General features: G+C 38.0%; 1 protein-coding gene across 1 annotated transcript; it reads right to left on the bottom strand.

The window, feature by feature from the left end:
• Nucleotides 1-30,592: 30,592 nt before the first annotated feature.
• On the bottom strand, nt 30,593-59,556 carry LOC311297903 (neurexophilin-1). Its single transcript, XM_084420378.1, has 2 exons — nt 59,123-59,556; nt 30,593-31,976 (listed from the first exon to the last, which is right to left on the bottom strand). The coding sequence occupies exons 1-2, from the start codon at nt 59,174-59,176 to the stop codon at nt 31,179-31,181; spliced, it is 852 nt and encodes a 283-aa protein (XP_084276504.1). The 5' UTR covers nt 59,177-59,556; the 3' UTR covers nt 30,593-31,178.
• Between the last annotated feature and the right edge of the window lie 12,533 nt (nt 59,557-72,089).

Below are 72,089 nucleotides of genomic sequence, written 5' to 3'. Positions count from 1 at the left end.
TCCCAACACTGCACTAATTCGAGGTTAATTTGGTTTGATTGGGAAATTTTTTGAATCTTTGTGTGATACGAGGGCGTGATGATAGATGACCGCAATCTTCAACATGCTTTAATTCCTTTAGGGAAACGCATGTGGGCGCCATGTTTGTGAAAGCTTGTGTGTTTGAAGGGGTTTATGGAAAGATATACTCTTTCAGCTCATGAACCCTCAGCCCACCACATCCTAAACCAAGCGGTAAGAGGTCCAGTCTCTAAATTTACTTTCCAGCAAAGGTCCAAAAAGTACTTATCACTTAGACTGGAGCCGATATGTTAAATGGTCATGAAATGAAATACACAAGGTGCATTTCACAAATAGTCATTGCAGGAGAGATTTCACTTTCCGAAAATGATATGATCTCAAGGAATGTTTTTTTTTATTTTAGTTCAAGGGTTTGTGGCTTCAAATTTAGCTTGACTTGCATTTGTAACTAATTTGTTACTGATGATTGGATCAGGACTTGACAGTATATTATGAAATGGCAGCATTTGGTTTGTTTTCTATTTGGTTTGGTGTAAATGAAATCCTGCATCAAAACTTAAATGTTGTCATTATCAGAACAGTCAGTTTAAGTCTGTTGGCTGTGCATGAGAATCAAGTGCAAGACACGTAAGGTATAATGTACAATCAGCATGTCATTATCGCAAAATAATCCCCAGCGCTTACAGGAGGGACCTGAATGTGTTTATTTAGTTATAATTACTATCTAACTGTACATTATCCCACTTATTACACGGCTGCTTACTGAATAAATAAATAATTGGACATGAAAAATTGATATGAGCTGAAATAATTTGATTATGTTAAAGAAAAGGACAGCGGAGTGCTATGAGAAAACTAGCACAGTGTAAGAAAATTGTTTGTCAGGAGCAATGCTCAAAAACAGAGTTTGGTCATTGTGCAAAAACCTTTGCCACAACTGACAATTTAGAATTTTTGAGCTGTGCAATAAATTGTGCTAAGTAGCTTTCCTGCAGTTGTGAATTTTGTGGTATACATTTCCTGCCTTATCATGGTATAGATAATGCTGCTCCTGTCACTTTTGAAGCGTAAAGATGGCTTCAATGTTCCTCGTTGAGAAAAAGCACTAATTATGTTAATTTATGAGAAGTGTTGCACAGGCTGGATGGAAGCAATCTGGACAGGCACGCGGTCCGCTAATTGGTGACCTCTGTTCTAAAGGCACACGGCTGAGGCTTGAGTTTTTAAAGGGAGACATCACAGCTGTTATATGAATGAGTCTGGGCTTCCGTTCAGCCTGCAGAAACTGCCTGTGAATGAGACAATGAGCAGGTTCAGCCAACTGTGACAATCACACCAGTTGTTCAGCAGTCTGTCAGATCATAAACTTCATAATTTGTGTTTTCTGAAGCACACGCACGCACACATTCTCACACGCGCGCGCCCAGGCTTGGGCTTTTCTTTTAGTTGGTCATTTGCGGCAGACAAAAAGGTTGCATAAATCAAAACAGATGAGTATCATAAATGTCACTTTTAAAATGTCAGTGGAAATAATGCACTTTGTCACAGTGATGCAAGAGATCTGCAACTTCTGAAAAGCTGAGTTGATATTCCACTGAGGTCAGAGGTCAAGTTTTGAGCTGTATTTTTGATGACAGGTGGGGTTTCTCTTATGCAAATTCTCACATTTCTCTCACTATGAAGTAAGAGATTGACTGGAAAAGCGGGGGGTGGCTAGATAAGTGGATATCAAGAGTAACAGAAAGACTGATAAAACAATTAATTTGAAAGAGTTGATGATGAAGAGGTTAGGCAGATAGTTAAAATGAAAGACGGAGGTTTCTAGAGACAGCATTAGAAGGATGTGTTTTCATTTATCATCTGTATGTGTGTGTTGTGTTTGTATGGATTAGACTTGTGTGTCTGTGCTGCTGCCGGGGAGATTACAGAAAGTGACCGATTAATATCCTGCCATTGCTGGCGTTGTTGTAAATTAATTTCCTCTTTATAAGCATTTAAAGTTCACATGCATGCTCATTGGACAAGCAGCAGTATACCAGAGAATTTATAAGGATGAGTAGATCTGATCATCGAAAAATGAAAGGGAGAAAATATAATGCTCAATATGGCTTTTAAATGTGCCATTTTTACCTTTTCCCCCAAGCATCTTTTTATCTAAAGTGGCTGAATTTATGACACCATTGTTATCTGGCTTTGAATTGAATTAAGTTATTCAAAGTATAATTTATACCTGTGGCCGAATTTTCTCCTGTCTTCAGTGTCACGTGATCCATCAGAAATCATTCTAATATGCTGATTTGCTGCTCAAAAATATTTATTATTATTATTATTATCAATGTTGAAAACAGTGATGTTTTTCAGTATTCTTCGATGAATAGAAAGTTCAGGAGATAAAACATAGATATTAAATAGAACATTATAAATGGCATTGCCATTGTGTGTTTTTTGCTGTTGTTTTATTTCTGAGTTTGAATTATTATTATTATTATTACGTCGAACAGGAAGTATACCTTTAAAGAACCTTTAACTTGAAATGGCATTAACAAATCTTTTAACTGCTTTAATGTGACATGAAGCAGTCAGTATTCAGATGGAAATAATTGAGGATGAGACTATAGATAAATTGATTTATCAAGAAAAATGGGCATTCATGTTCAACATTGAGGCTATGATATTATTAGTTCATATTTTTTTTCTCCACGCTTGCAACCTTGGTTACATCAACAAAAAAGGAAAAGTCCTTTTCGAGAAGGAGAAAGTCATTACATTTGGATTAAGGATTATGAAAACAAACATTATTTCTTTCTTCAGAATAGCATGCAGTGAAGTGTTTGAAGGCATTTGAGAAATAGAGCATTCATGCATGGGAGTGAAATCCTCATGCTGCGAAGGATCTTTAATTTGGTCAGCTTGTCCTTTGTTTACCCCCCCTGCTGTGACAATACCCAGTTCTTTGACATACTGTTTCAGTGTAAGCTATGTGTTTACATTTCTATGTGGCCCCTGTAGGCTTCAGTACGTGTGTGTTCCCAGAAGGCAGGCAACATTTAGAGCAGAAACCTAATCTAAGAGTATGTTTTGCTGACTCATCTAATAAATAACATCCACACTGGTGTCTTTTTGTTACTTTTTGCCCTTATTGAATTCTGTCCCTTGTCTAGAGATATTATGTTCTGTTTAACTTTTAAAGAGACAGTTGTTGTTAATCAGAGAGTCCAGAGCTCGGAGTCACACACACACACTTCCTGTGGAGTCGACAGGAGAAGTAAAGGTCAGCTTAAACAAGTGTGTCCCTTGCGGTTTCTGATTTTTCCATTTGTGATAAGTTTGGGTCTCTTTCTCATTCCCTTTCTTACTCCATCTTGTTGCCACTGTCCTCTCTTCGTAAACAGGTTTAATTAATCGTTGGTTAATTATTCAAGTGACCCAGGGGAAGAGAGCACATCTTTTCTGTGTCTGCCTACCCTTTTCCTGTTTATCTCTTCCTGGAACATCAGGAAAAGTTTCAATCTACCTCTTTGTTCTTTCTCTCTGATTTGTATTATATTGTTAGTTTCAGCTGTAAGCTTGATGTTCCTTGGGATTTATTAACAGTTTGACTAATTGATGTTGAATAAATATTTATAAATATTTTAAATAAAGTTTCATAAAGCAGGTTCAGATCAAATCTGTGCATCTTTTTTCACATTTTCTATGGACATTTTTGGAGTAAATATGCAGAATTTAGCAGAATGGATTTAAATATTCTAACTTAGGGAACGTTTACAAGACAATGATCGCCTGTATGCATTTTACACGTATAGACGACAATGGTTAAAATTATCACCGTTCACATGGATCTGTGAAAACAATTAAAAACGCTGTATTATGCCTGCCAGACCAGTAGTTGGCGATGTCACTTTGTAAAGAAAAACGACGTGCCTATAGACTGAACATGTAATATGCCTGCGTAACGTCACCATTTTCACATTCACATTTTTGTTGTTTATACAGAGACAATGACGCTATCATTTTCAAAAACTTGCACTCTGAAACCTGAAACTTGCACTCTGAAAGGCCCCCAAAATGCTATTGTCGTGTGAATGTCAATTTTCTGTTTTTAGTTGAAAAAGGTGTAGTGTAAATGGCCCCTAAAATGTGTTGAAACAAACTGGAGGAAACTTGGGGTTGCAGCTGGGTTCCAGAAGTAAAAATCTCATTAATCCCAAGTAGCTATTCATTACTTCAATAAGCTCATTGTTTCTATCTTTAATTATTACATTGTTGAATTAATACATTTTTGTATATGTACATTTCTGAAATACATAACTTAGACAGTTACCTCTGATCACAGATCACTCTAAATTGTAATGTGGACTTGTTCATTTTCTGTAAAGCTGCTTTGAAACGATGTGTATTGTGAAATGCGTCTGATTGTCTGATTTTCATATACGTTCAAGTCAGAGTTTGGAATGTTGTAATTCACCTTATTGCTGGTTGGATTGGTTCATGGGTTATTCATTTTAAATGAAGACTTTTTTTTAAAAACCTTATTGAGAAAAATACTTCCGGAATCAAGTCTGCTGAAAAAATGTGTGTAGTGCATTGTACAGAATTCTGCAGTCACAGATTTTGTGTGAGATTTTGCTTGTGATCACACCCCAAAAACCCTAGAACATTCCTGTGCAGTGTGTCCGACTCTTGCAGCGATAATAACCAGTCCGTGACACTCCCCGGGAGGTGAGGCTGTTTTCGGGTGGATTGTTTGGTCTGCGTGTGTACGTCGTAGCAGGGGTGTTATCGGATCTGTGGGGTACCCAGGTCCCTAACAGAACTGCCAATCTTAACATTCCCATAAACCCCCGGGGCTAGAGGAGAGGGTGGCTGTTAGAGACTCATCGATTGAACAAAACCCCCTGATGGGCCCGCAAACTAATCAATATACCACCACAGGAGCGTCTGATCTTATTTCTGTCCATTTACATGGGTCGCCTGATTCTTTCAACTTTAATTCACACTGGTTTGTTTTACTTTTGCTTTTCTGTCCAACTTTGTTCCCTCCCGAATGACTGGGTGATGTGAGCGAGAGAGAGAGTGAGAGAGTGTCGTCTAACATCGCTGCTCCTCCACATTTTTCAGTTGTACACTTTTTTCCTTTTTTTTTTTTATTTTTTTTTTGTCTTGCTGAAATTGTAGGCCTCAAAACGTAATGACATTTTGTAGATTGGAAGAAAAGTCACTTGCAGAATGCTGAAAACCTTCTATTGATTTCCATTAAGAATGCAATCAAACATCCCATGATGTCTGATACGTGAGCGAGTGAACTTCTGCAAGGTGAAAAATTATTTAATTTCTCTTATTGGCACTTCTATCTTTTTTACTTTTGATTTTGGTGAGTTTTCTTGTTTTGAGGGATGGTGAGAGTGATGGGCTGTGTGTGTCAGTGTAAGTATACATATATAGGCTTGTTTTAATAACCTATCCATAGCCTTAAAATCGTGACACTTTTTAATTTGAATGGGATAATTTTCTCAAGATAAAAGATCTCATGAAATCAAAATAGGAGTTTTGTGGCTTTTTAGAACATGCACACTACCAGTTAAAAGTTTGGGGTCGGTAAGGTTTTATATTGTTAAGGTTTAAAAACTATAAATAAAGTTTTCAGCATCATTACTCCAGTCTTCAGTGTCACATGATCCTTCAGATATCATTCTAATATGCTGATTTGGTGCATATTGTTAAAAACGGCTGCATAGTATTTTTTTTTTTTTTTTTTTTTTTGGAACCTGATAAAAAGTTCAAAGGAACAGCATTTATTTGAAATAGGAATCTTTTGGAACTAAATATCTTAAGTTTCCCTTTTCATCAGTGTAATGCATCCTTGCTGAATTGAAGTATACATTTGCTAAATATATATATTGAAGAATATTGAAACTAGCCATCTACAAAAATAAGGTATTCTATAAGGTAAACAAAATTGTCTGATGAGTTTGTTTGCATTTCATCTGTATTTATGAGTATGAAAAATTAGTGTACAAAAGCAAAGTATAAAAAGAGGAACTAAAGAAATTAAGATTCATGTCACATGTAAACAACATTTATTTTGTAGATGTTTTATTCAAAATTAAGTGACTTCATGCATTTTTCAGTTCCTCTGTTCGATCTGGCACAAAGCTTCTAAATCTTTAGTGTTATGTTAGCTTGATGTGTGAATGGGATTTTACTCTGTACGAATTACTAAATCTCTGTCTAACATTTTGAACATGTCTGCAGTTTCCTTTTAGGAAATCACTGTGATTCAACTGGCTAAACCCATGAATCAACTCCTGTATCAAGTCTGGACAGTAGGGTGCTGTGAATCGATCCTGATATTAGCCCTGAGCCGATGGTTTTAAGCCGTGAATCAACTCTCTGCTTGTCCGTGAGTCGATTGTGTGAACCATGAATCTCCCTGGAGCAAGAGCTCGACTGGCTGCTTCAGGGCCAAAACCTTCTTGTCCCAGTAAGCCAAGGCAAGAGTTATAGGACATGACAGAGAGCAGGAGAGAAAGGTATGAAGCGTTGAATATTTTGGCAGGTCGTCTAGAGGTGGAATGGATGATTCTGTTCACGTACGCTCCTCTCTCTTATCCCTCACTCCGAGCCTCATTCCCACTCTTGGCAGTCTCACCCTGGCCTGTCCGTCAGCATGTCGCTGTGTGCGATGGGTGGTGATAAACCTCGGTGGGTTTCCTCCATGCTCAGGCAATAAAACAGAATTAAAATATTAAATCTGTCCACCGACCCCCCTCGTAAATAAAGCCATAAATTACCACTCGTCTCATAAATGAAGGAGAGACATAAGATGGAGGTTTATGGGGAGGTGGTGCCGATGTGGCAGTTTCGCACCCTGATGGCCATTACTCCTTTCTACATCTCTTTTTCATTTCTCCAGCAACACTTAGCAGACAAGAGCTTAACAGGTGAAGGTCATAGTTTTGTGTTGTATGCAGTATTAATAGTCTGTAGAGAAGATTTGCTTGTTTTCAATGCAGCTGTACATTCTACGTACTGGTATTAAAAGGTTCATTTAATATACTTTACTTACTGCTCTATAAAAAATGTTAGCCACTGCTTTTATTAGACTTGTTTGTGTTTTGCTGTGTTATACACCATTGAATTATTGTGGACTTGATTAGCCTTTTTTGCTTCTGTTTTAAAAAAAGTTTAAAGGGTAACTAAACCCCTGGTCAGAGCCTGACTCCACCCACTGGCAATATTTGAAAAATGCTGGAAAAGTGGGCAGACCCCAGCGGAGATAGAGGGGACGAACCGAGGGCGGGGCTGAGCGGGGGGGCGTGCACCTGAGACCCGCATTGACGGATTAATTGACAGCTGCTGTCAGACTCTAAAATGGAGAGTGACTCACAGTGTCGCAAGATGACGTAAAGTACATGCATCTGATGAGTTTTATCGAGTTGATGTCAATAGCGCGCGCTCTCTGTAGGCATATTCATATTTTGCCGCTATGTGGAAAAAATCCAGCAAAATGCGCCGGCGCGTTTGTCGACCCCAGAGGATTAATTTTAGCCTAACCATAAATTGTGATTATATGATCACTCACATCAAGACGCCGCTGCAGTGGTGGAGTCCATGCAGGAGGAGCAGCGTTTGGCACTGCCTCGCTTTTCAGCGCGAGCTGTGTGGAGAAGCCCATTTCCACCTCTATTGCGTTGGAGAAGCAATCCCGCGTAAAATTCAGGTTGCACACTTGAGCTCCACTGGCGCCTAATTTCCAAGTCTGCTGGAAATCTATGCAGTCCAGCAGTGCTGTTGCAACCAGCAACACTACATCTACGTACCCTCCTGACCACTGTACTAAATACAGATAAATCTACTAACTTGAAGCTATCCTAACTGATGCAATACTATGTGTGGTAGCTCGTACCAAGGGAGGGCGTGGTGAGCTGGAACCTGCTTACGTCACGTAGTACCGCTTACATCACGCAGCACTGCAAACATCCAATAGGAAAATTCAACTGTAGTAGCCACCGTTCAACCTGAAGAGGGCAACACTCAGACGTTTTTACACCATATATTGTAGAATTAAAACACTTTATACCCAAATGTCAAAAACCAGCACTAATAAAGCCCCATTCTTACAGATCACACAAAAAAAGTTGGTTTAGGGTTTAGTTACCCTTTAAACAAAGTAAATATTCATTTATATTCATGATTTTCACACAGAAATGAAGGCCTGGTAGAGCACAAATGCAATGTGGAATAAACATGCTCACTCACACACACAAACATGCACGGGTGTGACTGCAACAGACAGCGTTTAAATAGAATTTGGCAAACAAAATCAGCCACAAAATGCACAACAAATGGAGATGTGAAGGGGTGAGACTGCACACACGCACACACAAACACTTTCGCATACACATGCACACACACACACGCACAAACACACAAACAACTGTTCATTTCTGCTTATTACTATTGGTTTTATTTACTTTTTTTTAAAAATAATTTCTTATTCTAAAGTTAGTGGGGTTTTTTACATTTGGTTTATCGAAATAAATAATTTGTGAATACAATCTAACTTAATTTTTTTTTAGTGGCATTTGTTATATTTTTGCATATTCATGTGGCATTATTGCAAAAACAGACACTTCAAACAACAACAACATGCTGATTTTGATGTATTTTATACTGTAAAAAAAATAAATAATAATAATAATAATAATATACTCTCTGTAAAAGTGTGGGGTTCGAATGGACCCCAAAGACGGGGTAATGAGGACTGTATGAGGTTTAATACATTTCATTTAATATTACTTGGAGTACAGTTAAATACATAATTAAGGAATGAAAAGAGAGTGGCACAGCTGTAAATAGAGTCTTATGGTAGCAGATAAAATGAATGCAGAAAATATGCAGGGAAGTCCTGAAGGAAAACCTGATGGAGTCTAGACACCTGACACTTGGGAAATGATTTGTTTTCCAGCAAGACAGTCAGTTCAAGCCAAAGACAAAACGTTAATACAATGGTAATGTTCCATTTTTATTATTGTTTTATTATTGTAATTTCAAAGTAAATTTGTGATGACGTTCATGTGAACTTGAAGACGTACGTTATCTTTGTCTGTGTGAAAGTTTGTCTGTGTTCATGTTTACACTTTTGAATTGAAGTTGGTGTGAAAATTTTAAGATACACAAACTCACACATATCCAAGATAAGGAAAATGTTGTATTACTTAATTCCCCACGTGACATTTTTATTCATTATATCTGAATGTTATTTTTTTTTAGTTTTGAAAAACAAAATGAAATGTATGAAACCAACATGAATTGCTTTTCTGAGAAATTGGCAATTTTTTTTTTTTTTTCAAAAGATTTTACCTTGTCATCTCAGGCGTCTTTATTTGTCATTGACCCTTAAATATTCACTCCCCCAGACACCATTGGCATTTCTGTAATGGAGATTTCTGTAAAGTGCACACTCTCTCTCTGTTTAGTATGCTTGATAGTGTGCCATTGGTGGCAGCACGGTGTCTCGTTCCTGTGAGACCAGCGGAGGGTGGCAGCTCCTCTAAATCTTCCCATCCGCTGTTGTTCCTGTCATCTTTCTCCCTCTCTTTCAGTTGCATCTCTCCTTCGAATCATTTACTCCCCAGCCTGCACCTCTCCTTCCGTCTTTCACTGACAATCTGTCCATCCTCTCTATCCCCCTTCACCCCCCCGCTTAATTAGAATAGGGGGAAGAGGCACACTTGAGTAAGCTCACTATCAGATGATTAATTGCTGGGGGTAGAGGGATGGAGCAGAGGGACTCGCTGCTAAAGAGAACACAAGGTTACTTATTCACACCCCCTCCCTCTCTCTCCCTCTCTCTCCCTCTCTCTCCCTCTCTCTGTCTCTTGCTCATTGAGTCTTTTTCAATGCATTTCATTATAGATTTATTTGTGGGGTTGTCGACATAACAGCATTCACAACGCAATTAACAAGAGGGGTGTGTACGAGGATGATAAACTTGAGATCACTATATTATAGGGCTTTTCACACTGTGTTTAACCCTGGGTTATCGTCGTTCTAAACCCTGGGTTATCGTCGTTCTAAACCCCGCTTTTAACCCCGGGTAAAGCAGCTTTTCACACTTGTAATTTAGATGTGGGGTTAGCACCACTTTTGCGGTGTAAACTTGTACAGTGTAAAACGATGCGGTGTTAGAATGTTCAGAGATGTAAAGTCCAGGGCCATATGTTTATTCCACCCATGAACTCAGCCAGCTGATTTCACTAATTAGTTCTATCTCCTGGCTGAAAAACTGTGCTAAATAGCAAATCCAGGTGATTGGAACAGAATACTGAGGAGGACTTTTACTTTCTGAACTTGGACTTTACACCTCGGAGAAAGGCCGCTTCAGTCTTACCTTTTATAGTTTGAAAAGTTCGCTGAGAAAAAAATGTATATTATAGTCAGCAATGTGTAATATGAATGAGGATGCACAATGCTAGAGCCTTTATGTAAACAGGTCACGTGGTGTTTTTGTCCAGTCAACACTGACACCGCAAATATGCAAATAAGGACTTTAACTCTGGGTTTAGGAATTGTGCAGTGTGAAACGGCAGTTTATGAATACCCAGGATTAAAGGTAGGGTAGGTAATCCTGTTCAGAAACACTTTTTTTTATACTGGGTGAAATGGTCCTTCCATCCTGATAGTAGTCAATACATTATGTGTTTAGAAAAAGGAATGAAAAAAATCAGACCTCTGTAGCAGCTGCAGGACAGTAAAAACTCTGACCAATCACTGCCATTCGGTGCGAATGTAAAGAACCAATCAGATGCCTTCATGTCTCGTGCCCGAGCCCCACTGCGCGCGCTGCCCTGCGTGCACTTATCACATGTCACCGTTCCCGGAAATATTCAGCTCAAAGCACCTGCATATGCAGTCAGCGAAGGCAAACAAGGCAAAAACTACTTCCTTGGACCCTGCCCGCACTCTTGAACGACCTCCTCTGCTTCGCCCTCAACCCCGGACCTGTCCTCGAACCGACGATGCGGTACTTGTCTCCGGACTCGGAGTGTACGTTAGTCTTCATTAGAATCAACAATGTTTTCATCATGGAAACTCTTACATGCAAAACACCGTATATGTTATGAATCTTACACGAAATTCACCTTCATCACAGTGTAACTGATGGTAATGGAAAAACGTGTATCAATGCAACCTGTTTTTAGTTTTGCCTTATAAATATAGCTCGTTACCGAATGAAACTTTACCATTATCGATATGCTAGCTTGATAGTGAGTACTAAAAGAAATCTTATTTGTTTATATTCATAGTGATAAAGTTAGGTATTTTATTACATGTGATTCTGACATGATGTCACTGTATGTACTGCGCTCCTTCCTCTCCACTTGTCTCAGGTAATAAATGCGTCTTGTTCCAGCCTGAGCGTTTGGCGTCGCGCGTTCATGTGTTTTGGGGGCGTGGCTTTGGAAGGAGCTCAGAAGGGAGGGGGTGGAGTGAATGGAAATAATGAGCTGTGTTTATTGCAGATTAAAAGGTCTACAGTCACTCGATTTTTATATTTTCTTTTTCAGAGTACTTACATTTTAATTATGTATTGGTATATAAAGACAGTTTAAACAAATTTGGAATGTTTTTTTTTTAGAAAAAAGATTACCTACCCTACCTTTAACTGTTAACCCCGGGTATAGTATGAGCATCTCCTTTACCCGGGGTTAAAAGCGATGTTTAGAACGAGGATAACCTGGGGATAAGCAAAGCATACTTAACCCGGATTAACCCATGGGTTATCTTTCAGGCGCAGTGTGAAAAGCCCTAAAGATAAATCAGGATTCCGTTTACCCAGGACTTAGAATGACCCAGGGTTAACTATTTCAAGTGTGAAAAGCCCTTATGATTGCATAAATGATGCAGAGCATTCTGTGGTCATTTGACACTTGGTATTGATGTTGGTTGTCATTATTGGAAAAAATACGTTGGGATCTAAAAGGTGAAGTGTGTGTAATTCTGTGTAGGACATTCTATGTAATTCTCAGCACCAAACAAATTGCCATCTGGGCCGTCCATACCAACAGTGGCTCAACCAATAGCATGAATTTAGGGCGAGGCTACCTGTTTTGAACAGTGGCAAACAGGTGGAGCATAAAAGTATTCACTTCTCTTTAAAAAAAAAAAGATTTGTTTGCTGACTTATGTATAGCCTACACCGTTAAAAAGTTTGGTGTTGGTAATATTTTTTAAATGTTTTTGAAAGAAGTCTCTTATGCTCACCAAAATAACTGTTTATGTTTTTTAATATGCTTACAAATTTAATTTATTCCAGTTTTGGCAAAGCTGATTTTTCAGTATCATTTCTCCAGTCTTCAGTGTCACATGATCCTTCAGAAATCTTTCTAATATGCTTATTTGGTGCTCAAGAAACATTTCTTATTATCAGTGTTGAAAATAAATGCACTGCAAATAATTTTCGTGGAGATTTGTTCATGTGTTTTTGAGGAATGTGAGGTTCAAAAGAACAGCATTTATTTGAAATTGATTTTTAAAGTCTTACCTTATGTCATTTTGGTCAATGTATTAGTAGTGAGGCTGAGTTCATGTTGTTTGTTAATAACTATTCCTCTTGTGGACCTTAGTGCATGTCTTATTTCAAATCCACAATAGCAATTAACAAAAATATTTCCATCCTTTCATATTCCACTAGCATTTCTCTGCCCACCTGCATTTTTCTCTGGAAGGCAGATTGCTGCTATCTGTCCTTGACATTTCAGTCTCATTTTTTAAACCATTGTTTGTCTTTGTCGAGCAATGTCTTAGTTTCTCAGTTTTCCTTGTTTAGAAACTGCTTTGACAGATGTTTGGACATTCATTTTCATGGGATGCATGCGCAGCCAGACTGCAAAAATGTCTGCAAACACGCTCAAAATTTGTCTTGACAAGCTGAAGAACACAAGCGAATACACTTTTCTCTGTTATTTCTCCTCATTTTCACTCTTGTACTTGAACTATTCATTCCCACTCATCCTTTTGTTATAGTCTATTTCTTCAGGTTTTCACATATCTGTTCTGTCCCTCTCTCCGTCATCGTTATTCCCCTCCCCATCTCTCTCTCTTTATAATTTGATGGATGATCTGTGTGTAGGAGGATATTCTGGCTGTAATAGACAGGCATGGGCAGCTAAATGTTAAGGGCCTCATAAAACGTGCTCGGACTCCCCCAATGCTCTCCTATCCTTTAACCCGCTCATTGCGCCCCACCATAACTCGTTTTCTCAATTTCTCCTCGCCTGTTTCTCCTTCTCATCACTCTTTTGCCTGTTCCTCTTTTCACCCTGACTTTTGGGTGGGAATGTGCAGTGCAGATGATATCAAATGTCATTGTGTGTATGAAATACAGTCTGAGACTACTAGTGAACATGCTTGTTTATTTTGTGTTTACAAATTATATAATCAGCACAACAATCTGAGTGAAAAGTTGAATTGAAACATGAATTTCAATTTCAGGTGTAAACCCTGATGAACATGTTCTCCAGCATGTTTTGTGAATCATGAGCATCTTGAAATTCAATGGATGCAAGAACATCTGACTATTTCATATGATCAGTGTCACAATGTCAGGGAACACCAGACTCTGAGACAGGGATTATAACCCAAACAGGGTATGGACAGTGATGAATTAAACAAAGCAGGTGAGTAATGGCACAGTCAGAATAATGATGAATATGAACTAACTGAGTCTTTATCCTTTATCAGGATGACTGCGAAGCAATGATGACTGGAGCGTGATAGTAGAGAGAGCACACACCTCTTAAAGGACAAGTTCGGTATTTTACACTTAAAGCCCTGTTTTCAGATCGTTTCTGATGAAATAGAACGGTTAAGATTAAAATTTGGACACATGCTGCTGGCCCGAGAATTTTCGGGTTTTTTCGCTTTACCCCCCACCTCCACAATGGCTGCATAGGTGCACTGGAACAATCCTTCCTAAAACGCATTAAACTTTCGTTTACAAAGACGTGAAACTCACCGAGTGGTCAGGGGTGTTCACTGATATATGCTCACACAAAAAGATGCTTTCCAACAGGTGTTTTACCATTTGTTGTAAAACTGTGGACCTATTTTTCCAAACGCCTCACACCCGTACATTCTTCCGTTGAGAGCTTGAATAATAGACACTCCAGTCCAGTTTCCGACGGCGGAGTAATACCGTACCTCACAGCACATCCAATACAAGTCAATGGAGTTGGACAACTACGATAAAACCTGTTGGAAAGCTTCTTTTGCAGTGATTTTTGTGTGAGCATATATCAGTGAACACCCCTGACCACTCGGTGAGTTTCACGTCTTTGTAAACGAAAGTTTAATGCGTTTTAGGAAGGATTGTTCCAGTGCACCTATGCAGCCATTGTGGAGGTGGGGGGTAAAGCGAAAGAAACCGAAAATTCTCGGGCCAGCAGCATGTGTCCAAATTTTAATCTTAACCGTTCTATTTCATCAGAAACGATCTGTAAACAGGGCTTTAAGTGTAAAATACCGAACTTGTCCTTTAACAGGAGTATGGTGAAGTAGACAGGTAAGTATAATATTCCAAAGAGTATATTACAGAAGATTGCTGGAGTAGCACAGGGAGATCGCTAGTGATTCACTAGGAGTATCAAAGGAGATAAACAGAGTGGGTAAGTAGTTTTTTATCCGTAGTTGAGATCAGATAAAGAGTAACAGTAAAGTGTGCGCTCTTATCCTGGTGCAGCTTGGAGTGCTGATAGGAAACAGGTGTGGGTGACGGCCGAGTGAGTGCATGAACAGGAGGGATGCTGGGAAATGTAGGCTGTTTCTCTATTCCAAAAATGCAAAGAATGGACTTGTGTTCTTGTGGAGACTGGTCTTGCCAGGCTACCTTGAAAGAATGAACTCGGAAGGATGCAAGGACACAGAAGGCATCCTTGTATAAGTAGCGGCCAATGCACAATAAATACAACATAACATCAAAAACAAATGTCACAACCTTGTAAAACATTTATTTCATGTTATTATAAACATTATTTTCATAGTATTTCATATCATTTTAATTTACCGCGTTTTGAAAATTAGTGTGTAAGTTTAATGTTACTTACAGTATGCTTTGTTTGTCACAAGGTCAGTTTGTTTTGATTTCTGCTCTGGTCTGTTTAGTTAATCTGGTAATTAGTTCAGTTCTGTCTTCCTCCGCCCCTTGCCTGTTTGTTTCTATAGTTTCTGATTGATTGTTTGTTCAGTTCAGGTGTGTCTTGTTTTGCTCTTCAGTTCTGTCTTTAAACCCTGTGTTAAACCCATCTGTTCCTGTACCTGTACACTTACCCGTACCCGAGAGCCTGTTTTGTTGAAGTTTTGAGTTTGTCTTTGAATAAAGCTGCCTCCTCCATTGTTGCAACCTTTGTGAACCATTAAGGTTCTTTTTAATATGCCAGTAAAAATACCACAGGCTTTCTCCAGGTCTTTATCACTTCATTAAAATTAGGCAAAACAAAACGACAAAAGTTTACTTTCATGAGCTTTCAAGTTTTGCAAGCTTGCAGTGGGAATATCTTAAAGGTGCTCTAAGCGATGTCAGGTGTTTTTTAGGCTGAAACATTTTTTTGTCACGTACAGCAAACATCTCTTCACTATCCGCTAGCTGCGGATGAACACACTGAACCCTGAACACACTGTAAAAAAACGTGGTATCTGTAGACAGCCCAGGCTCCACAAACGGCAACAAAAACAAACTGGGCCAACCTGCACCACGAAACATAACAAACAGTGTTCCAGCCAATAACCGACAAGAATGATTTGGGGGTGGGGGTTGGGGGGTTAGTGTGCGTGCACATGAAGGGAAGTGTGGGGAATGGAGGAGAGAGAACCATGAAGAGGGAAGTTAGGAGAGATGTCCTAGACAACGACTAACGTTAGAATTATATTCTCTTGAATTTTGATATGGCCGTCACACGACCAAAGAAACGACTTTCCGATGAACAAATAGCAAAGAAGAGGGAAAAGGAGAAGGAACGTGCAAGGTCCCGAATTTACATCGGAAAAGCCTGTTTCAGGAAGCACGGAAGGGATGGGGAGGGGACGGGATGAGGTTAATGAGCTGATGAGTTGAACCAGGTGTGTTTGATTAGGGAGACAAAGAAAACGTGCAGTGTTGGGGGTACTCCAGGACAGGTTTGGGAACCACTGGCTTAGAGCACCTTTAAGTGAGAGTGAGAAGTCTAAAGCTTACAGGCTTCCGGACGTTGTCGGCCCGCAGCGTCTTCTGGAATCTCTAACAGTTCTATTATCTCAAGTCTGCACTCGCTGCATCCTCGGTTTCAAGAACACGTCTGGGTGCTTTCATGCTTCCTCTGTACTTGCGTTCTTGAGTATTGGAATTGAACTTTGACGGTTGATGAGGATGTAGTACGAGAACACAAAGACGCAAGATCGCTTAAGAACACAAATTGACTTTGACTAGATGACGGGACTGTTGAAAATGGGCAGATGGAGACATAGAGTAAATGACATAGTGTCACGTGTAGTTCTACCAAAAAAACTCAGGAGGATTCTCGAATGAAATAGAATTTATTTTGTGAAAGGATTTTACAGACAAAATAAAAGTAGACGCTCGACAAGCTCCATCTCAGAGTTCTTGTGCGTAGGCCCCGTCCTCCGTCCGGGTCTGAAAGTTAGCTTGTAGGTCGTGCCTGATGATAGAGGCAGGGGCGGAGCCTACCCCCTGACGAGTGGACGGGAGCCATTCTGGTGGTGGTGGGGAGGATGGGGGAAAACTTTGCTATGACACCTGCGGGCAACAAAATGGGACGGTAAGATCGGTCTTTTATATTTGATGTCAAGCTGTGATTGGTAGCGTGGAATTATGAATTAATGACGTGGCAGTGAAGTCTTTCTGGTAGAACTTTCGCTTACGCTTTCTTTTTTTTTTATGTTCCTGTTTTGCCTGTGTTGCCTTTGCTAGTTTGTTTCCATGTTTATTCATTGAGTTTGCAAGTGTTTTTTTTTTAAAGTTATGTTAACTTTCCCCTGTCTATTTATGCCCTGTGTTTCCTCAGTTTCTTTTGTCCAGTATTGCTTATATTGAAGTGGTTGTTCTATAGTTTAGTGTTCTGTTTAGCTTTATTAAAGACTACTCTGATTTCCAATCCTTCGTCGTGCACATTCTCTACAAGATCAACCATTACACATTGACATAGTGAAGAAAATAATAAACATTTAATTAAATAATATTACACATTACATACATATACAGTGCTATGCATAAGTTTAGACACCCATACTAAAGTTGACTAAAAAGAGGAATAAAAAATCATCTTTTGGAAACTGAACTTAATGCCTTAATTTAAAAAATTTGGAAAAATCCAACCTTTAAGGACACCAATTTTCTTTGTGAATGAATAATGCATCGTAAATAAATAAATGTTCTTCCTTAAAATACAGGGTGCATAAGTCTGGACACCCCTATGTTAAATTCCCATAGAGGCAGGCAGATTTTTATTTTTAAAGGCCAGTTACTTCATGGATCCAGGATACTATGCATCCTGATAAAGTTCCCTTGGCCTTTGGAATTAAAATAGCCCCACATCATCACATAGCCTTCACCATACCTAGAGATTGGCATGGTTTTATTTCAGTTAGCCTAAAAGCTAGTTTGATTTGCATTGAGAGATGATCTTATGGAAAGTACCCCATGCCAATCTCTAGGTATGGTGAAGGCTATGTGATGATGTGGGGCTATTTTAATTCCAAAGGCCAAGGGAACTTTATCAGGATGCATAGTATCCTAAACAAAAAATGTAAAAAAATACTTAAAAATAAAAATCTGCCTGCCTCTATGGGAATTTAACATAGGGGTGTCCAGACTTATGCACCCTGTATTTTAAGGAAGAACATTTATTTATTTACGATACATTATTCATTCACAAAGAAAATTGGTGTCCTTAAAGGTTGGATTTTTCCTAATTATTTAAATTAAGGCATTAAGTTCAATTTCCAAAAGATGATTTTTTATTCCTCTTTTTAGTCAACTTTAGCATGGGTGTCTAAACTTATGCATAGCACTGTACATGTTATATCAGTATTAATAAAAGTTATTATAAATATTAATTAATTAGTAATATTAATTCATAAACATTAATTTATATCAAAGCATACTAGTTTATTTTTATCTCAGATTTTAAACTTTCAAAACTTATATCAAAGAAATGTTACAATTTGTGTGCAAAAGTGACAGAGTAATGCAAAATATATGGAAGCTGTGTGCTGTCAAAATCTGTGTGTGTACGTATGTGCATGCGGAGGAGTGCATTATTTGATGTGAATCAGTGATCTCGCTATTAATCCTTCAAACCGGAGTGTTTCTGTTTCAGATCACCAGTCTGTGAGTGTATAAAGGATTTACAATGCATGAGCTCAGCTGTGTGTGTGTGTGTGTGTGTGTGTGTGTGTGTGTGTGTGTGTGTGTGTGTATGTATGAGTGAAGTCTAAATGGGTATATGCTTCATAACACTGTGAATATAATTACACTCAACCCTTCTTCACCTCCTTCTCTTATCCATCATCTTCCTCTCTACTCTGTTCTTTTGTCCTTGTTGCATTTCTCTCTAACATCTTTAGTTACCTTAAGTTCGTTTTATTTTTAAATCAGTTACTCTTTACTTTGATAGTCCGCTTTAGACATTCTACTATGTAACTTTGCAACTACATATCAATTAAGTCTCAATAATTTGCAGCTATATGTCAACTAACTGTCATTAAAGTATCACTAGTGTTACATTCCTGTCTTATTTTGATTCCCTGTTCCCATTGTTCCTGTGGTGATCATGTGTTAGCTCCTTTGTTTGTTTCCCTAGTTACCCTTGTTTGTTGCTATAGTGATTAATTACCCCCACTTGTCCCTTGTTAGCCCGTGTCATCTTGTCACGTATATACAGTGTACCCCAGTGTTTCAGTTGTCTGTTGATGGTCGTTGTCTTTGCATGTTTGTTAAACTGTTGCATTTTTATACCCTGCTTGATTATGCCATGTTCCCATTCCTTGTTTTCCATTTTGTTCCTGCTCCCTGTTTTGTATTATCTTTGTTTGTGTTTTGAATACAGAGCTGTGACTCATGGGATTGTGTGCGTTGAGGGTGGAGGAATGGAGGGATGAAGCAGGTTTGTGACATTTTAACATGTTTTATCATTATTCTCACTAAATTCTATGGTTTAGTCACCAAAACTAGAGATAATGAAAAGTGAAAAAGTAATTATGAATGCATTAATAGCCTTTTGTTCTTCACCATTTTTCATTAGACCAAAGTTTCTATTGCTTGTTTGACTTTTTATATTAAGTGTGTTATTATAATGATATATACCATCTACCTAAAACCCCAAAAAGCATATTGTCTCCTTCTCTGTTTCAACAGTGTGTCAACATTACCTGAGTTAATTTGAAGCATTAACACTTTAAACCCCATTTCTTGTAAAGTGTTCTCAGACCCCTGAAAGGAATTGGGTGTGAAAACACCTTTAATGTGCTCTTTGATTCTTTCCCTCTGTCCTGAATGCTCTCTGTTTCTCTCATTCACACGCATCTTTCCTCATCCATGTGATTTCACACCTTCACGTGAAGCCTATGACAACTCACCTTATTCTCGAAATGAGTCATGTCACTTTGAGAGATTGTCAAGACATCCTGATACACACTGACATCACACAGCTCGGCATGTGCTGCAGTTTTCTGTGCCTGTCACAGGTGGTCGAACAAAATCTGTGCGGTCAGACATGTTGGTTTCTAACGTCTTCATTAGACGCTACAAAGGTGCTTGTCATAACTTTACATATTTCTGTATGCACCTTCATATTCTTTTTGTTATCATTCTTGCACAGCATTGTGTTTATTAAGATGGAGCCGGTCCTGCATTCCACGGTATCATATGAAATCTTGTTTATTAGGAAGGAGGACCAACAGAGGGAATTAATGGGGAAAGACTGGAGAGATAAGACGAGGAGTGTTTTACTTGAGGGATTTTGATGGTCGCCCATTAAAGAGTAGGAAAAATGGTGAGGGAGGATGGAATGTGCAGAGCGAGAGAAAATGAAGATTGATTGAGGGATGTAGAAGGATGAGGAGGAGGACGGTAGAGAAAGACAGAGCGAAAGCTGAGTCTGCATTTTGAAGCAGCTATGAGGGAAATAATTGAGGGCCCTACTGTGTGCGTAAGTAATAAAATAAACGCGGAAAGTTTGCTTAAGTCATAAAAAGCTGTATCCATTCCTTTCTATTGTCTTTTGTTTTGTCCTGACATTTTTGTTCTGTTCCTAAACTACAGAGGCAGCATTTATCATGGGCATGATTCAGATGCGACGGCAACAAGGTAAGCAACTTAATTATCCTGCTTTCTAAGACACTTAATATTAGCCAAATTCTAAGTCAGCATTGCATGCATCCTTTGTAGAGAAAGAAATCCCATTATGCACTGTGACAAGCTCAGTGGAAAAAATAAGTCCAAATGACAGATGAGGCAAGAGAAATGTCGATTATAAATTAACTTGCATTTCATTCAATACTTAAAACTATTGAAGAACAAACAGTTCAGTGTAATTAAAAATGGATTATTTTACCCAATATGTGTGTGATATATTTTATGCTTATTAGAGTATTTTGCCGATAGCTTAGCAACATGCTAATGTCAAACTCTCTTAAAACCAATTATGAGTCGAGTCTCCGGTGTGTGGCTTGCTGTTTGTGCTGAGTTGCTGCGTATGCAGTGTGTTCCAAATCAGGCACTTATGAGGTTAGGGTGCCGCCTGTGTAGGCAACAAGGCAGCTTACTGACTTTTGGCACAGTGCCTGTCTGTCCATCTCATTAGTTTGCGACGGCATTGTATGTATTGACATCTTTTGAAATGTAACCATGTTTGTGAATTATTTATATATTGGTACCACTTTATTTTACAGTCCTGTTTCACATATTCATACGGTGTACTTATTGGAGTAATAATCAGAATCAGAATGAGCTATGTGTTATTCGCTAAGTGTGCGCAAACACAAGGAATTTGTTGTGGTTTTTGAACTTTTGAATGAAATATACTATGTATATGTATGTATCTTATCTCTGACTTTACTGTACATACACAGTCAGTGTGTTCATATCAGTAGCAGTCCTATCCATCAGTACACACACATACAGTAGAGAAAGACAGCGTGGAGTGAGAGAGACATGAGTGGAGGAAGTGGTGGCCTGAGGAACTGTCACATGTCTCTCTGAAGGACGGCTTCCCAATAAATGTCACTTCCCATCATGCAGTGGGGCTGTCACTGTTTCTGACTATTACCCAAATTATGCCGCTTTATTTCATAAAAGAGAGATAGAGAGAGAGAAAGGAACAAAAGAGAGGTAAATAAAAATAGGGTGTCCTGAGGAGGGTGGGGGAAAATAACACAAAAGAAACAGAATGTGGCTGACAGATAGAAGAGGATGAGAGAAAGAAAGAAAGAAGTGTCACTGTGAATGTGTAGTCTTTCTGCAGATGTTTATTCAAAGAGACACTGAGCTTACTAGACGGAGATATGGATGGATTGATGATAAAAAGATGATCATATATCGTATAGATAGAGGGATGAGGAGGCAGACATTGTCTGACTTTCTCTGTTTTCTGCCTCTTTCCTCTTAGTAATTATTTCCTTTCCTTCATTTCATCCATTTGTTTGTTCGTTCTTTCTGTCATTTTCTTTGTTATCTGAAATTCAGTTATTCATTCTCTGTTGTATTTGTTTTTTCCTTTCTCTTTCTCTCTTTCTCTCTTTCTTTCTTTCTTTCTTTCTTTCTTTCTTTCTTTCTTTCTTTCTTTCTTTCTTTCTTTCTTTCTTTCTTTCTTTCTTTCTTTCTTTCTTTTATTCATCAAGTATTCATAAAACTGATCTTTTGAACTTCCTATTCATCAAAGAATCCTGGAAAAATGTATAACATATTTGATATTTCACAATATCAAGCAGCTCAACTATGTATCAGCAAATTAGAATGATTTCTGGAGGATCATGTGATCATGTTTAAACAGTTATTTAAAATTTTACTCATGTTTTACAATATTACTATTTTAGTGTATTTTTGATCAAATAAATGCAGCCTTAGTGAGCATATGAGACTTCTTTTAAAAACATTATAAAAGTCTTACCAACCACAAACTTTTGAACTATAGTGCAGTTTTTCTCTTCCTGCCATTCTTTGGTCTAGGGAAGCCTGTACAACATACTGAGGCTCCACACACTACAGAGTGATTCACTTACTTACAAACATTCATTGATTGTAGAGTGGGTATATACCCATTCACACAAACCACACCTAAATAAACACATCCTCAATAGAAATCCTTTCACTCAGATACAAAATTCCTTGTATCTCTCTTTGCAGGCACACACACACACACACACACACACACCTAGGCTTCTTTTAGTCGAGTGAATAATTACTTTGCCAAAGGGCACCGCTATGATCCCTGGCTGGTATTTAAAGTCCCGTCAGTGAATTTAAATCACTTCCTCTGATTCACGGCACCTCACTCTGAAGTGGAGATGTCCTTTACAGCTGCCCCACAGAGAGAGAGAGAGAGAGAGAGATCGCTACTGCTGTCACAATGATCGACTCGTGATGCCTCTTTTAGCTTTGTATGTCTGTAGGCATGTAGGTGTGTGTTATGAGATTGCAGCGCTATCATAGGTTCTGTCCAAAAGAATGTAAAGCTAGGTGCGTATAAAGGTGGATTGCTTTAAAATAGGGAATTCTGCATCAGGAATCACGTTTCAAAGTGGAACCTAAACTGTAACCGGATGAACTAAATTAACATTACCTGTGATCACACGTTCTAAATTAAATTGGCAAGTTGTTACTCTGCTCTGCAGCCATAAAGAGCCTACAGTTATGCTAATGAACTATATTACTTAGTGGGGAAAATGTATTGCTGGAGTTCTATAATAAATATGCCATGAGATTTTGTGAGTTGCAACAATTTTACCACTAAGGGGGTTTTAGGCACTCCAATGTGAATCATGCCCAAGAAACACCCATTACCTGTTGCAAAATCACTGTAATTGCCTCTCATTGCTCATTGTTTTTTTTAAAGTATCAGTTTACATTTGTCTTTTCAGCATCTGGATATAGACCAAAACAAGCGAGCCCTTAATTATTTTATTGGTTGAGGAGATTCCCCCTTCCATGTAAAGCATCTTGAGTACCCAGAAAATTATATTATTATTATTATTATTATTATTAAAGTTTCAGAGTTGGATACAGGAATTGTTCAAGGCTTTGTTATGTGTTTGGTTGGCTTCCTCTGTAGTCTCTGGAGGAGATTTTGTCAAGCCAGATCATTAAAAACAGACCAAGTCATTGATTCAAGGTGAAAGGTAGTGTAACACTGTGGGGACAAACACACATTTGTTGTAAGACAAAAAGAGATTGAAACCTTCGAGGAGTCAGTCCGGCATCTCTCAAATCTTAATCTACGTTTCTTCTGATGGTCAATGTTTTTTTGTTTTTGTTTTTCAAGTCTAATGCAATATAGAAACCTAGGTCTTATAGCCAATATAATGGTAATAAATACATAAGTCTAATGAGATTATTATTCTACACGTTATTTCCTCAAAATTTCAAAAAAATATTTTAAAACAGATATTATTAATGAAACTGTTGGAAGAAACTAATTTTATTTCATCAAAAGATGTTGCTGTTCCAAACTGTAAAAAGAAAATGGTTACAAATCTTCATCATTACAATTTGATTCATCTTATTACAACCATTGTGAGATCGAGTTTTCAGAGCAATGGTATATTGTACTCACACTCTATAATCCGGCCATTAATATAATTTGCAAGGTCTGTGGGAGATTATTCTAATTAAATTAGAATGATTAGTTTATTCATGTCATCTTATTCTGGCCCCTGGGTCTGTTTTTCTTCTTTTATTCCTATCAGCCTCACAGATGCTCTTTAATTATTTTTTTTATTTTTTTTACTCCACATCTCTGTCTCACGCTCTCTCATATTTTTTAATCAGGTATGTGGTTTTCCTCTCCTTCCATTTCGCTTTCTGGCCAGCTAAAACACAGCCTTTGGTCTCTCTCTCTCTCTCTCTCTCTCTCTCTCTCTCTCTCTCTCTCTCTCTCTCTCTCTCTCTCTCTCTCTCTCCCTCTCTCTCTCTCTCCATCTCTCTCTCCATCTTCCAGTATGTGTTTGAGTAAATATTGAGTATTGAGGAAGGGTTTTGAGTAGCTGTTGGATTGTGTGCTTGTGACTTTATCTTTGTGAGCCCCGGCTGTGCTAATCTCTGTTGTTGAGCGTCGTGGCGGTCTGGAAATGCTATTAAAATGCCTATACATGGAAACACTTCCAATGTGTTTGTGTGCAGGATTTCCGTGTCTGCTGACAGTTCTGAGGCAAAATATTGTTACAGAGAGAACAAGACAGAAAAAATAAATTCACATATTTGAATGTGATGAGCAGAGCTATGCTAATGACTAGCCTCTGGACTCTTCTGGTTTCCAGGTAACTGCTCTCCTAATTGGTTTTCATAGACATGGAGGTCTTCGTCGTCCTACTCATCCTCTTTCTTGCTCGCTCTTTTCTCCTGCACTGGACTGTTTTTCTCCAGCTTTTTCTTTTTTCGTTGAGTATTCGAGAAGCTTTTTGTGGATTCTTCAGGTTGGATCTTTAACTAGAGAGAGCACATCAATATTGATGATTCGTTATGAAAATCAGGCCAACAGCTCATGGCAAAGGAAAACAGCACTCAGCCCAACACTGCTGGATTCATGCGTGGCCCCCTGTATTCCCAGATTTGTCAATCTATTCCACCATATCACAGTTCATAAACAAGATGGCATTAAATAATCTCCCAGATTATTGACACATCCATCCAAACCGTAAGATTCTTAAGGTTTGAAAGCAGAAATGCGACGCTTGTTCTGTATATTTGTACAAGCAGCATCAATGAATTATTCATTAAAAGCTTTTTATTATTTGTATTTATTATTTATTTGAGTCAAACTTTTTCATTTGGCAGCACTTTTCAATTATCTTCGTGGATGAAAATTTTGGTTATTTGTTAGCAAATGCAAAGTGAAGCTCCATACATTCAAGGTGAGAAAGCGACTCCTGCCAACATGCATAATATTAATCTTGTGATTATACTTTTCAAACGGTGTATTTTAATGTATACATCCCAAGTGACTTACTTTAATTGTGATTTTATTTATTTAGCTTTATTTATTTTTTGCCATTTTTATGCACCTGTTTAATTAGTTTGCACCTTTTTGCTTTGCAACTGATTTATTTCTAATTTATTTATTATGCAGTTTACTTTCTCTCTATTGTCATATTAAACATATTTATTTATTTAATAACTAACCAGGAACAAGCCTTTTTCTGTTGTATACTGAATTGTGCCAGAAAAGCTTTTGACCTGGAAGATTCCTTTAGGCAGTGGACATACCGTCCATCCTCTGTATGGTGTTCTCAACCCATAGTCCCAGCCAGCAAATGTGTGCATCATAACCTGTACTAATTATTCCGTTTGTGGTATTTAAATATCAGAATTTTTTATGTTTCCAGATGAACTTCAAAATCATATAAGGCCTTGTACATTACTCCAGTGCTTTTTTTTTGTTGTTGTTGTTGTTGCTTTTTTTTACTTTAAAACTTATCTGGCTTGCTGAAGTATATTAATTGTGTGATGACATATTTGTGCTTTATATGTTGCATGTAAAAAACGTATTACATCAAAATATGTGTTCTTCTTTTTCTTTTTTTTTTCTTGTGATCACAGTATAACAAAAGTTGTTTACTCGTGATTTTTCATGATTTTCTGCCAATTTGTCTGGATGGTCACAAACCACATCTCAGTCTCTTGAGTCTCTTGAGCTGACTGGCAGTAAAACTGACCACATATTCACTATAGTGTTTATTATAATAAAGTCTCCTTCTCAAGTGTCAGACACCAAATTTGAACTGGTTTATCACTGACAGACATGGAGCAGCTTTTATATTGCACTAAGAAATGCCTGTGACCTCCACAACAAGATACAACAAGATCGTGAAGAATAACACCTTTAGGTTGGATTCACAAGAACATTTCTCTGAGATCTGGAGAAAACAACTTATGTGGAGGTCACAAAATAACAAGAAGAAGAAACAGAAACAAATAATAATGCATACATTTTGCTCTCATCATCAGATGCATATTCATTTAATACTACAGGCCAACATTTAACAGTGACCGTAGGCCATGACATGATCCTACAGGCTTATGCAAAAGGCAATAAACCAAGCTCATTTTTCATTGGGTAAATTTTCTGAAATATTTAAACTGTTCAATAGCTTTTTTTTTTTTTATTGCCCTTGTACTCCTGCCCACTTAAACGTATTTATATGCCCTCTTATCTTTCACTCTTTTTGTAATTTTCTTATGCTTTTCTCTCCGTTATGTTCTCCCTTGCTGTCTGATGTGTTGTGGGGCGCCACCGCTGGTTTGTTTTGAATTATGTTATTAACGTTGGGTTGAGCGGGAGCTCACAGCCCAAATTAGAGCGGTTTCATCACTCTCTCCAAGGTTATCCTCAGGCAGGATGTGCAAGAGGCCGGATTGGGAGATGAGAGGAAAGAGAGAAAAGTGAAGAGAGCGGAGGGTGGTTAGGGACGTGAAATAACATATATAAAGACAAAGAGAACAAAAGGGTGAACGGAAATTGCTGTCAGATACGACATTGTAATCAATCTGCTTAATGACGACATAATTCAAGCTCATTTGCATGTTATGGAATGTCAGGTTTAATTGTGATTCTGGACAGATTTAATGCCAATTATGTCCACATTTTCAGAGAGAAAGGAATGAACGAAAGTGAGAAGACATTTTGAGTTCACGTGACACTTTTTAAGTGCACTTTATTGTATTGTTACACCGTTTCAGTAATTCTGTCACCTCTTTCTCTCATTCCATCTCTTTCTCCGTGTCCCTGTGGAATATTGCCTCCTGTTTTCCCCCGCTTCTTGCCATGGGCACTGAAAACAAGTATGCAAATAGAGTGATAACATAGACTTTCATGTCGTACTCATGTCATCCCCTCTGTCAATCAGCAGTCAAAACAAGATGAGACCTGAGACGACAGTCACTTTAGCCCTCTGAACTCAGTGCTTTCCTTCTAATTTATTCAGTTTTTTTTTTTTTTTCAGATGTCAGAAAACCACAATAAATGCCACCATTGTCATCCATACACTATATGACACACACTTTAAGTAAACAATGTAAAAATAGAGAAATAAACAGCAAACCTCAAATGAACCAGAGAAAAGTCCACTGTCTGACATGTAATACAGCTTCATCCAGTCCCCGGGAGTTGGATTATTGTATATATCTGAATTCCTATATAATTCTCATATATATATTTATAAATATTCATTTATTTCTATATATATATGCAGTATATGTCTGTTCAGTACATTTTGTACCACATTTCATTATACAATTTCTTGCTTACAGAGGCTGCTAGCTCAGTTCTGGTTCTACGGATTGACCAGGTGTCCGATGCTCCGTCCAAGCCCGACAGGCCAGCCAAGGAGCCCGTCGCTATGACAACTGAAGAGTTCCTCCACTTCAACTTTTATCCTTGCCTTGGCAACGCCCAGCAGTGCGTGACAGTGTAGTCTTCTTATCCCTCTTCTGCAGTCAGAGGGAGATTCTGGGTTGTTTTGGTGGCATTTCCCTTGGATATAATGGTATCTGTAGTTATGTATGGGTAACAGATTTGCAGGAAGCTTTGTGGGCAAGTAGCATTCAAAGTGGGACTATTACCTGAAAGCAAGTTGAAGCTAATTACAATTGATTTCTAAACAGTATGATTTTGTGGAGCACTGTTGTGCTCATGTTCAGCGGTTTAATATAGACACAATAGTCAGCGACCTCTCGTACGAGAGCACCAGGGGAACACTTAATGTTCTGTTGTTAACTGTGAGTGTCGTATAAGTAGGGATCTAAAGTATCCTGTGACCATGAGAAGAGTGAAGGGAACCACTAGGGGTTAGAGAGAGAAAGAGAGAGTAGGAAAATAGAGAAGGAAGAAATAAGGAATGTAAGAAAGTGAAAAAAGGATGGAAGGATGAAAGTAAGCAAACAAATGAAGGGAACAAACAAAAAAGAGAGCAAAAGAAGAAAGTGAAAGAAGGAAAGAGAAAAAAGGATGGATGAAAACAAAATGAAAGTGAACAAACAAAGAAAAGTACTGTAACAAAAGATTGAACGAAAGAACAAATGAATGTGAAAAATATCAAAGAGCAAACAAAAGGAAAAATGACTGAAAAGGATGGACTAATGACTGAGAAACAATGAATGAAACGGAATGAAGTTGAACGACTGAAAGAGAACAAAAAGAACGAATGAAAAAGAAACATGAAAGAACACACAAAAGAGTAAGACTGAAAGCAACAAAAATGAATGAAACAAACAATGATTGAAAAAGAACGAGCAAAAAAAGAACTAATGAAAAAAAAGAGAATGAAAGATTCCTGCAAGTGAGCGATTACACCATTACATGAGCATCTCTCTCTCTCTCTCTCTGTGTGTGTGTGTGTGTGTGTGTGTGTGTGCGCGCGCACTTCTGTGCAGGCGGTAGTGTAGTTAAGCTGCAGGAGATTAGGAAGCTCAGTCCAGACCAGCGCCTGAGGGAGAAGCGAGAGCCCCAGCGCTCAGTTCACCAGCAGGGCAGGCGAGACATGCTGCACTGGGCACAGAGGTGTTTTATTTTCACATGTGTCTGTTCTGAGAATTACACTGAGGCAAATTTCATATGACCAGACTGGCCAAACATTTCGACACGGTAGCATATTTAGGCAACAGAGACACATCAAAGCCTCACAGTCTGGATCAAAAGTTCAGTTACACAGATCAGACACAGGCCTGTTAGAGGAGACACAGGTGCATCTTATTCTACCTGCTTTAGCAATTACAGGGTCCAAAAAACAATGAGAAGGAATTGCAGCATGGTTTAAGTCAGATGTAAGTGATGTATAATCAAACCATCTACTAAGTTTAATGTCTTATAACGAGCATCATAATCTTATCTTTGATGTCTAAAGTTGTTGTTTTGTTTTTTATGTATAGGTTTACCAGCTTGTATATGATGCTACAAGTTTTGTGATAACCTGCTAGTTATATTGTCAGATAATTTCGGACCTTTAATAATCTTTGTAAAACAATACATTTCAGAATAGAGGGAGATAAATAGTAGATTAATAATCTCTTTTAAGAATATGGTTAAACTGATCTATCCAGCAGGATATTTCCGTCTTTGTAACTCTCTAAACTGCATAGAAACCCACAGGGATATATTCACCATACTGAATTTAACTTCAGGCAAAGAGGGTTTTTTTTCCTTCGTGGGCTCATAAAAAGCTCCCCCCCAACTCTCTCGGTGAGACGACACTTTGATGTTCCATATTGTGCTTTTATGTTACTCTATTTAGCATCCTGAGTTTGTTTTTCAGTCTTTTTTCATGATTCTCTCCTCTTCCCCCCCCTCTATATTCATTCTGTCCCTTCCTCATCTGTTTGTTCCCGATCCATCTCCTGTTAGTTTGCTCATGTTGTGCGTAACCTTTCATATGCTCTTTTTCTCCTCTTCACTCTGTCATGTACTCATCTGCTCGTCACTGCATACGTCACAACACCCACTGCTGATTTTACCTTCCATCCTTCCTTTCTGTCTTGCCTCTTCCTTCATTTCTCCCCCTGATGATTTCAGTTCACCTGTTGACCTAAATCCACCTGAATTATATATCAATGATTTTCCTTCACAATAATTTATCAATAAACAGGGTGTTCATTGAAGGTCAGCGTGAATTCTGTTCATGTAATATGAACATTTTTCATCCAGAAAAGACCTTGGCCAGGTAAATCTTAAAATGTACTGCAAGCTCTCCCATTTAGCAGTGTGATTAAATTATGCAAAATTAACTTGTTTTTTTTTATTTCAATGATAAACCAGCTGACTGTGAGGGAATGTTCAGACAAGGATGAAGCAATCGTGTGTTCAGCAGAACAGTTATCACAGCACAAAGTCAGGAATCCTGACCAAACAAAACCTCTTTTCTGCTCTTCCGTAACAGTCAGAACAATAGAGAGATTGGGCTCAATGCAGACTCAACATCTCTTTTTCAGTGCTGTATTTTTAATTAAAGAGCTTTCTGTCCTGCTTTTGTTCTTTTTATTGATATTAAGGGGGAGGTTTTTATCATTTTGCTCTTACACTTGCTACACTTCATTATGCACCTACAGCACTAACTTTTTTTAAAGTCTACTTTCGGTGTCATTCTTTACGTTTTTTATGTGCAGAGGTGGAAAAGTTGAGGTGTGTCACTGTCATTGATGAATGTTGTGTTAATGTCTTGTGTGAGCTAATGTGATTATTTTTTGGGAAAAATAAAAACCTACACTCTTAAAAAAACAAAGATTCTAAATGGGGGTTTACAAAAATGTCACCATTTTTGGTTCCCTAAAGAACCATTCAATGAACAGTTCTTCAAATATTTTTTTTTTCTTAGTGCGAAGAACATCTTTCCATTTTAAACAACCTTTTTTGCAATGGGTCCATGGATGTTAAAGACCCATAGTTAAAAAAAAAAACAACAAAAAAAAACAAATAACTCTTCCACTTCTGCATATGTGGTGACCAGTATGATTTCTTGTTCCTGGGTAATAATTAGAGGACCTTAACACTGGGCACTGATTAGCGCAGCCAATCAGGGACTCGGACTGATGCAGCGGACCCTCCCACACTGAGCATCTGGGCCTGACCGTTTGGTTTTGCATATATGTGTTTTTTGCAGGTCATATTTGCCAGGTTGCTTTAGAGGTTCTTCAAGACATCAACTGCAGCACATTAAATACTGTACATTCACCTTTTGAACTACCTGTGATGTTCAGGTCATGAGAGGATGTCCATAACAGCTCAATGATAAGTTTCGGAAGAGTCTTTAGCTGAAGACCTCTGTGTCCTTTAAAACCCCTGTCCCAAATTAGCATTTCGCATTCATCTTCGTATCCGTAATAGAACCGATCCCTCATATGCTAACACCTTCCCCCATCCAGCCTTCCTCATCCCTCTAGTTAACTGCTCCTCACAGCTCTACCCTGAAGGTAGGTAGGGCATCTCATTGTGGTAGTTATAGTCTGGACAGACCTTCTGCACCAGTCGGTAGTCTGTGCTGTAGAATGAAATGTAGATACAAATGACCTTAAAGGGTTTGGAGCAGATCCAGGACACATGACTTTGTGTCTGCTCCTGGAAGCAGGTCTTGGAGGGGTCGTAGTTGCAGAGCGAGGTGCGTTTGCTCCGGTCCACCTTCTCATAGTCTATGCGGCAGTTGAAGATCTTTGAGTCTTTAGGGTAGACCACGCTCTGCCGCTCCAAGTCGAACTCCACGGCCTTCACCGGAGGTACCAGGCTGACTGAGATGTTCCCCTGGCCGGTGGAATTGTGACGGAAGTAGACGCTGAAGGTGCCGTTCCCATGATCCACGATCTTACCCGTGATGAGCAGGTTGAGGCGCACTGTCTTGATGTTAGAGTAGAAGTCGCCCCAGCCGAACATCTTCTTAAATTTGCCTGTTTTGACGATCGGGGGGCGGCGCTTCACACGGGAATTCCCCGACTCGTCCGTGTCCGTTTTGAGGAGGTCGCTACCCAGCATTTCCCAAAATTCCTGTTTGGAAAAGGGCACCGGAGAACGATAGGGCAGCTCCATTGTGGAAGTGTTGGCGGCTCGGCCACGGCTGTGCATCACCCAGCGGCTCAGGGGTGAAATCGAACCCTGAGATCCCAGAACCCCAAGAGTTTTGGAGGAGTCTGCTGGGGAGGAGGACTTTGACGTAGATGAGGGGAAGGAAGAAGATGACGAGTGGGTATCTTCCTGTCCTAGAGCCAGCTGGAGGAAAGAAAACAGGAGCAAGAGTGAGCCAGTTAGTGGAAGTATAAAAGAGATGATGACATTTAAAGAGAGAGGAGGTTACACAGACAGGAATTTGAATAGAAACTAGATTTGCATTTCCCAAAGGAAATAGCGGCATTTGCACGGAAGCAAAAGAACAGTATTGAAGTTTACTTATGCTTAGGGTTTAGACTTTGTTTTTGTAAAAAAAAAAAAGTACTTTTTTTTTTATTATTCTATAAAAAGTCAAAATGCTGCGCACCTAAGGCTGAAATCTGCAAAACAAAGTTTGAATAGGGTCAAATTATTGAATGTATGTTGATTTGTTTTGAAACTGTCGAGAAGATGAATAATAATAGAATGTTTGAGAAATATCAGTGCAGGAATTTTAATGCAGTGCTTGCCTTGCAATATAGCATGATTTGAATGACTGAATTGAAAGGAGAAAACAAAGAACTGCTAAAAGGGAAACATCATTAGCACTTGAATCAACATTCACCCACGGCAAAGCGTCATTGACGCCTCACACAAATGTCCAGGCCACATTAGACTCACTTCAATCAATCTCTGCGATCTGACCTGTCCTCATGATTCACTATATTGCTTTATATATTTTGTGGGAATGATTTGATCCCTTTATGGCTGTTAGGGTTAGATCAGTGGTTCTCAACCTTTTTTTGGGCCAGCGCCCCCTATCCATTATTATCATCATCATTATTATTATTATTATTAAATCCGTAACTTTTTGTATTTAAAATGTACAACATTTATGTAATGAGTGAGTACATCATGAATCCATTTTCCAAACCGTGTTTCTGTCCTATCCTGAATCACTAAGGTACACCTATAATAAGTGTATACTGTCTGTCATTGCTATGCAACCATGAACTGCGCTCTCCATGAGATGATAACGAGGAAGTAGGCCTATCAGCAAAGGATTAATTGATTTCTAGCCCTTGCATTAGCTTTACTACTAGATATATTTATGGAGATGAGAAATAAAAACCCGCCCTGTACAGCTATGATCAGCTGTTCGGCCGAGCTTTCGATGTTGTTACGGAAAGGCCGAAGCTGATTGGTTGGTTTTTGTCACATGACCTGCTGTGCGCTTGCGGCATTCTTAAAAATTGAGATGTTTTCAACCGACCGCTTCGCTTCTATTCTATTATGAGCGCGCTTGCAGCGCACCTACATTTGAAATAACGAATTTAACGAATTCGAAATAACGAATTTGGACGCGCATAAAAAGCAATATGTGAACGGCTCCTGACTGGTTCGAGTCGGCACTCCTGAGTAGACATTTTAAATTGTTGTGCAATTCTTGGTTTATGTTAAATGTTTGATTATTCATGTTAAATGTAAAAATGTTAAATAAAACAGAACAATAAATTAATAAATAGTAGGCCTATATTAAAAAATAAATAGACATATGAGACTGTTTATTCACATGTTTGAAACACAGTTTAATAAATCCAACATTTAAAAACATTTTGGCAGTCTTTTTTTCTTTATCCATTTGAAAATCTTGTTAAAATATGCCATAAAACGGATAGTTCCAGTCCTTGATTCTGATTGGTTGAGCGGCTGAGGAATAAATGTGTTATAACGTTATATTTTTTGTTGCTGGTGTTTATTTTATGAATAAAATAAATATTAAAATGAATATTTTTATGGAGTAACCATTTTAGAACAGCTAAAACTCCGCTCCGCGACGTGCCTAACAACGCCCCTTAGCTCTTCTGCTGTTCGTTCTAAAATAATAGTCGTTGCAAAAGAAACGATACATAGCTTACATGTCGCATTAAACTGGCAGATTTTAGAATGTTGTAGGCAATCATTTACCATTGAATTTTTATTCAAATTAACACTCATTTTAAAATTAATTTTAATATATTTTAACATCTTTTTATTGAGCAAAGAATTGAACAGATTTTAAAAAATAAATAATAAAAAAACAGCAGAGAGAGGAAGAGGTCTCCGGTTGGATGGAAGTAGTCCAAGAGGAGAGAAGGATGTTGTTAGATAAAATAGTGTGTGTGTGTGTGTGTATATATACTCTATATACTGTATATAGTTGTGGAGGTGGAAGAGATGCCTCTTTATGTGGGCTCATGGATGGGTGAAGAGCCCCAGAGTGGGCGTAACTGGTAATTACGAGATGGTAATGATCTATTTGCAACACCTCATACACAGATAATCCTACAAGAGCTCTCATACCTTGGATCAAACAGTTGGATGTGACACTTCACAAGTTTGTGTGTGTGTGTGTGTTGCAGTGTCAGAAAACAATGATGCTTTGATGTATTGTTTATTATCTGATGAGCTCTAAATTCTGTTTGGTCTGTGTCTCTGAGCCATGGGCCTGAGCTGCATTGTGTCCGCATGGTCAGGTTCAAAGTGAAAACTCCCCCAAAAGACACATTAATTTCTAGGAAACAGTCTCATGCTGTACAGAAGCTCTCTGACTTCACTAGAGACAAAAATCACTTCCACGTTTATGGGTTGCAGAGACCTTGCGAGTTGGGGTGACATGGACCGCAACCAAGAAAATTAATTCCCACTTCCACTGGTGTCCAAGTCAACTGATGCCATCTCACACTACCAATAGTCATGTGACCTCTTGTCTTCACCTCCATCTGTTCCAGGGCATAAAAATATAACTGAGACTTGTCTCTGGAGCGCCAAGTGTCTCTGAACCTGAGGTAGGTTCAAAGAGTAGACACCGTTTTAGTTGTGCCTTTTGTTGTTGCTGATGATTCGCCAAGATGAACTGGTTTTTGTAGCGTTGCCACGTTTGATTAATTTTAGCAAATCAAATTTGTTTGGACGATGTGTTTAAGTGTACTGCTTGATAGAAAATGTTTGATTGATTTAACAGTCATCACTTGTTTTACAGGCTTTTTTTTTTTTTTGAAATAAACACTAGTTAGATGTTAGCATTTATGTTTTTGAATAAGTTACATAGATAGTGTAAAGTGTAGTTTGGCTCCTACATGTCATACGAATGAATGTAAAAAGTGAACAGTTGGATCAACTTAAAAAAATTACTTCAATTGGTAACACCTAAAGAAATTAAGTTTTCTCAACTTAAATTATCACAGTTTATCGTGAAAAACGTGATAATTTAAGTTGAGAAAACTTAATTTCTTTAGGTGTTACCAATTGAAGTAATTTTTTTGAGTTGATCCAACTGTTCACTTTTTACAGTGTATATGAAGGAAAGGAGAAAAATCATATTACCATTATGCTCTGTTGTTTACAACTGAGATATTAAAGAGACATGTGAATTTTCTTATCAGTAGGTATATGATGATGGTTTTGTATGCCGAGTGTAAAAAGGAAAAACAAGGAAGGAAGGAAAGAAAGAAAGACCAGAATAAGGTAGTGCCTTTAGAGACCTTATTTCAAACCCACTTTTTTTTTTCTTAGTATATTCCAACCAGAATATATGCCAGTCCACCCTCACCGTAAATGTATGCAGTCATAGTCAGTGTTTGAGGATTCTGCCTATCTTTGTGTGTGTGAGAGAGATCCCGCTGCCAGACTATTTAAGCATATATTCAGACAGTGTCTAAGTGTCTGAGGTGTGTGTGTGTGTGTGTGTGTGTGTGTGTGTGTGTGTGTGTGTGTGTGTGTGTGTATATGAGTCTGTTCTCACTGTCAGGGCAGGCCTGATCCACTGAGCTTAAGGATCTCTCTCTTCCATAATGCATGCTGCCCTGTCTCAACCCTGATCCTTCAGCCCACTCTGATGCTTTACGCCCATCTCATCTCGTCTTATGCAGGCTTATTCCAGCTAGATCAGGCTTACTCATGCCTGATACTCATTTTACTTTACTCTAAGAGCCTATCTCCAATCTTGATAAGACAGACTCCATTTTATACAGTACGGATTAGCGCAACACGCTCTGGCTAATTCAGTCTTCTGTAGTCGTGCCCGTTTTTCTTCAGGCTCTCAGTCACTTTGCTTGGATCTTGCGTGGACTTCATTGTGCTCTATAAAAGAGGTCTCTATAAAAGAACGTGTGGATTAATAACTGGCCTTGACGAGCGTGTAACGCCTCTACAGACTGAATAATTCTACATTAGCTCCGTTGCAGATCTACTAATCTGCTCAGCAGCTATGCAGAGCAGGTCTTGCATCAATGTCATGCTGGCTAATTGGAAGTATAAATATTAAATTGCATTATTCTGCATGGAAACTTCGTCTTGACGAGCCTTTGTATTCGACATATTGATGACTGCGATATGCGCTGAAAGTTTTGCCTAAATCTTATCAGACATATTATATATTGTACAATATTTTTGTATAATGACCACTAAACTGTATAAATCACTGCTGTCCTGATTTCCTGCATCTTTATTTTATTTCTGCATGTCCTAATCACACTGTCAGGGTTTATTTTGTGATGATGTCCAGCTAACTGTACTGCACAATATCCCATGTTGTCACTCTGTAGAAGGGATTTTTTGCAATGATTGTGGATTGCATTTCCATAATTGACTGCAGTGCGATGATGATTTATATTACAGTCTGTTTTACGGCCCTCTATTCATCTCGGATTAGTTTGTATGACTTGCTTAAAACACTCATTTCTTTTTATTTTCTAATTCTATATTGGGTTAAAAACAAATGACAAATGCTACTGTCTATAAGTGCTACACACACACACACACACACACACACACACACACACACACACACACACACACACACACTTTGCTGTGTCCCTGTGCTGTATGATGCAATATTGTTTTCACCAAATAAAAGCTTTGTTCTTCATCCCATCCTTCTCCGAGGAGTAAACATTCCAGTCCGGATACACTATTCTGATTTGAGTGATGTCACTTTCTTCCACAAGGCAGAAGTTATTCTGGAATGTCCTGTATGATTAATTAGTCAATCAATCATGTCCTGTTTTTTAAGAAAAGTTGAGATCTTGGAATGTCACAATTCTTCATCTCTTTGCATCCCCTTTTTTTTTTTTTTTTTTTGTGCTTATTTCATTTGTGCTGCTCAAACCAGCTTTAGAAATGGCACACAGGAGGCCCTCCAAGTAAATCCCATTTTTCCCAAATCTCCCTGGAGAAGCATCTCAGCCCCACATTAATAATGAACAAAAATAAAAAGCAGGTAGACATATTGATTTTAATCTATTCAGACTTCACTCTCATTTTCTTCTTTTCTTTTTTCTCACAGAAGATAGGATGAATAAGCGGGTTTAAAGGAGGAGGGGTGAGGAGGACCAACCGCACCATTACCCCCTGTTCCTATAACCTGATCTCAATTTCAGTCTTCATCTCTCTCTCTCTCTCTCTCTCTCTCTCTCTCTCTCTCTCTCTCTCTCTCTCTCTCTCTCTCTCTCTCTCTCTCTCTCATTATCTCTCTCTCCTTCACTGCCAGTATGTTGGGAAAAAGTTGACTTCGCACATTGATCTGTGGCCAGTTTTCTCCACCAAGCTTACAAGCCTTGACCTCATCAAGAGAAAGTGAGAAAACTGAACAAGACAGAAAGGTTAAGATTTTAGAAAAGTCACAAAATCTTTGTTAAAGTAACATATGAACAATTAATTACTTAATAAATATATTACTTAATAGAATGACTTAAGGTGCAAACTGTACGATTTTGCCCATTATTTTGCCGTCTGAGACGTTATTAATGTAAAACTCCAGACAAGTTTTATTGTGTGTGTCTGTTTTCAATGCGTCTTGACTTTCGTACTACACATACTGTAAAAGTGGTGCAACTGTTTTGTGAAGAGACATTAAAAGCACATCAGGGTCCTAAAATGGAGATATCCTTGTTCATTTTTGATAAAGGAAACTTCATTCTAAGGATTCGGTTCAGAAATTTCCAACCATAAATAAATAACAAGGAGGGGACGGTTGGGAATTGACAGGATATTATAATCCACACTACGAACCAAGTGACAAAATGAAAGCATCTCTGAATGAGATGAATTGGATTTTATAACTTCTTTGCCCTCCATGAGAAATTAAGGACATGATTCATCCAATATCATTGTAATTTTCTGCACCTCTTGACAGGGATGTTCCACCGCCTTTTATTAATAAGATCTGTAACTAAATAAACCACTTCATCGCGCTACAGACTTGATGTGATATTGACTTCATTCGCTTCCTTCTACCACTTAAAGTGAGCGGTGCAAGACAACGCAGCATGCTAAACACTGCGGGTGGAATAACACAATGTGTTTTTTGCCAGATGAAACACTCATGGGAGGGGAGGAACGCAGCTGGAGGCATTGGTACAGGAAGTGTAACGGCTGTCTAGACTGACCAGCTCTCTAATCCTACTCTCAGTTTTCATGTGGATTACGGTGGGCTGAGAAAGAAAGAAAAGTCTAGATGTTATAAACAGAGGAGGGGAAAGACAAGACAATAAGAATGAAAAATAGCTCTGCGGTGGAGGCTCAATTAGGGGAGAGAGATTCTCTTTAATATAACTATGTGTGGTAAAAGAACAGTGGGCTAAACGCAGTAAATCCCATTTATTCATTGAGTTTTAATTTGTATGAGGTCTTTACGCACCAGTGACTTGTCTATGGGATCCCAAATAAATTTGGACTTTAATGAGTATATGGCGATGATACTTGCTTTGAGTTGCAAACCTTTTCTAAGAACTCAAAACCTCCATTGTTACACATAAGGACAAAAAAAGCAAAAACATTTAAACACCAAAACAAATGTTAACATATAATGAGCCCTGATGCCAGGAATAGTAAAGAGTTAAAACATAATAGCTTGAGCCGTGTGGTTAGTGCACATCTGTTTATCACACAAAGTGTTACTTGCGTTGCTTTATTCTACCTTTACAATATGTGTATGTGGACTAAAACAGCTGGAATAATTTTTGTATGTGTTCTACAGGAGAAAGAAAGGCATACGAGATTGGAATCACATGATGGTGAGGAAATGATCTTTAGATTTTTGGGGGGATTTTAAACGTTTTGTGTGTTTTATCACATTTAGCATGGATGCTCATGCGAGTCCAGCTCTCATCATGTCCATTATTTCCAGTATTACCGTGAAATAGTTACCAATACCAACAGAAATAAAACTTACCACATACATTCAGAGACAAAAACATAAATTGTTTGAATAGTTTTAACGGTGAATAAGCCTTAGAGACAGCAATCAGAATGAGAAGGCTGTTATAGACTGTGCAATTGGGCATTCACCTCAAATTTATTGCTGCAGTTCACCGAATGGCTGTGCTGTTGGTCGTAGTGTGCTTTCTTACAGTTGGCTGCCCTATAATGCTATTAGTGGGCTGCGCAACTGGCAATAACTTTTGAAAATTTCATCACAAATGCTACCTGTTCTCAGTAAAACATGTTGTTTAACAAGGAGTATCATTTTTGAAACATTGCAAAAAGGAAAGTGATCGCATAAATTGCAGCGCGTAAGATGAATGATTATAATGCATGAATGAAACCCACTAAGAGTGTGTGTGTGTGTGTGTGTGTGTGTGTGTGTGTGTGTGTTTATCTCAGGGGGTCAGGGTTTGGCATGGTCCAGTTAGCCCCCGCTGGTACATTCTGTAATTACACCATGTAGTGTTTTCTTTCCTTTTGTGCCGTTAGCAATGTAAGTGTCTGGCCGGTTGATGTGTTTAAATAGACCTAATGGATGATTAGCAGGGTGATAAAACAAAAAAGGACAAGAGCACTGCTTTAGGGAGCAGATGGTAAATAGCTGAGCAGAAGAAGGGAAAAAAAAAACTAAATAAAGAGCTGAGCAACTGAGTCACAGAGCTAAAGGTTGCATAAAGAGGCATGGGCGAGAGGGAAAGAGAAGTAGCGAGTGAATGCGAAAGCTTCTTTGGAGGTGAGCCCATGTGTGCTTTGCGATTTGAAAAGATCTGCTCTGATGTTGATAAGTGCAGAGCCAGATCAGGACAGGTAACATCTCAAAATCTTATTACACAGAAGAAAATCCAAACACAGAGGCCGACAGTGCAGGATATTATGTGTGAAGCATCTAAATAGAGGATCGGATTTGACTTCACAAGTCATAATTTAAGATTTGTGGCTACATGCCTGTTAAAGGGACAGTTCGCCCCAAAATGAAAAAATTGTCATCAGTTACTGATGGTTTTCCAAACAAGTTCTTCCCTCAAGTTGTTCCAAACCTGCATGAGTTTCTTTCTTCTGTTGAACACAAAATAAGATATTTTAAAGAATGCTGGTAATCAAACAGTAGTCAATGGCTACCGTCAACTGTTTGATTACCAACATTCTTTAAAATATCTTATTTTGTGTTCAACAGAAGAAAGAAACTCATGCAGGTTTGGAACAATATGATGATAAATTATAAAAAATAAATTAAAAAAATCTGGGTGAACTATCCCTTCAACTGTGATCTGCCAACTATGTTCTAGTGTACACCTAAAAGTTGAGAAAAGTATCTAGCCATAAAGTGCTATAAATGAATAAGTGATTTGTCCCACCCCAACTTTGTTTCAATAGGAAAAACGCTCATTGAGCAATTTTACAGGGCCTTTAACATGCTAATAATCACACACACACACAAAAAACCCAACAAAATGGAGCCATTTGGCTGAAACTGGGTTGTGTTTTTGCCGTCTGGTGTGTGTCATGTGAGTCAGTGAGAACGCAATGGGGGTGGGGGATTTGTCATTGTGGTAATTGTGACTCATTTGGTTATTGACAACAAGCCTTAGGTGCTTCTCCAGGCGACAGAAAGAGAAGATGATTTTCATGAACGAGGAGATGGAGGTAAAGCAGCAAAAATGGATGGGATGACAGAGAGAATAGTGTACTACAGTACTGCACTCTACAGAATGCATACTAGCATTGAAAAGCTTGGGGTCGATAATATGTTTTGAAAGTCTCTTATGCTCACCATATCATTAATTTGATTAAAAATACAGCAAAAACTATTTTAAATAATTGTTTTCTATGTTAATTATTTTGAAATGTAATTTATTCTTGTGATGGTAAAGCTGAATTTTTAGCAACATTTCTCCAGTCTTCAGTGGCACATGATCCTTCAGAAATCATTCTAATATGATTATTTGATGCTTTTTTATTATGATCAATGTTGAAAACAGTTGTGCTATTAATGTTTTTGTGGAAACCATGATATATTTCTGAAAGATAAATCTTTTGTAATGTAAAAGTCTTCTGTCACTTTTGGTCAATTTAATGCATCATTGCTGAGTAAAAGAATAGGCCTACATTTCTAAAAAATAAATAAAAATAATCATAATTTAAAATATCCTACTCAAGTCATTTTCGGATCCCTTCTCCCCACTCATCTACCCTTCATTCCTATCAGTGTCCCCTGATTAAAGATGAATCGCTTTGTTGTCTGTTAAATGAATAATTGTAAATGCAAATGGTTTACTCTACAGTTTTATACTGCACAGTTTGCACATGAGAAAATTTGTATACGGTACAAAAACAGTATAGTGTGGCTTTCCGAACATAGCTAGAAGGAGAGGAAAAAGTGGAGAGAAGGTGGGATGAGCTGGAGGAACAGCATCTCCAATAATGAAGAAGGCAACTGGAGAGCAGGTAGATGACATTCAAAGCCAGAATGAGACAGACAAGTGTAGAAGACAGAGTGGGAGCTGGGAGAAAGAGAACAATGCAGGCAGTTTAGAGAAGAGTAGGGAGATGACCGGTGTGGGCCTGTCAGCTCCAGAGGCAATAAACAGGCATTTAAAGAGACAGGTACACAGTTTCACCCCAGCCAATTAAAAACAGACTGGCACAACATTCTACCTGAGTCTCTTAAAGGGACAGCTTCAGTGCTCTACTGAGGCCAATTAAAGAGACGACAGCACCATTTTACTCAGTGGAGCTCAAGCGACTGCATCTGGGAATATCACTGATTCTGACTGCTGATTTATCCGATGGAGAATCTGTGACTGTTCTCAGTGCCACGAGGATCTGTATTCCATGGGCTCTTGTCTGAAAACTTTGAATAACAGCTTTAATAATCGTTTTACAACTGAGTGGGGTTTATTGTAGCTATCTAATTGAATACTGTATATGTTGTCACAGACTAAGGTGTTAGTGAGTCCAATCATCCATGAAAAAAAGAAATCATGCAGAAAAATAGCATTCCTAACTTTGGGATTCTGGTTAACACCGCACTTAAATGATTAAATTCTAGGCAAAATATATGCAAGCTCTTTTTCTTTTTCCCCGATATTAATACTAATAATGCTTTAGGGTCTAATTTTCTCAATACTGCATGCATTTTCAGTTTTAATTGTGAAATACTGAAGCAGGTGTTAATTAAATATGTGTGCTTATTTTCATATTGTTATGAAAAATCTTTGTTCTAGAAAAAAAAAAAAAAACACCTTGCTTGCATATAATAACTTGCCGTCTTTGAAGTGAATTTTCCAATATGGATTTAAATTAAGCTCCTATCAGAGGTAGGATTGCAGGCTGTTGTGGGTAACCTTTTAAAACAGCAACCTTATGGCCTCAGAGGGCTGAAATATTCCATAACGAGTGTGTGAGAGTGTGTAGCTAGCTCTGGCCCTTTGAATCACATCTCCCCTGGCAATAGAACAGACAGATACACTATTACAGAGTTTCAGACTGATAGCACTGGAGAAAGAGGTACATGTTTTTGCCTAGTTGTTTAAAGAAACAGGCTCTGCAATTAATGTAAACCTTCCTGAAGGGAAGAGCCGCTGTCCACTAACTCAAATTTCCTTCTGAAACAAAGAATATGGCAATTTGTTCCGATGTCCTATAAAAGAGTAGCTTTGCAATTTTTGTTCTATACCTTTTTCAGACTTGAACAGCAACATGAATCAAACTTTACTGTAGAAATCTACAGTCCATAGTATATCAGAGCATGTCATTCTAAAGAGAAAAAATGTATGTTTTCACAATCTTTAAATCAAAATGTAGTAACTTTCTCTCTCTAAAACCTTTCTTTTCTACTAATGTAGCCAATGCTGAGGGAGGATAATATTGACCAATAAGTATAGCTATTTTCCCCACCACAAACCAGACACCTAAATAAAAAAAAATAAAAAAAAGATATCAAGGTTCACCCTACACTATTTTCCCCAGAGCCTGTTTAATTATAAAATTGCATCACATTATGGAAGTTAAATTTGTTGTGACTGTCATTTTATATTGTCTATCATAAGCTCAACCCCTAGTGGTTGTCCCGAAAAATTTACTTGTGAATGAAAATACTTAAGTTTCATTTTTTATAATTGCTTGTTTATATACATGAAAAAACCGGTAACCTCCTTATCACATACAAACAAATACAAATACAAATACAAAAGAACATACCATTCTAATTATTAGGGTCAGTTCGATTTTTTTAAATGTTTTTGAAAGAAGTCTCAGTTACTAAGCTACGTAACTGAGTCTTTGAAAGAGACTTTGAAAGAAGTCTCATTGCTAAGTCTTCGTCGTCGGTTAGGAACCTGGGTGTGCTCTTTGATACCAATCTTTCATTTGAAAGTCACGTGTCTAGTATCTGTAAAACCGCATTTTTCCATCTTAAAAATATATCTAAATTACGTCATATGCTCTCATTGACAAATGCGGAACAATTAGTCCATGCGTTCATGACCTCAAGGCTAGATTATTGTAATGCTCTACTGGGTGGTTGCCCTGCACGCTTAATAAACAAACTACAGCTGGTCCAAAACGCAGCAGCTCGAGTTCTTACCAGAACCAGGAAGTATGACCATATTAGCCCGGTTCTGTCAAAACTGCACTGGCTCCCTATTAAACATCGCATCAATTTTAAAATATTGCTGATTACTTACAAAGCACTAAATGGTTTAGCTCCGCGGTACTTGAGCGAGCTCTTAACGCATTATACTCCTTCACGTCTATTGCGATCTCAAAATTCCGGCCAGTTGATAATACCTAGAATATCTAAATCAACTGCTGGCGGTAGATCCTTTTCCTATTTAGCACCAAAACTTTGGAACAGCCTTCCTACCATTGTCCGGGAAGCAGACACACTCTGTCAGTTCAAATCTAGATTAAAGACACATCTCTTTGACATAGCGTTCACATAATACATTATAGACTTCTATAATTCAATATTAGGCTGCATAGATTAGGTCAGCTGGAACCGGGAACACTTCCCATAAATCCTGATGTACTTGTTACATCATGAGAAGAATGGCATCTACGCTAATTTTAGTGTCTTTGTTTATCCCAAGGTTTTCCCGCAGCCTGCCGGATCCAGGCCGTTTCCAGATCTGATGAAGGACCTTCGCCTGGACCCGATGTCAATGCAGTGCTGAAGGGCCAACTAGTCTCTCCCTATGGAGGATCCCTTTCCCACTCTACAGATAACGCGTCGTCGGGAAAACTCAATTTGCGTATCTACCCCGAATTGATAAAATAAAATAAAATTCTGAATCAAAACTATAAGGAAACACCAGTAATTTGTTTAGGTTTGGTTTGTAGGGAATTCCAAACCTGCACACATATATTCAAACGCACATAACTATAGAACTCGTTCTTAATGTGCATCTGAACGCCATCAGCGTTTCTCACAGGTTCGCGTTTAAAGTCTGTGTAGAGAGAATGGTGTCGTCTTGGCGGCCCTAATTTAAAAACAAATGATCGTTGCGACGGAAGCGAATCAATCAAAACTAACTTTAGCTGGAAAATAACTTTATTAAAGAACCGCTATAAAGCCAAAACAATCTTACGTTATATTATACATTTATCTCTGTGAAGCTGCTTTGAGACAATCTACATTGTTAAAAGCGCTATATAAATGAAGATGACTTGACTTGACTTGACTAAGCTCCGTAATATGCTATCAGTTTCTGATGCAGAAAAGTTAGTTCATGCATTCATGACCTCGAGACTATTACTGTAATGCTTTATTAGCTGGTTGTCCTGCATCCTCAATAAACAAGCTACAGTTAGTCCAAAGTGCCGCCGCTAGAGGTCTTACTAGATCAAGAAAATATGATCATATAACACCGATTTTATCATCACTGCATTGGTTACCTATAAAGTTTCGTATTAATTACAAGGTATTGCTACTGACTTATAAAGCCCTAAACGGCTTAGCTCCAGTCTATTTAACGGATCTTCTATCGCCCTATAATCCATCGCGCTCTTTAAGATCACTAAATTCAAGGCTTTTGGTCACACCTAGGATATCCAGAAGAACCACCAAAGGAGGGAGAGCATTTTCACATTTAGCTCCAAAACTCTGGAATAGTCTTCCTGATACTGTTCGTTGCTCAGACTCACTCTCCCAGTTTAAAACTAGATTAAAGTCGCATCTCTTCAGCCAGGCATTCATATAATATTTTTAATCTTACAGTTCAAACTACAATCCGGCCTCTAGTTCATAAATGCCAGAGGAGAACTGGCCCCCGACTGAGCCTGGGTTCTCCCAAGGTTTTTTTTTTTTCTCCATTAGGTCACCTGATGGAGTTTTAGGACACCATTAGGTCACTTGATGGAGTTTTTTGGTTCCTTGCCACTGTTGCCTTTGACTTGCTCAGTTGGGGATATTCTGGGGATATTCTGGGGATATCTAATTTGATTTTATCAATCAATAAATTCCACTAGAAACAAAACTTGTTGAATTATTTTAATTTAATACTGTGAAGCTGCTTTGATACAATCTGTATTGTGAAAAGCGCTATACAAATATATTTGACTTGACTTGACTTGACTTACACTTTATTTTCGATAGTTCACTTTGCAACTACTGTACATGTCAACAAACTCTCATTAATTTGCAACTACATGTCAACTAACTCTTGTTAGAGTATTAGTAGATTGTTAGGGTTAGTGTAAGTAGAAGTTGACATACTTGAAAAGTAACTTATAGTCAGTAGAATGTCTGTTGGGGGCCTTCAAAATAAAGTGTTAACAGATAAGCAGTAATGACTTCTTGACATTCTAGTTGACATGTTGTTGCAAAGTTACATGTAGTTAATATGTCTAAAGTGGACTATCAAACTAAAGTGTCACCAAAGACTCTTATGCTTACCAAGGCTGCATCAAAAGTACAGTAATAATAGTAATATTGTGAAATATTATTACGATTTAAAACTCTGCCAATTTGTGAAAAAAAAAAATGTGATTTGTGTTTTCCTAGATGGCCTCTTTCTAACAAAACTATTTACTGTGCATTTAAAAAAAATACAGGTCCCTATTCCAGTGCATTTCCACCACTATGGGCCGAGCTTAGGAAGTTAAGGACTATTGTCAGCCAGAAAGAGTAGTAACACCAGCCACTGCATATGAATCCAAGAAAAATATATATTGACAAGCCAGACTCATGATCTTTACAAATCTCCAAAGAGGAAGGTAGAAAATGAATCAAGGTAACGGATTCATTTTCAAGGTAAAGTGTCTGTCAATAAGTCTGACAATATGTTTTTAATTTGGTGGTATGATTCAGATGATAACCTCCTCTGAGTACTCAAGGTACTGCACACCGACAAGCACACACTGTATTATGTCCCTGCAGAAAGACACTGTGCTGTTAACCTAGGTGTCAAATTAAGTTTGAATATTATGCAGAAAACAATGTGTATGAGATGAGATTTTCATTTTCTAAATAACTCCATATAATTAAGGGAGGGGATGGGAAGCAGACAGGGTGCAATGAAAACTACCTCTCTCTCTCGCTCTCACTCTCCGTCTCTCCGGCTCTCAAAATGAGCCGTGTGCTCCTGTGTTTCCTCAGGCTGTTGGATTGAAATCTCCATCTCTAATATGACATAAATTTTTAATTAAAGGCCCAAGATCCCACTCAGATTCCTGAGTGTTCACCGACACATTTATTTCTCTCACTCTTTGCAACAGACCTCATCCGCTCACGCTGGGAGATTTCTCCTTCTGTTACATGATTAAAATCTGCAAACGGCTCTGCCCTTAGAACTAATTATTCCACACCAAGACAAGAGGCGCAAGGGAGAGAAAGAACACAAAGGGAAGAGAAAGGTAATTTCACAAGAAACAAGCCGTTTGACTCTTAATGAATAATTGATGCCGGCTTCAAGGGGGTCACAAGAGCCAATAAGCAGACCCTTACACCCACCTCAGCCCTGGCTACTCAACAAACATCAGTCTCTTCCTTCCTCCTCCTCACCTCTGTCTCTGCGCCCCTTTTCACATGGTCCGTCTCACTTGAACTGACCATCTGAAATGATTTGGATGGGTTCAGTTCAGTGATGCTCGCTGGACCCAGGGATAATTCAGTATTTACGGCGAGATGGCGGTGCCTGAATTGGCTGTTAAAAATTTGCATTATGCCATATTGACAGAGAGAACGTGCATTTGGGTGCAAATCAGCACAATCTGGTCTGTGAAAGGTGAGGCATGTATAGACAGGCTGGGTGAGAGAGAGAGTGAGTGTGTGTGTGTGCGCGAGTGTGAGTGTGTGTGCACGCGTGCATGCATGTGTGTGTGTGTCTGTCTGTGTGTGTCTGTTTGGCTGCCATGATTTTTCCAAGTAAGACATCTTTTGTTGATCCTGGAACAAAAACATATTCCTAAACCTAATCCTACCCATAACTTAGCCCTAAAATCATAATGATAGGTGAATAAGAATTTTGTAACCCTTGTTGTAAGCCTTAACTTGACAATAGCTCTAAACCTATCCCTCAAATCTGACTGGTTGATTTGAATGTTGTTCCAGGATCAACAAGGAATCCAAAGGATTAAAAGTTTTTTTTTTTTTTTTTTTTTTTGTTAATAATTGTATTCAGCAAGTATGCATTAAATTGATCAAACGTGATTTAAAAAATATATTTTAAATAAACGCTGTTATTTTACATTTTTTTATTCATCAGTCCTGAAAAAAAAATGTGTGACAGTTTCCACAAAAATAGCAAGCATCAAAAACAACAGAGAAATGTTTCTTGAGAATTAAATCATCATATCATAATGATTTCTGAAGGATCATGTGACGCTGAAGACTGAAGTATTGATGCTGAAAATTCAGCTTTGCATCACAGGAATAAATTGCATTTTAAACTATATTCAATTAGAAAAAGGTTTTTTCAAATTGTACAAACATTTCCAAATATTATTGTTTTTATCGTATTTTTAATCAAGTAAATGCAGGCTTGGTGAGCATAAGGAACTTATTACAGACCCCAAACTTTTGAGCAGTACTTCAAAAGTTTGAACTCTCCTCCCTTTAAAATGAACTTTTTAAGGGAGGAGAAAACGCTTTCCATATCTTTTGTTCTTAATGCCAAAGGCTGTGCATCCAATTAAACTCAAACATGTTGCGTGGCATCTTTAGAAAACCATGAACAAAACTAAACAAAACAAAAGAAAATATAACGTAAATTAAAAATGAGTTCCCTTACCATGCGGAAAAAGACACCACATTGTATTTTATGAATTATTTCCTGCAGAGAGCTTGAAAACAATCAAAACTGTAAAAAGTCTGTTGTGTTAACTTTGCACATTGTTGGGCCTATTCCGTCTGATTCCTGAAACAAAGCCAGTTGAGAACCACTGTTCATTGTACCCATAAAAGCCCTGTGAATTTTAGTGATGGACCTGTGAGTCATGTACTGTAGGGTGAAAGGGTGACAAAGGATGACACAGTAAGATCCGACAAGGCTATGTGTGGCAGCGGTGCAAGACAGTCTAATGGAAGAGGTTTGATTCTATGTCGTCGACACAAACACCATCCTAAACTACATCTGCTCTCTCTCTCTTCCTCCACGGCCGTGAGCACAGCTGATGCGCAGGGTAATGGGATTCTCCATAGCACTATAGGACAGGCTCTAACAGGCAGTTTAGATCTCATCTATTTGACCTATTTGCACTTGTTAGGATCATTCATGGAACGCACTGAGAATCAGAGAGGGAGAGAGGGATGCAGAGAGCAGGGTGGGGAATGAAATTGTGGACTCCAGTCCTTTGATAAATTCTCTAGTAAGAAAAGTCATGTCTGGTATTAAGGGATGACTCTTGGTGTGATAACATTTCAAAGGAAAAGTATCATGAACATGATTCTTTTAGCGCTGTTGCTCCAATGTTTTAAATTGTTCAGGAAAGCCTGAAGATCACTATTCACTAACCACTCCATTCATGTTCTCCACATCTGATAGCAAAAATCAAGGCTGAATTTAAACTCTTTATTTCCCCACTACAGTATGTCAGTTTGAAATCCTACAGGACTGTCAGCTTTGACAATGAATTTAGCAAAATTGAGCAATAATGTATATTTTTTCGTGTTTTACATATTGCCGTTATTTCAGCCATCAGTATACACTGCTCTTCAGACATCAGCTGTTAACTAATCTTAATGTTTTCAAACAGTATTTGTTACCAGGCTCGGAGGTAATTCTTGACCTGACCACTCGCTGAGTAACTAAGGATTTTAAAATTTCAAGAATAAAAAATTAAGAGGACACCATGGGGGAGGAGTAAGAAAAGCAAAAAATGTTTTCATCCAGCCTTGAAGGTTTTGCCAACAGATGCCTATGTCACACACTAATGATGTCAGCAGATGCCTTTGTCACACCCTGATGAGGTCACCGCAATGCTCTGGTAGTACAATAACCATCTGTCTACTTTCACAGATGGTGACAGATGTATAGCACTGCGTCCATGAAGAAACTCATCTTTGCCCCTCTCTATTTTAAATCTATTTGAAGTCCAAAACCTCCTCAGACATAAACAAATATGCACTGCTTTCCAAGTCATAATTAATACAGCAGGTCACTTGCTTTTTGTAAAAATGGATTGTTCTATGTATTGATTAAAATCCACACTGGAGGTAAATCTTAAAGCATAACTTGTATTTTTGAATAGCAATAACGTTAAAAGACTCAAAAGTACTTCCTTAATGCAAAAAACAGACACACAATCATAAACTGTGTCAAGTTCATGTAAATGAACAATACTTTTACAGCATTTATTATTCTTGGTTAATGTATGTACATGTACAAATGCATTTTTTAACATTAAAAGTTACCATGAAAGTTTACACATTTTGAACTAACATTAACTTTGAACAAAAGGGAATAAATAAATATTTTGTATAAATGCATTTAATATATAATTTTACATTAAACCAAATTCATAAATGCTATAAAAGTTGTTCATTGTTAGTTTAAACAGGGGACCGGAAACTCGAGCTTATGTGAAGAAGTTTCATGTTTTGTTTCATTCCAAAGCTCAAACTTGGTGAACCCTGGCCTGTGAAATTGTATAATGTGAAAATGTGTGACACATACAACTGAATTAATTAATCAAATTCGCTGAATTAAAAGAACACAAACTTTAAAGATGCAGGGTAGCAGCATTGCAGGAAAGTGGAGTAGATTGTATATTTTTACATTTTGGATTTATAATTATTTGTTTATGTTGAATGTATGTTGTTGTTTTTTTTTTTGTTTTTTTTTAAAGACGCTTCAGAGTGTGACGTCACATCACGACCGTTGCAATGTCCAAAGATATTTCACATGCTAGTTTCACCACCCTTTAATTTGCCTTCTGCCCTGACATACATTTGACCATAAATGGTCTGATTCTACAGTCAGTTTGGTATGGCATCGTCAGCTATCACTGTCATGATATAACTATTTGCCTGAACAACACATCTGGTTTATTGTCACAGGCATGACATGACAAAGGTAACTCTGTCGCCCCCTTGAGTACTGAGGTTTTTTTTTTTTTTTTTTTTTTTACCACAGTAACCCTAGAGCACATCCCCTTGCAATGCAATGTCTGTCTCTGCATGTTTCGTGTTTTTGGTCTTAAGAAAAAAGTCCACATGCTTAGTGTAATGTAAGCATGGTGACTACCACAGCGTTAGTTTCAATTAAGCAGTGCCTCAATATTTATACAGTGGCATTTAACTGAGATATGATTGGATGTTGACAGTATTGCTTAATAATCTAGTCATAAAATATGTGCCATTTTAGCTGTACTGTGCATCTCTCGTAGTCTGGCTATCACCAGCCCAAGCTCAATCTTTTAAGATTGAACATTAGTCTGGGGAGTCTGCTCTGTATTTTCTACTGCACAAGAGGCCTTATCAACGGGCATAGTTCAAATGACTCTGTATGCAATTGGATAGTCCTTCAACCAATCAGACCAACGTGACGTACTTTGCAGCAAAAACGTCTCAACAAACGTGTTGGTTTGGAGCATTGATCAGCGGTTTGCAGAAGCAGAAATGGCATCGAGCGATTTTTGCAGGTTGTGCAAAAAAAAAAAAAAAACATGAAGGTGAGTGGTATTTACACCCACTCGAGCGATTTGTTTGCTAAATTAAAGAAGCCATTGAGCATCGTCCAGAGGTTAAAAGGAATTGGATTGGATTAAACCCGCCAATAGCGCGCCAGGTGGATAAGCCAGTTTGTGATTGGTCCCCGCAAATTTGTAACGGAAGCAGGATAGAAGAATGTACAGGTTTCCAGCCTGAACTGTGGGGCGAAATCAAATCGCCGGTAGTTCGGCCTGGGTTTACCCAGTCTACATCTCTCTAGCTTATCTTCAAAAGGGAGAGCCATGCCAAAGATGCCCATCTGAGGGAAGGAGGTGGATGGAAGACTAACTTGAGGTTAGTCTGTGCTAATGCATAAAAATCATCGACAGTGTTTAAAGGACAAGTTCGGTATTTTACACTTAAATTACACTTCTCGGGCCAGCAGCATGTGTCCAAATTTCAATCTTAACCGTTCTATTTCATCAGAAACGATCTGAAAACAGGGCTTTAAGTGTAAAACACCGAACTTGTCCTTTAACACACATCACACAGGTAGACAGCAGTGTTTAATGAAACTGTGTTTATCTTACAGTACCTTTGGTACTGTGCTTTGTCTGTCTTGTTTGCCTATGAGTGACTAACTTGCCCTCTTACTGTTTCAAGATGAACTTTGGGTCGATCTAGGGGACAGTCTCTGAATTTTCTTGTTCAGTAAATCTGCCAGACAAGGCAGCAGACCGTGAGGGACAAGAAAGGCCTTGTTGAACAGGTGAGTCACAGAATATCTGACAGTTTATGGCATGCAAACAGATTTTTTTAAGAGCTTAAAATCAAGTGACATTGTTTAAGCAACACCAGATTTGGAGACAGTCAGAAACACTCTCTCCTGAATGGCTTCGGGTCTATTGTATCCTGGATTAACTTTTAGAAGAATGTCGGTCCAATAAGAAATGTCCCTCTAAACAGAACAGGTCTGAAAACACAAACAGCTTTCACTCATATTGATCACATGCATTTGACAAACAATGAGTGAATAGATGTTTTGTGGACACACACACGCACACACACACACACACACACACACACACACACACACACACTTTCCTGTAGCTCAAACAGTAGAGTGTTGGCATGTCATAGGTTCGATTCCCAGGGATAGCAAGACCTGATAAGAATGTTAATGTGTACCTTGAAATGCAATGTAAGTCGCTTTGGATAAAAGCGTCTGCCAAAAGCATAAAATTAAAATGAAATGAAAATGAAACACACATATGCATACACTTTAACAAACAGTCTTTTTTAATCTTTTCTCTGTATGCCAAAAACCAAAGCTTATCGCACACACCCAGACAGATGGACTGGAGTTGTCTGATTTTAATGTCAGTGTTTAGTTTATTTTCCCTTATGACTATGTAGAAAGTGGACTGCCGGCTCTGAAAAATTACATCTTGTAACTGTATTAATTTAATGAGCTCATAATGAGAATGATGCTAGGCCAATATCATCAGCATAAACACGTTTAACACGGTAATTGCCTGCAATAAGCTCTTGACTGCATGACATTGTTCTGTGGAGAAATCACTTAAAGGGCACCTATTATGCAAAATTCACTTTTGCATGGTGTTTGGACATAAATGTGTGTTGGCAGTGTGTGTACACAACCACCCTATAGTGATAAAAATCCACTCACTCCTTTTTATTAATCCCCATAAATCATCAGCAGTGTCTCCCAACGACCTGTTTCCAGCCATGAGGCTGGTGTGACGTCACAACAGCCACAGGCCCCGCCCACGAATGTTGACAGACACTGGCGTTTTAACATAGACCCGCCCTGATCGAGTTCACAGCGAGTTGTACACATCCGCCATTGCTGCACTGATGAGAATGTCTGCCAAGCGTTGTAGCCTAGGTGTTGTGTGGCTGGATGTATTAACCCCTTCCCAGTCACCCCCAATTTTGGCAAGTGCTGCATACATGAAATGCCCAAAATAAAAAGGTTACTGCTCATAAGTAATTCTGAATAGAAACATAACACACATACATTTAGAAAGCCAACACTTGAGAGTTTATAGTTCAAGACTCAAAATTAACCAGACTGTTATTAATATTGAGATATATAAGCTCAAACATATTTTGAACTAAAATAATCTGGGATCACCAGTGATCCCTGACTGGTAAGGGGTTTTAATCCACATAGCTTTCTCTCTATTTACTACAGAAATCTGAGCCAGTCACTGAAGACGTTTATGGCTCGTTAGATCTAGCATTCTGTTCGCTTTAAATCAGACACAGAGATAAAGTAGTGCGTAAGATTACATTGATCAGAATGAATGAATTATTTGAATTAATTATCGAAAGAGAGGAATTCATACCTGCGTCTGTTCAGCGTCTCTCTCTCTATTTAACAACAAAGCTGTGAGATTAACTACTTCAAAATAGCAATCATGTAACCCCCTTGTTGCTGAGAAATATAATGTAGCGATTCATTAGATAAGCTATTTCATTAATAAAAGTCACTGGGCAGCGTTGATAACAAGTTCCTGTGCTCCTGAATGTTTCTGTGTGCGCAGCGCAATCTCCGCTCTGTGTGTGAGTGACATATGCATGCCTTGTGTGCACATCAATGAAAACAGCGCATTAATATAGAACGGTGATTAAACTGACTTAAACGGTTTTATTGCACACCTTGCAGCCAATCAGAATCGAGTATTCGGACAGATCATGGTATAAGCAACAATGATTGGAGAAGTCTGTATGTTGCCATTCATTGAGAAGTCTGCCGTTTCATCGCAAGATCGAGTTTTAATGAAAAAAATTATTGGGTGAATTTCTATTTAATGCCGACTATACATATACATGTACATATACAAACAGAACAGCTAGTGTAATTAAAAAGTAGAGAACATCAAACAGGTCAAAATGTCAAAACATTGCTATGATTTTCTACAGTATTTCAGCTAACACGATTTCGAAAGTGTGACTTCTGCATTCAGTACACACACAAAATGATAATTTAGTGGATTCGCTCCCATAACTTGTATATGTGGCCAGGTTTTAGATGTTTCTAACCTCATAAGCATCAGCTGATCAGTTGATTTTCTTAGTTTAACTATAGGCAAACGCTTGAAGGCTTTATTAAAGCGAGCCTTTTAGTTTCAATAAAGCCGCTGAAAATTAAGGTTGATTATTAATGTGCTCTACATGTCTATTAATAATAACGGCATAATAGTGTTTAATAAGGGATAATTCATGGATTGCTCTATAATTTATCACTGTCACACCGCAAATGAATTATCCATGATGCCCAATTTCGGTGTGCGAACACATAAGCCATTTTCTTGCGTCTGAATCTCCCTCAGGTTTTAAGTAATGTGCCAGATAAATGACCTAATGCCGTAAGCTAAATTGGATAATTACATTATTAGTGTCTTCCTGACGTAAAGTATGGCTACATGTCTGAAGGTATTCACTGACAACATTCTGCAGGCAACACAAGGAAAACCGTGGATGGTATTTTAATTAAATTCCTTATAACCTTCACCTGTAATTTTATGAGTCTGCTATTTTCAGCATTTCTTTTCTTGGCAATATATATATATATTTTTTTTCATATCACAAAGTAAGTCTGTGTTTTTTCTTTATTAAGATTGGTGATGCCCTGGTATATGTATGCTGTACATTTCTCTCAGGACTGACCCTCATCAAATCCAAACTTGGGTTACAGATGTGACCTTATTAAATTTCCTCTCACTGGCAGCCCCTCTCAGTTAATTACACGTAGGTGTTTTGTAATTATTCTAGGGAAGATTTGTCATGGTTATTAGTTGTCCGCCCCCTTTCGAATAGACAAATGTAAGTCGCCAAATGGGAGGCTTTACAGCAGGAAGCTGGATTTGTACTAATGCAACATCCTACCAAAAGACCCTGTATGTGGCATAATTAAACTCTACAAATAAAGCAATGCTTCTTTGTTGTTTAGATTCCTAATTCTGATATGCTTCTTTTTTTTTCACTTTAATGATATCATTTTGTATCCCTGCAGAATACAAGAGGATTAAAACGTGTCAAAGAAGAAGTCATGAATTATTCCAGCTACACAGCAGATAATTGTAACACAGAGACTGCTAGAGGGGGATTAAATTTAGACTGCGGGTGTTAAGCTATAACACCCTCGCAGCAGGTGCATAGAAATCAGGCAGCCGTACACAACCTTTGCTCTAAAGATAAACTATGGATATTTTACTCATTGATACCAGTCATGGGTACGCCAAGAGCAGTGTAAGACTCTGTGGAGTGTGCCAAGACGACAATTGACTCTGACCACTGAGAAAAAAAGTCCCAACCCCAACAGGAATTTTTCATTAAAAATGTTAGCTGTGGAGTTATTGTGAAATTATTGAAACTTGGTCTGTAGGATTGGTAAAGTATCATCTGTCTTATTCTCAGAAGTGTCATGCCTATATTAAAAGGAACCACGTGCCCCCTCAGACTGAGCAAAGTGGATTTTGAGAGCTGCTAAATAATAATAGTAATAATTATTATTATTATTATTACTAGTAGTAGTTTCACAAATCATGCCGGAAAAAAAATTCTAAATATGCTGTCACAGATATCAATAATTTAATAAATCATTATTAACCGTCATGTAACAAAAAACTGTTTTTTTGTAATGGAAACAAAATTTTTGCAAATGTCTAATTGCACTTTAAAATGTATTTAAAATAGTTCTGGAATTTGAACCTTGGCCTTTTTTTAACTTTCAGTTTGTATCAGTTATTGTCTGTGTTCATGTTGTTGCAGACTAGAGTATGTGAGTGGTGCAAAGTGTAGTTTATGTGTTAGAAAGTTGTCATTTTCTCTTGCTCCAAGAAACGGCAAAATGGAAAACCCGGAGTGGAGTGTTCCAGACCGGCTTTCGTGTTGTGCTTTGCTTAGTGATAAAAGCTTCCATATTGTGATGTTTATTCGAGTGATACACCTTCTCGACAAAAAATAAAATAAAAATATAGAGACATCAGTTATTGATTGGATTGTTAGATCGTTGTCGTCAACCGCAAATAAGCAACTGCAGCTTCAAAACAAGCCCAAAGCAAGCCCAATATTATTATATCATCTATTATCATCAATATTATTTATTATCAATAAATGAGCCTGCAGCATATTAAGCTGAAACCACTCAGAATTTGAAAAGCAGAAACTATTTTACAAAAATCATCAAATTGCAACATTCCTCCGATAGCCTGTGAGCAGAATAGGTTTGGAGATGGAAAAGGAGAAAAAGACAAGAGCACTGAGGGGGAGCTGTAATATAGCATATAGCACATATTTGTAATAAAATAAATTCGAACCATAGGCTATATCTACTGTTAGTATTAGTATACTTGTTTTTTTGTTAAAAAATAAAAATAAAAATCTTTAAACTAACTTAATTCAATTATGGACAGTGGTTTCACACAAGCAAATTATTTTTTATTAACATTAATGGAATTTTTTACCTCATTGTGATGTGACAACACAACTGAATGAGAAAGAATCTATGTGAAATAGTAATGTCCAACCAAATAAATGGAATAGCTTCTCTGTGACTTAAGCTATAGTTAAGTTTAGTGAACATGCTTTAATTTATTTAATATTGCACTGAAAAAAAGAAGTGTTGGATTAATATGATTTCTCAACTGAATTTCTACTATAGCTATATCAACTAGTGATAGCACTTATTTAAATCTTAAATGCTAAAATATAAGTGCTCCTTTAGCCATAAGCATTAAACTTATAAGAATCAGTCCATAACCTAACCAAATGCTCCACTCTTCTCCACAATGGTGTAATTTAAATGGTTCTAATAATTCCAATGTAACTGAACATTAAACACAATAACATACTATCAAGTCTCCCCCTTCTCTCGTTTTCTCAAAAACACATAAAATAACACTTAATTTCAACATTTATTTCTCTCTTTATTCAGCTATGCAAAGCATGCTGGGAACTAACAAGTACCGCCCAGTTTCAGTTACTGCAACACAAATCATTCATGTAATCCAACACAAACTGATTAAGTAAACTTAAATTTTACATATATTTAAGCAGACTGAACACAATCAAATTAAGTTTGGACAAAATTGTGTTGCTTAAGCTCATTTTAATGAAGCAATTTGAACAAGCAGCCAATATAGGCCTATATATTTTTTTTTCAGTGCAATATATTACAGACTTTCCGCAATACTAACAGAAATGAAAGACTTTGACTTTAGATTAACTTTATATTTTCTTAACCGGCTGATACTTCTAGCTCTGACGCCTTCGCATGCCGTCTTCATCCAATACGTTGGAAATCGTCACATCCGTTTTTTTTTTTGTTTTTTTTTTTTATCGCGAAATTAAACCCTTTACATTAGTTTAACGATTGATAATTAAGTATAGTGGGAAATTATACAGGTTAAGTTAATTAAACGCAATACAATAGTGTTTTGGTGGTAAAAGAAATATGTTACTTTAACAAAAACTATTTGGATAAAAACCATTTTTTTGTGTGTGCTTATTTATGGGCTACATTTATATATATAAAAAAATTATAAAAAACATCACCTCCCATGTTTCCTCTCCATCATGCAAATCTCTGTTGGTGGCATTGTTTTTGAAAATTTACATAAATCTCTATTTGCGTCTACTAACATCGCTTGGATTGCAGCGTCACATGCCTGCGTTGAATGTGATTTTTCTCCAATGAGGGGGAGAAGGGGGTGGGATATGAGATGACGAATTACGCTACAACACTTTTATTATTGCACTGGTTGGCTATTAACTGTGAGCAGACAGTGTCAAACAATGTATTTGGGGAAAAACTGTGACCATAAATATAAAGAAACAAAGTTGCAAGTCATATTTTCCTAACGAGCAACCACATTTTTTAAAATAATCCCCCAAAAAAACTAAACCCTTGACCCGTGACCCGTAACGCGACTTACAAAAAATAAAAGAAGAGGCCAAAAGTCGCGTATTATAAGTGGACTTGGCAACTCTGGTTGTCGTTTGCTATTGCTGTGATCTCATGTGAGGGTGACAGGTTGTCCCGCCCTTGCGCCAGCAAACACGTAATCAGAGTAGAGAAGAGATGTCTGCAAGTGGGAGGGGAATTTTAAGGATTACAGAACACGTGAATTTAAAAAAATAAAAAAATAAATGACTGCTAAATAATTCATAATAAATAAATACAGCAATAGTCCATAAAAAAAAAAAATAATAAGAACTGTCAATTTTGATTTCATGGTGAGTAACTTCTGGAAATATTTTCGCTGATAAAGAACTGGCCATGGTCTGAAACTCACTTACTTAACTTAAAATGAATTACTTATAAAAATGCACTATCACACTCACAACTGTTCTGTAAAAATTATTCATCACATTTGATCATGTGATATTACTTAAATATGTTCAACAAAAAGTTTGTAGCATTGTTACATTGATTTTATTTTCCTTACTCTCTCTCTCTCTCTTTGCTATAATGTATATAAGGTATATTTATATATATAGACCGTCACTGAATATTGTCACTGGTGCCCCCTCGAAAATGTAGGATCAGGACGCCCCTGAAATTTCTCACTGTATCTTTCCTTCCCCCCCGCTTATTCCTTCACACACACTAACACAAAATAGCATGGGACCCCTTGCGCGCGAAGCGAAGCATGACTTCCAAGAAAGAGTCGATACGCGCTCGAGCAGGTCCATCCAGAGCTCGTGCCCCAAACTCCTGCCCTTAAGTGTGAAGCGCGAGCGCTCGGCGGGAAGACGATGACGGTCACCCCTTGACGCACAGGTGAAGGCCACGTGAAGCGCACCTCTCAACCGTTGACAGAGACCCAGTTCGGTTCAATAAACAAGACTGAAACTTAATATAACACAAACTTAATATATCACATTAATATTTAAACCTCACCAAGCACGCTGTCCCGTTGAGGAGCAGCAGGATGAAGCCGTGGTCGGAGCGCATCTCGTCGTTGTCCAGCTGTCGACAGCTCTTCGTTCAAGAAGACGCGGTTCCTCCGGTACCGTATCCAAAACAGGCGAGACCCGGTCCCATGTCCAACAAAAAGTCAAGCGCGAGCTCTCCTCTGAGTGGAATCCCACCTGCTGTCAGTCACGGTAAACTCCCGCTACTTGGAGCTCGTCACATCCAAAGGTGAGTGGAAACTGACAGGACACTTCATCGCTTCCATCTGCGTACACTTTGCTCCGTTTCGTGTTGCTGTGTGAAGAGAATCATCTCCGTTATCCGCGCTTTTATGTGCTGGTGACGGTTAGGATCCCAGTGCGCGAGCCTGACCGGAGCGCAAACTCCTCGAGCGTCGTGCATATCAGTACATGCAGACTGGCAGCAGGGCTCCTATGCTGACGTTTTAAACCCCCCTCTCTCTTTCTGTCTCCCTCGTCATAGCCCCAATCATCCCCTTTTCACTCTTTCTCTTCTCTTCTCTTCTCTCTCTCTCTCTCTCTCTCTCTCTCTCTCTCTCTCTCTCTCTCTCTCTCTCTCTCTCTCTCTCTCTCTCTCTCTCTCTCTCTCTCTCTCCTCTCTCTCTCTCTCTCTCTCTCTCTCTCAAGCATACTTTTCTTTTTCCTTCCTTCCTTCCTTCCTTCATCCTGTCAACCCCCTTCATACCTTCTCTTTCCTGAACCTAAATCATAATAATTAACTTCAGTCGTTTATATAACAAAAATGCATAATGATGGATTGCTTGGTAAATTTATCAATAGCCTGCATATCCCTGGATATGAATTCTTTGTTCTTCCTGGAACAACATTCCTGTTAACCAATCATTTCCCATTAACTTTAGGGTTAAAAGGATAGTTCACCCAAAAATATCTGACATTAGGTACCCTCACATCATTTCAAACTTTATTTCACACTCAGTCACATTTGCTGTCATTGCATTTTTTCTTTTTTTAACCATGCAATAAAACTCAATGGTGGCTGGTGCTTTCTATATTTTGTTTTCCTCAGAAAAAGAAAACGGGTATGGTTTTGGAACAACATTAAGGTGAGTACATTGTTGATAACCTATTGATAAGTGACTAATATGCACATTTGTCTAGGAACATGTCCTTCTCACATTGTGCTGACGGCAGTCACAGGTTATTAAACCTGATGCCAGCGGTACCTTGTCATAAGGTACAGGCTATTCTTAATGGTTTGTCTGCATCAATGTATCTCTGTTATCTGTTTTGGGTTATTTGGCTCTTTTTTGTCATCCAAGATACTCACCCCTCCACCTAACTGGTAATTGGCCCAGGGAGAAGCCCTACTGTGTGTATTGGGATGTGATTTGTGTAGCCTTATTGATTTGAAACAGCCCGGTATCCTCTGCCTTTCTATGTGAGTCTAATATGAAATCAGATCGCTTGCACTGTAGAACCAACTGAGAGCACTCGCTTGATTGCCACACTTTTGTTATGAGCCATAATTTATTTTTTATTTTTTTTTTTTTGGTACTCAGGGGTGATAATTTGCCTCTTTTTAAATGTTACTACTTTTCCCTCCCTCTTTTGTGCATAGTGCACACACTTATAAAAGTGACCTTTGACCCTCTAAGGTCACTCTACATCCCCTGTCAAATATTAATATTGTGCATTAAAGCAGTGTGTGCGTGTATGATTAAGTGCAAGTCTGTTGGCTTGGTAATGGAATGGTGAGAGGGCAAAGGGTCAAATTCTCTGATTGAAACCCTGGAGATTGAGACACAAAATGTAAAAATCGAAAAGCAATGACCTAGAGGAGAAGAAAAAAAACACAGACGATCAAAGCAACAGACGTAATAAACGATTTCTTCTCTAAATCAACTGTTTCCACAAACATAACTTTTATATAACCTTTAAGAGTGATCAAAATACTTTTGGGTGACTCTCATGAAACCTGTGAAAGAACATGTCCAGGTTATATTTCACCCTAAAATAAAATAAAAACTAAATAAATTGTGTAATTATTTACATTGTTGTATTTGCCTTTATGTTGATTTAAATAATAACACTGGTTTACATTCAGACTAATGAAAATAATGGTAATTATAAAACATTATTACAAACATCCAATTCTACCTCACTGTAATCTGCAGGAGGACGCCGGCGTCCTGAAACTTTAATTTTTTATTTTTTCATTAGCTCAAAGTTACTAGTTTTAATGTAAAATAATTTAAGTTGACAAACTACATCATTGAAATGGTCTCGCACTCATGCGTCAGTTTTTGACTTCTGTTTTTACTAGAAAAATCGTATTACTATATGAAATGCCTAATTTTCAATAAATCATATTGGTCATAAAACAGGCTTAATTTATGTTATGCAGTATATACATAGATTATTCATCTATATACATAGATTGTTTGGGGAAATGTGAAGTAGACATGTTTTTATAAAATTCATCCGATTAAATTTCTTCTGCAGTATTCAGAAGAAATTATCCATAAGGATGATGTCACAAGCGTGTATCTGTGATTGAAAGCGATAGTGTCTCTGTTTGTGTATGTCTGTGAGCCTGCATTAGTGTAGGGATCAGGGCTGGGGGCGTTAGTGGCTTTATCTTGTTTCACAGCACTAATGTCATTTGAGTGTGCTGTGTTGGAGACAGTGGGTAATCCAATGACGAGAGACTGCCTGCTAGTTATATACAATAAAAAGGTCTTTAGCTCCATCTTGTGTTGATTTTTGTTACTACAGCCATTCTGAAGAAAATTGTCCAATTGATTGTCAATGGCTGATTGAAATGACTAACAACTAACTGTCTTGCTGCCTCGGTGCTCAGCACTGTTAAAGGGTTAGTTCACCCAATCTATGATTAAAATATCCAAAAACCACTAGAACAATGTCATATATTTTGTTAATTTGTGTACTTAAATTATCCCAAATGTTTCTAAGAATGTTTAGATCCAGAGAAATAAGCAGTTTTAACCAGGAAACAGACCTTGTCCGTGCGTCGCCTATCAATGATATCATACCCGCGTTACCCTCGTTTTCCGGTTTTGTTTTGTAGAAACCATGGAAACACCAAAGACACTTTATTGTTTTATTAGACAGGTGAGCAACTGTTTGGATACATTCATAGACAGAAAACTAGTCATTGTTATACAGCTCAACGCAGTCTTTTTGATTAAATCTCGTTTTCTTGATTTACTGTGACTGAGTACCATATTTACCATGCCTAATATGGATCTAGCTCACTGCAGTGTGCAACAAGTGTAGTAGCCGCCGAGCGAATTAACACACAGAGTAGCATTATAGCAACTTTCAACACACTCAAATGTGTCTAATATGATAAAACAGGCTAGCTGCGTTACCCATACACCCATAACATAGTGTGGCTTTAATTACTCACCCTCATGTTGTTAAGACGTTTATCTTCGGAACACAAATTAAGATATTTTTTATGAAATCCGAGAGCTTTCTGTTCCTCCCATAGGCAGCAACATAATTGCAACTTTCAAGGCCCATAAACGTAGTAAAGACATTATTAGAACAGTCCATGTGACTACAGTGGTTCAACCTTAATTTTATGAAGCGACGAGAAACCAAAACCAAAACAACGACTTTATCTGTGTCAGACTCAAGTAGTGTAAACACAGTGCAGCACTTCCGGGTTCTACGTTAGAACGCCGGCTCACCATTCTAACACAGACGAAAAGAAATCAAATAAAGTTTTTGTTTCGTTTATGAGCACAGTATTCTCACCACTTCGTAACATTAAGGTTGAACCACTGTAGTCACATGGACTGTTTTAACGGTGTCTTTACTACCTTTCTGGGCCTTGAAAGTTGCAATGTAGCTGTCTATGGGAGGGACAGAAAGCTCTCGGATTTCATAAAAAATATCTTAGAATATAGATGAAGATGAATGAAGTTCTTGAACGACATGAGGGTGAGTAATTAATGACAGAATTTTCATTTTTGGGTGAACTAACCTTAAAACTGCCTTCCAATTACAGGTACATCCATAATGTCACGTTTAATGTCAATTTAAGTGAGCTTTAGAGGTGAGACTAATTAATATTTCATGAATTTTTTGCTTTAGTCAGGGGTGCACATGGTAAAAATAAACGACGCGCAGCAGAAAACGTGGAGGGAAGCGCTTTTGAGTACCAGCATTTTTGGGAACAGGGACATTAATTATTAGGATCACGGATCGCAGTTGATCCGTGATCCGTACGGACCAGGCCCCACGGTTCGGCGCACATGTTATTCGCGGATTAACTGCTAAATTGAACCATCACAGAGTGAAAGTTTATTATTTGGACGTGTTTTGTCTTGCCAATTTACACATCCAAACATGGAAGAAAAGGTGAAAATCAGGACTGCGCACGCAGAGAGAGAGGCACAAGAAAGTAATCAGAATTGTGGGATAACAGGCAGCGTATACCCCTGTGCAAACAGCCTCCAGATGAAGGCATCTTAGACAGTGTGTTATGTGAATATCATGTCTTCCCTCATCCATATACTTCCCTTTTCAGTTTTTCTTTCTCAAGTTTTGATTTAAGTAAAGTGATAAGATTAATTTTTATCTATTTATTTATTTTACATAACATGCATTCATCCTGTCCTGGTTTTATTTCAGCAGAGAAAAAAATCCACCTCTTTGGATCTGAAGGTGTGTTTTACCCATAGCAACTGAAGAGGGCACCCTTGCTTTAAGGAAAATATACCAACATCTTCTCCACATGTGCAAAGTGTGTGTGTGTGTGCTGTGTAAGTGACTTGATAGTTTTCTTTAATTCTATTCTCAGCAGTTGACACAGCATGGGCTTTTTTAAAGGTGGTTTGACATCAAACTGTAAGTGACACTCACTCAGTTATTCCAGCTTAAATGATCCTCACCAGAGAATTATGAATGATATGATTTCACTCCCACTGATGTGTCCCACATGGCTATGTTTTTTATTATTTTTTTCCAGGGGGAGAGATTGATAGAACAAAATAACGAGGGACTAAAGCACATAGAAACAGGATATAAATGAGATTGTGAGAATCGGGGTGGCCGAATTATCATCACAGTGCCTGAAACATAATCACAGCTGCCTCTTAATGTTTAGGCGAGTTCAATTTAACATCACTAAATCTACAGTGATACACACTCATTATGAGTGTAAACAATGGAAGATGAGGGGAGGAAAAAATGTAGATCACAAATGTAAACATAATCAGTGAGAAAAAAAAAAAAAACTGCATATGATTGGTGTTTGTTTTGAGCAGTGACAAATGATGCCGAAGCATACGATAAAATCCCCCAACCCCCAACTCTACATAAGGCCAGCATTTACTCAGCTTTTGTAAAATGACAAAATTACACTTAAGACTTCAGAGGAATGTGGGATGAAGAAGATAACATCAAGCAGGGGACAGATGGGACAAAAAAGAAACATAAGCAAACCCTCAGCAAAGAAAAGCCCGCATGAAAGACGTGAGAAATGTGCAGATGAAGGATGAAAGAGCTGCAGTCTCAGTAAAAGGAGAGCAGGGAAGAAGGTGCTAGAGAGATGCCCTGCAGAGGTCGAGTTCACTTCTCTTTGAGTTCAGGAGGATCAGGCGTCATCAGTGCCTTATTCATCCTTTTTTTTTCCTTTTGTTTCTATCTGCTGCCCCTTTTCTGAGTGATGGCACAGAATGAAAAGAAGTGCAAGCTTTCAGTTTTTCCCATCTTTGCAAATAGTTCTTCTGAGTTTGATCCATTTTGCGGCTTTTAATAGACAGACTCATTACAGGTGTAGGTGTGAGAGGGATGATTGTCAGACGGTAACAATAATCTGCCCTGTCTGGCTCCATTAAAGGGTTAGTTCACCCAAAAATGAAAGTTCTGTCAGTAATTACTCACCCTCATGTTGTTCCAACCGCGTAAGACCTTCGTTCATCTTCGGAACACAAATTAAGATATTTTTGATGAAATCTGAGCCATGTCTCACTCCTCCATAGGCTTCTATGTGACCGAAACTTGCTGGCCCAGAAAAATAATTAAAGAGATCGATAATATAGTCCAAGTGACTCCAGTGGCTCAATCTTAAGTATATCAAGCTACGAGAATACTTTTTGTGCGCAAAAACAAACAAAAATAACGACTTTATTCCACTTTTCATTTCCTTCTCTCTGGGCCTCGTAGTGTTTTTGCGCTGCGCGTCTGTGTTGCACGTCATCACGCATCACACACATGACCGGCGTCGGCCAATAGTGAGCCTACGTGGTGACGTGTAACACAGACGCGCTGCGCAAAAACACTACGCGAACCAACAATAGCTTAATTTGTGTTCCGAAGATGAACGAAGGTCTTACGCGGTTGGAACAACATGAGGGTGAGTAATTACTGACAGAATTTTAATTTTTGGGTGAACTAACCCTTTAACACTATAATGCTTTCTGATCTTTTGACACACATTACCATTCAAAAGTTTGACGTCATTAAGATTTATTTGTTTTTTTCAAATAATAATAATAATAATCATTTTATTCAGCAAGGGTTCATTAAATGGATATCTTCAACATTGATAATAATAATTAAAAAAAATTCTTTTGCAGGAAATCATCTGGTCAGTCTGACATCATTAGATAGCTTTTTAGTAGTAGTGGCCCACAGATGTGTTAGTGTTAACATAAACACCACTGAATATGTCCTTGTTTTAATATAACAAAGCTGAGGTATGCGAATTCTGCATTGTTAGCGTCACCAAACAGGTGAACACCTAAACACTCCCTCCATCTGAAAATTCACAACTGTCTGAAATCTTTTAGATCTCAGAATTACTTTGTTTGAATATATATGAATAATGTAGCCTTTGTTGCATGCAAAAAAAAAAAAAAAAAAATTCTCTTAATATAAGGAATATCTGAAGCCTGACCAGTTTATCCAGTGAAGGCTATAAGGGACCAGCATGAAATGGGTGTGTATTTTGCCCTTTTCTCACGTTTTAAAGAAATTGTTTCCAGACTTTGTCAAGGCCAAGCCCACAACTAAGCGGTGGCTTAAGCAACAGAGCTCTTTCACTTCCACCACATCATTTTTTTTTTTGTCTCTTCTTCAAAACCTTCTATTAGCTTCTCTGGTGGCTGTCATTTAAAGAGCACCAAACAACTTAATCAAAATGACAATGAGCCATTAACCTTAAGCATGTATTCTGTTGGTTGAGGCTGAATCCAACTGTGGGTTAGATGATGGGATGGGGCTAGAGGGGCAAGCCGGTCTGTCCTCTATGGCCTCTATTGATCTGAGTCTCAAATGGACTTCATTAAACTGCATCAGCATGCTAAATATAAGCACAGATGCCCACAGAAGACATAAAAACATAGATAAAACTGCAATGTCGCCACAGTTATTTCATTTGTGTCTGTTTCTGCCTGTCTCTGTCATTCTCTTGCTGTTTTGTTTATTCTACAGTTCATAATTAAAGATAATAATACATGCAGGCTAATTAAGGATTAATCCATCTTATTTGGAGCCTGACAGCTTCACCTGTCTTCTGTCCTCATCTTCCTTCCTCAAATGAGCTTTGGTCTTGACATTGGAGGGGAGAGGGCCGGTGGGCCTTTTATATCATTTTATCATCCCTTCAACGTTAAAAAGATGGATAGTATGGAGCACTTTTATGGCCTTTACCATCCTTTTAGGTTTTGTTTGATGCCTAAGAGCTTCAGTCCCCATTCGTTGTAATTGCATGCTAATGTTCTCCTTTTGTGTTCTGCAGAAGAAAGTAAGTCATATGGGTTTGGAACAACATGAGGGTGAGTAACTTATTTTTTTATGAGAATTTTCAGTTTTAGGGGCACTATACCTTAAAGTTGAAACTATTCTGCTGGCATTTTGTCCTATTTGCATTTTTAACAAAAGTAATAGGATCTCATGGGAGAGAGGCAGACCACAGGTCTTTTACTATGCTGACAGAGATGCACACATGCAGAGTAGTCTTTAGATATGCTTTGCTCTGTTGAAAGAGGATGAGAATCCTTTGATAAAGGTGAATGGGGAGCCTATTGAAATAGCTCTGACCCTGCCACAGACATACACACATGCACTGCTGGCCTCTGTGGAAGTGTAATTTGAGAGATCTCTGTGTATGTGTGTTTGTGTGTATTGCTCCCGCATCACCCTTTTGCCATGATCAGGTCAAAACAGGAAGCAGCCATGACCTTCTAAAAAGGGTTAGACGCGACCTAAAATGCTGATGCTAATTGAATTAGTGTTTTCATATGTCTGAGAAAGCAGAAACCATGGTTTGGTTTGCTAGTTTGGTGATATATATATATGTAAAAAAAAAAAAAAAAAAAGTCCAGGCCCCAGTAATTTTCTCTGGAAATTTGACCAAGATGAAGGTCATGTCTGTTCTTCGTTTTCTGTTTTACTGTCAAAGATATGGAACCAGACACAGTAGTCCTCATTAATACAGCAGTGATGCATGTTTAATGTCTGTCGATGAGGATAAATGGCTTTAAGAGACTTTGGTTAAAGGCGAGTGAATACACTTCATATAAAAATCAATAATCCCGGCTACTTATCTCCATCTGATGTGACTCATGCCGTTAAGGGCTATGGAGCCTATTCTGATGTTATCTCTAATGATGCAGTTAGTTTATTTATTTAAAGATGAATACTTTGGAAAGGAGAATCTTCATTGACATATGGCTGCTCAATTATTAAGAAGCATTTTTGTTTGTTAGTTTGTTATATTTAATTAATTCACTTTTTTTGTATACGTGTATGTTTGTGTGTTTTTTTTAGACTGGTCACATGCACAGTTGGGTTTAGGTATGCGTCTTTCGTGATGGGGTGTAGAGGGTGGGGAAAGAGAGAGAGATAGAAAGACTAATGGAATTCATAATTAAAAAAGCTTTTAGTGCAAGAAGGACCACTGAGGTTGAATGATCAGGGCAAAGCTGTTTCACACTCACTCACTCGCTCACTCACTCACTCATCCGGGCATTGGATATAAGCTGGGCTTGACATTAACACCTGCCAAATGCGGGTAGATTTCAGCAGTGGCGTGTAATGCAGTCCTACTAGCCACTTTTGGATTACTAAAGATTTGGATTATAGTGCACAAATAAAATTGGTTACTTTTGTGAATTTATTGCGTTATTAGTGTATTTTATGTTTCAATTGTCAGCATAGGACTACACTGAAAAAATGTCTTTTGTGTTCCACGGCAAACAAAATAAATGTTACATGATAAATAATAGTTAAACGATTATAGAAATGTAATTCATTTTAAGATGTTTTTGTAACATTTTGTAATCCTAAATAATTTATGTTTTAGTGCTGTCAATACTTCAATATTGTACGTTTCACCCATTCACCCCCAACACAGAAAAAGACACTGGCAGACTTCAAAGACACAAATAAAGAATAAAAACGGATTATTTCAACACATGTAAACTTGATAGCTCAAACGTAAAACATGAGAACAAGTATGTGAACTTGCAATAGAACACAATATTTTTCATTTGATTATTTTATTTATTTCTAAGAACTCCTACAGTATATGTCTGTGTGCCTTAAGCAGTCATTCTGTCTGGAAACCAATAATCACTCTTAAGGTGATGATACACAGGGCAACTTTTTGTGCAATGTTGCAGGGCAATCTTGCCGAGCGATTGTTGCTTGGGCACTTTCCCATTGAAAATGGGCAATAAATATATATCTGGATAATTTAGATCGGTTGCCTCATCTGGTTGCCCGTTGACGGCAACATTGCCCAGCAACATCGCCCAAAAAGTTGCCCTGTGTATTATCACCTTTAGACAATTCTGCAGCTTTTACCTGGATGGGATAAATGTTAATTTTTAATTCATTTACTTAAATAAGGACTACTTTATGTAATTATTTGTCCCATTTTTAACTAAATAAACTAACTCCATTTTTAAACTCTTTTTATATAGATAACTCTATGGCAGTCGTTTAATCTGTCATCCCTCTTCTATTCTTCTATTCGTAATTGGTGAGTGTGACAGACCTCTGACAGAGGAGAGCAAGATTTCAGCAAAAACAGTCAGATGTTGTTTTGAGTAGACTAGTGGGACGCCACCTTACTTTAAGTCAAGGAAACTGATTTTCAGTGCCCACACCAAGTAAACAGTGTGAAGAATTTTTTTAACATTTTTTTTTTATATCTCCTTCAGAATTGTGACTTTGGCTCAAAATCTTTGACACCTTAACCTGTACGTGCTCCAACTATTGAGTTGTTTACACACATAGAATAAATGTTCTGTCAATCAAAAGAAATCTGTAGGCTTTCTCGTCTCAGCAATGTCAGGAGCACCTCTGCTTGACCTGTCCTCTTTGTCTGCTCTCACCTGTAGACTGTTGTGGGAGTTTCATGTGTTTTCTTATTACATTCCATGCTGGAATATCTGTTTTTTCTTCCTTCCTCCAACATTTGTTTTCACTTATTACATTTTCATTACAAGAATGCATTAAGTTGATGCAAAAGTGACAGTAAATACTTTTATATTTCAAATAAATGCTCTTCCTGAAAATGTATCACAGTTTTCACAAAAAGAATTAAACAGCACAACATTGATAATAACAATAATAATAATAATAAAAATAATAAATGTTTCTTGAGAACCAAATCATTTCTGAAGGATTATGTGACACTGAAGACTGGATTAATGATGCTGAAAATTCAGCTTTACCATCACTGGAATAAATTACAGTTTAATACATGTTAAAATAGAAACCAGTTATTGTATTTAATATTTAATATTTCACAATGTTGGTGTTTTTACTGTATTTTTTTTATCAGATAAATACAGCCCTGATGAGCATAAGAGACTTTCAAAAACATAATAAAAAAATCTTACGGACCCCAAACTTTTCAACGATAAAATAGAATCATGTAGATGTACACCCTACTTATTTGTATTCTTATCTTGATGTAGCTATAGCTGTGACTAAATATATCCACCATGCATAATTTGAGATATTGCATGGTGTGATAGAAAAATTTAAGAATAAGATAATAAACTGTATTTTAAACTAACCATGATTCTAACAGTAATAACACATAAACCTTACTTCCTCTTTCTATGGATAACATTCTAACACTTGGAAACACATTGTACTAAAATGTTCTGTTTTTGTCTATTTGAGTTATGGAAATTCGTCTAGTGCTGACTATAACAGAATCAAAAATATACTGTCTATCCTGTCCCATGACATATTGAGTAATCAACAGAATTCTTAACCCTTTACTTGTGTTTTTTCTGTGTTCCAATATATTTTTGCATAGGCCACTAACAGTGGGTGAAAAGGAGGGGGCTGGCTTCTTCATATTAATAGAGGGTGATAATATTAAAGTCATGAGTTAGGCAGGTGATTTGGTTTCTATGTGTCATGTCTTTATCCTATAAAACCTGATGTATTATTCTATGTGTGTGAGATTTCTCTGAGATATCCCACCATCTATTAATCTGTTCTCCAGACAAAGCCTCCTGTGAATGTGACACACATGCATTGTTGAATTTCTTGTCAGAAAATGGACATAAAGTGTCTAAAAATAAGCTGCAGTTAGTGAAAGAGGAAGTGAGATATCTTGGCCATTATCTCAGCAAATGGCCGAGCTTTAGGCCTGGATCGGATTGAGGCGATCCGGAGAATTCCGAAACCAATTACAAAATCACAAATTATGTCATTTCTAGGGGTAACGGGATACTGCCGTCCATGGATCCCAGATTATGCTGAGATCTCAAACCCTCTCCTCATGGCAGCACATGAGGTTCAAAAAATGACTGATCCAGTTACCTGGACAGACAAGCATCAACTTGCATTTGAAAAACTAAAGTTATCACTTACTACTGCGCCTAGCCTAGGGTTGGCAGATTACGAAAAAGTGTTCAAATTATTCGTATCTGAGAAAAAGGGGTTCGTGTCTGCCATCCTAACACAAACTCATGGGGACCGGCGCCGTCCGGTTGCCTACTATTCAAAACGATTAGACAGTGTCGCACAGGGGATGCCACAGTGCCTACGTTCCGTAGCCTCTGCAGTCGAAGCAGTATTGGCATGTTCAGATTTGGTGGCTTTCCATCAGTTAACGGTGTATGTTCCCCACGCAGTACATGCTTTGTTAATGCAGTCAAGGACAACTCATCTTACGGCTGCACGTTCACTGCATTGGCAAAACGTCCTGCTCACAATGTCAAATGTCACATTAAAACGGTGCACCGTGTTGAATCCAGCTACACAGCTATAGCTGTGACTAAATATATCCACCATGCATAATTTGAGATCTTGCATGGTGTGATAGAAAAATCAAAGAATAAGATAATAAACTGTATTTTAAACTAACCATGATTATAACAGTAATAGCACATAAACCTTACTTCCTCTTTCTAGGGATAACATTCTAACACATTGTACTAAAATGTTCTGTTTTTGTCTATTTGAGGTATGGAAATTCGTCTAGTGCTGACTATAACAGAATCAAAAATATACTGTCTATCCTGTCCCATGACATATTGAGTAATCAACAGAATTCTTAACCCTTTACTTGTGTTTTTTCTGTGTTCCAATATATTTTTGCATAGGCCACTAACAGAGGGTGAAAAGGAGGGGGCTGGCTTCTTCATATTAATAAAAGGTGATAATATTAAAGTCATGAGTTAGGCAGGTGATTTGGTTTCTATGTGTCATGTCTTTATCCTATAAAACCTGATGTATTATTCTATGTGTGTGAGATTTCTCTGAGAACTGCTCGAGATACTCTCCCGGCGTGATTAAAGCATTTAAAGGACAATTGCTAGAGTATAAATTTATTTATGCTGCGCAGCAACAAAACAAGTAAGTCAGGAAAGCGAGTTAGTTAGAATAGGACTCTTATAAAGGTATTGGGTGTCGATTGGAGACGCCCCAGTTTAAGATATTGGGTGTCGATTTGTAGACGCCCC

The sequence above is a fragment of the Rutilus rutilus genome, assembly GCF_951802725.1.
Source record: "Rutilus rutilus genome assembly, chromosome: 1".
NCBI lineage: Eukaryota > Metazoa > Chordata > Actinopteri > Cypriniformes > Leuciscidae > Rutilus > Rutilus rutilus.
Note: the sequence above shows the minus strand (reverse complement) of the source record. Positions and strands in the feature narration are given on the sequence as shown.

Excerpts from the sequence above, each read along its gene's own strand:
- LOC311297903 (XM_084420378.1), bottom strand. The coding sequence starts at position 59,176 with ATGCGCTCCGACCACGGCTTCATCCTGCTGCTCCTCAACGGGACAGCG. Across the intron at positions 31,977-59,122 it reads TCAACGGGACAGCGTGCTTG|CTGGCTCTAGGACAGGAAGA; the intron begins GTGAGGTTTAAA and ends TCTTTCCTCCAG.